Source organism: Rhinolophus sinicus, linkage group LG09, assembly GCF_036562045.2.
Source record: "Rhinolophus sinicus isolate RSC01 linkage group LG09, ASM3656204v1, whole genome shotgun sequence".
Classification (NCBI taxonomy): Eukaryota; Metazoa; Chordata; class Mammalia; order Chiroptera; family Rhinolophidae; genus Rhinolophus; species Rhinolophus sinicus.
This window is the reverse complement of record NC_133758.1, coordinates 8864939-8937027: the sequence shown is the minus strand read 5'-3', so window position 1 is coordinate 8937027 and position 72089 is coordinate 8864939.

The following is a 72089-nucleotide window of genomic DNA, read 5'->3' as shown; positions in this document are numbered from 1 at the left end:
AAAACGATTTTTGTAGAACACTCAAAAAAATGAAATCTGAAGGAAATATTAGTCCTTTGAGAATTTGAAACTCAATGGTGTAATGACAAACTTATTAGAAGTTGGCAACAGCGTATCTAAATGGTCAGAGATTAAGCAATTAGGACTGTAGAGAAGAAGGGATCTCTATCAAGCAGAGCCCACTCCTTGGGGAAGATTTTTGGGTTTAATTGGGGAATTCTTAAAAATCGTTATTGTCTTTTGAGATGCAAAATAGTCAGTGGGAAATGTGAATTTTGATAATAAATTCCACTATTAATTATTGAGCTTCTAGTGTGCACTTGGCACTGTGCTGTTTATTAAATAGAAATGTTAAATGAATAAACATGTGTGAAAATTACTGATGAAACCATTTTCTAAAAAAGCAAGAAGGGTTGAAACCAAGCTGACATTCTATTATAAGAATTTCCAGATGGAATGAAAGTCCAGTTGAATTTAGAAAGAAGCATTTATAATTGGAAACATTGCAGTAAGTGGAAATAAAATGGGCTTCAAAATCAGATTTGTTTGAATACTATTTTGGTAGGTTTGTATAACAGAGTGGGAATTTCATAGTGAAGAGTTGGGTTCCCAGGACCAACATAAGAGAACATGATATAAATTTCATCCACTGATGGGAGAATATTCTAATTTTTACTTTTCTAGTAGCTATGAGCATAATGGAGAATGCCTATATTTTAAAAGGTTCAATACATAAATAATGGTAATAATGATTAAAACTTGTAAGAAAATATTAAATTTATATTTAACAACTTCGAAGCAAATTTTTGAATTTTGCATGCTATGATACGTGTAGACCAAAGTATAAAAAAACTTTCCTTCATCTCATTATTGAATTACTAGACTTTATAACTTGGTAATTTCATTCACTACAAGATTGAAATGGACTCTGAGCAAGCATTTGGTTCAACTCTCTGCTCTGGAATGAAAAATGAAGTCTTAAAACAGTGGCTGGTTTCCTCTAGTTTGAGAAAATTTGTGGCAAATTTAGTTTGAGAGAATTTGTGGCAAATTTAGAATTGGAATCTGTGCCACTGTGTTTTACTGAAGTGAGCCTTGGGTATTTAATGGTATAATTGTTTTTCTTTAGTATATTATATTAAATTATTTTCCTATAATTTTTGGAGGGTGGGCATAAATTATATATGAAGGGGAGTCATTATTTCTGTTTTTGTGACCTTATTTGTGTATCGGTTCTGACTTTGATATTCCCATGTCTGAAACAGAATTTGTTTCAGAATGCATAATAATGTGCGAAGCATGGTGATTTTATTTTCTTCATTAGTTTTCATATGTGATTAGAGTGTCTTTTCAAAATTCTGGAACTGCCTTTGAATCCTGTCAAAAATAAATGAACACCCTCAGTTGAATACTTTAGTATCCTATGAGCTCTTAGAATTAGATTATCCCTCTCTGCAGCTTTCAACTCAAATGGAAAAAGCCACAGGAGAAGCGACTTGATTGTTAATAATAGAATGGTCTAATCCAGATACAACTGTACAAGCATTCCTCACATTGTATTTTAAAAATCGACTTTGAAAGATGTATAGCGATACTTTAGTTGTATATTGGGGCATATTTGCAGTTAAATTTATGTAAATGAGAATAGTTCATTTAAAGTCAGACATCTTTTAGAATGGATAATTCTGTATCTACTTGATTGCATAATTATTCAACAATGTAAAATGGAATTACTCTGCAATAATTTCATTTTATGTCCTATTATCGTATAGATATAGGACTAAAGAATTTTCGCTTGATATGTTGACTGTGGTATATGCAGACTATCAAATAATTTAGGAAATATTTCACTACAGAATTAAAACAACGTCACCATTTTTTTCATCTGAAACATTATTGAATCACTTTACCAATTTTGAATATATCAAGACCGTTTCGACGTACAATCTGATATTGATAACTAGAATGCTGTCCAAAGCTGCATTTAAACTATTAAGAGTGGGGTATTACGAAGCCTAATTTTAGAGTTCACATAGTTATTTTTCATTATCAGTTTTCATTGTGTAAATATATATTATCCCCATTGACTCTTTCTTCGTAGAGTTTGCACCAAATAGGGCCACACAATTAAATATCACATTATGATAGTCTCTGAATAAGACTGCATGCATTTTTTTATGTATACATCTCATTTAATTTAAGGAGTGTGTGTGAGAGAGACAAGATAGAGAGAGAGAGAGAGAGAGAGAGAGATAATTTTCATAGGTATCTACCCCAGCCTGCATAAAACAGACTATTTGAGATATAAAAATGAGTCTGATACAGCACTATTTATAGTAATGTATGGCCAATTTTACCTATTTAAAATATTTTTATGATGGTATAGTAGAAATTGGGCTGGTGGGAAAGATTGACTTGTTGTTAAAGAACCAATCGGAATAAAATTTCCTGTGTTCAAACACAGGAGGGATTAAAATTGAAGCAATCAATGGGCACCTACTGTGTTGCAATCCCCTTACCAGGTGTTTCACATATATTATCTCATTGAATTTTCACAACTTTATTAAATTGGCTTTATTTCCACATTTTGAGGAGGAGGAACTAAGAATTAGACAAGTAAGCAACTTGCTTTGAGATGCCAAAATGAGTAATGAAACCCAGGATTCAAGCCCACGTCTGACAAATGGATGCGTTGTCATTCCACTTTAACATACTGTATTTAACTTACTTTATCTGCTGACAATGAGTCAGTGTGGGAAGGCTATTTCCTTCTACTCTTTGTTTTTCATACTTCTGTGATGAAATAATTGCTTCATCATTTCTGTAAACACCATGAAACCTTTTAAAAACCTGAAACATTAACAAGATAAGGAATACTCTTTTGGTTTGCTGGGCAAAAAATTACAGATATAAGTGAATTCCAAAATGGATAGATATGGATGGAAATAGAGACTAACAAGAATAAGGCAATGAGAATGATGAAAAGCAGTGTCAAGGCTAAGAGAAAAGTAAAAGCAGCAGTTTTTACTTACAGGACCCTCCTGCAGAAAGTTCCAGGAGCTTGGGGTTGCATTCCACTGGATTTTGTACATACAGTTGCTTTCTCTGAGAAGGATTTGCAAATTGAATGCTTTGTGTCAGTTTGCATCAAGTGCGCAAGCCTCCTTGCATTGTTTGAGCTGGCAAATGTAGAGATCTGACAATGAAAGAAGAAAGCTCATATTAAATCCTGTACACTAGTGTAAAGCTCAAGGCTTTTGAAAAGCTTCCTTTCTCAAGAAACTATACAATACTTCCACAGGGAAACAAAATATCAGGCAGAAATCACAGAAAAGAAAAGCTGTCATTAGCAAGAGGCTTTAATTTAAAGTGTATTAATAAATGCACCATGACCTCCCAATAAAGGAAAGGTATCAGGCAATCAGCTGAAGACTGTTCCTCGTTTCATACTTTAGGCTCCTGTGCCACTTTTCAAGTGGTTGTGAAATTTTCGTTGTTGATGACAGTTATTGCTCACCTTCCTAAAATTGGTCTTTAAAATGACTTTGTGCTTTAATGCAGACAGAAAAATCCTTCATCCTGGTGATCAGTTCCTAAGCCTCAGAAACAGTGCCATCAATCACACGTTGTGCCTGATGGATGTGTCAGGCGATAAGCGTAGCTATAGCTGTTTCAAGGCCATGGACTTGGAGTCTGCAATCTGACTCCATTCCTTTAAAGCCTATGGCTCTGGGGTAAACCAAGGGTCAGCAAACGTGTCCTCTTCTATACGGATCATTTGAAACACCAAAAAATCAAGTTAAGAAGATTGAATATTGATTTAGAAAGCATTTTCAAGTTATTAATGGTTTCAATTATTGCAATAATGAAAAAAATGAAATTTCACTTAATGAAAGCATTTGAATTTGATTCATTTTTTTACAAATATCTTTTTAATGAAAAATTTGTCAACTTACATAAAATCAACAAATGCCTTTAAAAAACCAACTGTTAGATACTTTCGTAGCCTTTTAAATATACAGTTTTAATAAAAATATATACGTAAGTTGTATAACATGATGAGATGATATACATATACATAGTAAAATGATTACTACACTCAAGCTAATTGACATATCTCAGAGTTACCATTTCTTTTTGTGATGAATGCATCTAAAATCTTCTCTTTTAGCATATTTCAAGTATTCACGATAAGTATTGTTAAATGTAGTCCCATACTGTACATTACATCTCTAGATTTATTCATCCTACATAGCTGCAGTTTGTACCCTTTGAGCAACATCTCCCCATTTCTCCCCGCCCAGACCATCTTACCACCATTGTACTCTGCTTCTATATGTTTGACTTTTTTCTTTTTCTTTTTTTTATAGATTGCACATATAAGTGAGATTATATAGTGTTTATCTTTTCCTGTCTGGCTTATTTCACTTAGCATAATGCCCTCTGGGTTCATCCATGTTATCACAAATGGCAGGGTTTCCTTTTTTTCTCATGACTGAATAATACTGCATTGTGTATAAATACCATATCTTCTTTATCCAATCATCTATCGAAGAACACTTTGGTTATTTCCATGTCTTGGCCACTGTGAATAATGTTGCAATGACATAGGGATGCTTATTTCTTCGAGGTAGTTCTTATTGTTGAAGAGTTTATTGCAAAGCATTTCTAAGAAGGATATTTTATTTGATCTTGATAAGTAGTTCCCCTCACTGAATTCTTTGTAATTCCTATGAACAATGGCAGAAAGAAAGTACTATTTACATTGTCATAGGTTTGGGTTTAGAGCTGAATTAAGCCAAGACTAAAGAACAAATAAAATTCAACATGAAATGAACAAAAGAAAAAGCAACAACAACAACAAAAATATCTAAAAGTAACATTTTGAGTTTGAAAAATCTAAATAACTGAATATCAACACTATTGATTACTTGAATTATCCACACAATTTTCATTGTTTTTGTAGACACCTGTAACATTTTAAATCACAATTTATAGTACACACAATAACTCTATGTCTTCTTGCTTGACTTTTTCTGAATTTAACTTAGCTTTCATAATTTCCTTAAAAAAATATTTATTTTATGCTTGGTATGAGTCAGACACTCTGAAAAATTACATTTTAGCTTCTGAAGCCAAGTAACCAAATATTAGATTTTGTGCTTATAAAATATTGCCAGTGAGAGTTCAGTCAGAATTTAATGTTATAGACATTTTGACAACAAAAGAGTCATCATTAAGCACTACAGCCCCCCACTGTTAATTCTAAATCCGGGTGAATAAGTAAGAAGTTTTACATTTGGCTGAAAGAAAGACCAATAACCTTTAAATTAGTGCTTCACATGAAGAAGTAATTAGGTGCTCACTTTTGGAGAGGTCAAACCATCACCAATTATACAAATGCCTGCCTCTGAAGCCGTGTTCATTTACGCAGTAATGAGCTGTTGAAACTGCAATGCAGAGCAAATCTACAATATAGGGAAACTAATTGGCTTATGGATGCTTTCAGCTATCCTGCTGTGATAGAGACAGACATTCCTTTATATATGGTGGATTTTTTGAATTCCGTTATTGGTGACACAGGAAGCTCTGTTCACAGGTCTGAGAGTCAGGGATTTCTGCAGCCTTGAATTGGTTTTCTGGTGTGTCTCAGCAGCATAAGCCAAGTGTCCCATGTAAGTTCCTTAATGTTATCCAGGGAGGTCTTTTTGCAAAATGAAACAGGATCTTCTTAGGTCTTACCCTTACAGAAGACTCTGATCACAGAGCAATCTTACCTGTTTGTCTTCAGCTGTGAAGTCCACTAACAGAGCCTACCTCAGTTAGCTCTGCTTCACTGCATGTCACCAGGTCATTCCAACAAGCATGTGTAAGCCATCTGGTAAATATAGCTCATCTAGTAAAAGTCCAAAGGGGGAAAATAACACTCTGTATCATTCATGAAGAAAAGGATGCTTTTAAAGCACACGCAACTCTAATGGTGGCTGAATGCCACCCTTTGCATTATCATTATGATGTACCTTGATGACAAGTGACAGCTGTTTTGTTTCTGTGTTCTGTCTTGAAGTACCTCTTCTGATCACATAAATTATATTGGATGCTTAAGTCTTAATAATAATAACTTAATTCCCTTCAGTTGGCCATTTAGAATCCAGCCTGCTAGGGGCTAGATCTTTATATGCAGGGCCTCTAGTCTGTTTCAGGTCCCTAGGTCCCTTCCCTCTGAATCTTGACTTCCTAAGTGCCAGTGACCATGCCCTTTAGGAAACAGATAATTATTTCCTATCATTTATCTGCTATTCTTCCCACCCCACCCCCACCAATTTCCTAGTTTTGAATCACTTTCTTCTCCTTATTAGTGTCAGATTGATTTCACAAACATTTACTAACCCATACTTTATGATATGAATTGTGCTACAGGCTGTACGTCAGTTGCACAGGACATGGTCACCTTGTTTGAGAAGTGATAGCCTTGTTTTCTAAGTGCAAGGATGACATAAACCAGTGGTTATTCTCCACTAGTCTCTAAATTTGCATTCAGGAGGTTATCGATATGCATTCGGGTTAATGGCTGATGCTCTTCTGCATTGCCGAGAAGGATGACTTCCTGTGAAATGTCCTGATCTCCAGCTTAACCCTGATAACATGGTCTTCCTGGGTTTTTCATATTTGATGCATTTGGCCACCATCCAACAGCCAGATAAGTCATTATGGCCTGTGTATAATGGGAATATTGAATGCTGCTAAATGATTAAATAACAACATTATGTTACATATCACTATTAACCTTGTTGTAGCCTCATATTAACATGCTTCTTGTCATTTTTGTTTTGCATTTTATAGCAATAGCCTACCATGGTTTATTTGTCTTATTAATTATGCTATTTGCTGATTTGATGAATGCTGAAATGGATTGAAGATTAGAATAGGAAGAAAATTAAATAATTGGAGAACCAACGACAAAACACTTCCTTTTGAATTTCACTAATCAACAAAACACTATGTGATTTACAATTGTATCCCACAATTAAAAGTCATGTTTGTCACGGTATTTTTAACAAGTAGATCTTAATTATAAGATTATAAAAGAAGATAAATTAGGAATAATTTCTATGTAGACTTTGTATCTTTTGACTGTTTTCATCTCTAATCAGTTAAATTCTAATTCGCTGAGTTGCATATTGTAGTGAAAACATTGGCCTTTTAGTTAATGTTTCTATTTCTTCTTTCAATTGTTGTACTGTCTGTATTTTTGCACTTTTTCATCTATTAAGTCTCTTATAGTAAAACTTTGTGCTATTTAAAAATAACTTTTATAAATCAATGTGACTCTTCCTTTACGAAGTGACAATATATATTCAAGGCTCCAATCAAGAAAAGTATCACATTATTTGGGAAAGAGAAAGAGGGATTATAATTAGCATGTATTGTGATACTTGAGCACAAAGCTTAATATTAGTGCAGAGAGACCTAGATGATAGTATTCTCTTGCCTATGGCATTTAATTTAAATAACACTGACCTTACCTACCTATTTACCTGTCTGCCCATCCACATATTTACTACCAACGTATAAGACTTGCAAACACCAGCATCAAATTTGTCTCATCAGTATGTTTCTTTATAAGAATCATTTTCTTCATTGTCCTTTGGAGTATATCTTATGTGGGTTGAGTAATAAAACAGCAACAATAACAACAGCACAATGTTTCTGATTTATTGTTGTAGCATAGAGCTCACTAATTTCAAAACACATTATTTCTTTCCCTAAATTATCAATAATTAGCTTAGATTCATTTGTAATTTGAGCTATAAATGAGCTATACATCATTCCAAGAAAGTCTTTCAAAGACAGATTTACATAACAATAGGGTAAAATTAACTTCTCTGCAAAAGAAGAACAAGCTTGAGTTGACATGAAATGCATTAAATATTCTGCTTTCTGGTTTCCTTATGGTAGCAGTTTGCCAAAATTTGCATTGAAAAATATTGTCTTCTGCTTGGCTTCTATTGATAGGAAGACTGTATGGCTATAATGCAAATCTTTTTATACCACGTATGTATAATGTTTGAGCAAGAAAAAGCTGTAAGACGATTAACATCTCCTTCTCTGTTTACTTCTGAGCCATCAACTCAAAGCCTAGCTGTAATCTCCTGCCGTTCCCTCAGTCCGCCAAGTGTATAACTCTAAAATCTATATGTGTAAATCTGTCATCATTGATGAACTGAATTACCAGGATATGGAGATGTTAAGATATTAGTGATAGAAGTTGTAGAAGTCCCATTTTGAGTTTTGGAAACACATTTCCAACAATTTCGGCAGATCCCTTTTAAAGCATTATATCCTAACTGTATTTGCATCTTTTATAGGAGAGTGGAGAAATTAGTTAATTGCCAATAAATATCTGTTGAATGGTTAAATGAAATGTCACTCATAAACAGCTACGTTAACAGAACCATTGATAACATTTACACAGGACACAAAATTCAGCCTTTTCCACCTTATTTCATGAATGAAGCACATTTCTTTTACATTAAGTGAGATCCACCATTATGTAACAGCGTTAATTGAATACGACATCATCTTGAAAATGCTGTATTAATGATGTCCATTTGGGAAGACATCATTTTAAACATCAGATGGGATATAAAACAATTCATTACAGGCACTATTATATATAAGTGTATGATCCTATGACTGTGAATTTGAATTAAGTAAAATAGAAAACAAATATTTGCATGATGGGACTAGAAAGAACCCAGCCTGTTATTTAGGTACATATTTGGGCTCTTTCCTAGCAAGGAAGCTCCACTTTCTGATCTCTGACTTCTTGGTTGAGCTTAGTCAAGGGAGTACAATGGACTTTCCCTTAAGGGGACGCAGAGGAGGAAACTATTATTCTCACATATAAATGAACACTGCACTTACGTTTCTCATGCACCAATAAACGCATCTCTCTGTAAAATATCAATCCACTTTGTTTTGCTGCTTATGCTATGACTCCTATATTTTTAGTCTACTAAAATACACCTCTGTCAGCACTGTGATTTTTTTTTTTATCTGTTTGTAAATACCATCCTTCATTTAAAATACTCACTATGTTGGCAAGTAAGAAGTTGAGTCAGAGTTTGTGCCTGGGCTCTCTTGACTTCAACATTAGCACCCTTACTATAATCCTATTTTTCCTCCCTTAAAAGGAAAACATTACTCATGCTTTTCAGCTCTCGTATTGGACCATGATATCTAATCCATCCTATCAGGTGGCATGCTCAGGTAAACCCACTTAACGCTGCTTTTATCATATCATCCAAAGCAAAGTTAGTGAGTGGACTTGAGTAGTGTAGTATTACATAAAGTCTCTCTTGACGGTCTAGTTTCTGAATAGAGATGGCTCACATAAAATATTTAGAAAAAGAATAGAGTCTGTCATATTAATGGTATTAATGGATTACCTGTATAGCGTGTGATTTAGTTCCCATCTCAGTCGCCTTCCTATCCTGCCAGCATCTGAGGTGCTCCAGGGAGAAGTATTTCCCTTGCTCACAAGGTTCTCTTAAACAAAATCTGGCTTCTGAAACCCAGACCCCACTGGACTCATGAAATACTGGTTTCTATTCTGCAAATAGGATGCAATATTACCACTCAAGACTATTTTAATAATTAAATGAAACGAGGCACACTGAAGTATTTTATAAACTAAAAAAGCCCCAAAAGGTGTTATTTATATTTATTATTTATTAATAGCATGATTTTTCATTTTCTACAAACAGCCACAACAAATGTTTTAGTGAGATAAATCTGCATAGCAAAACTCTAAATCTCTATTATCAATTATGTCCAGTAAAATAATGTAAATGAAGCATCTTATGTAGTGCTTCAGATACCTGGTAATTCCTTTTCATTCCCCTTTCTACTTCATGCTTATCCTACTTTCTCATCTTCTTCTTGAGGATTCTTTTGCAATAGGAGCTAGAAATAATTCTGATTTTTTTTTCTTCTTTGGAATATTGCATAGAATTGATACTCATAATTTCTTTATTCTTAAACTTTCACCATAAGTTTACCTGATTCACCCATGTATCTCTATAACTTTATAGTGTAGCTGACCTTATTTAGAAATGGATTTTAGTCTCAAAAGTGTTTCTTTTTGCAACTTTTAATTTCTGTTAATGAAATAGTGATAACTACCCAGTGTTTATAATCTCTACTACTGTTTGACCATGTGTCTATAATGGTTTCTATTATAGAAAGAGACTTAGCATAATAAATGCTACATACTTTCTCATATTGTTTTACACATTTATTTTGCTACTTCAGTAAATCACGCCCAGCCCTAAAGACAGTAGTACTAAACCAAATATACACAGGTTTTTTTGGTGTGCTGTCATATTTTACTTCAACACTTCATAATGGAACATATTCTGTAATTTGAGTACATTTCCCATTACTGCCAAAAGCAGACTTTTTATTCTTGTACCACTACCAGTATCTCAAGTATTCTGTTTGAAGATGTCATTACAGATAGAGTTAGCAAACAACTCGTGTTCCATTAGAACAAACAAACCAAGTAAAAAGGGCATATTCATAACTCAATTGCCATAAAAGCACAATAAAATAAGTTAGATCAGAAGATGGTACATGAAAAAGTCTGTTGATTTTAAAGTCTAGAAACAAGGGTTCTTATTCTAACTTTCTTTTCAATTGGCAATGTGATATTGCGATGCCCATATAGTGTTCAGATATTTACACAGTTCACATGTTTTATCTTTGAGGCAAATAATTTGGTTTTGATTCTCAGCTCTGGCACTTGTTAGCTTAGTTAAGTTGCTTTCCTGAGTCTCTGTTTTCTCACCTCTAAAATGGGAAGTACAATACCTACTTTTTCAAGAAATGCATGATTACAAAATGATATATTTATGTTCAATAATTCTATAATTCATTTATGTACACAGCTTTATTTCCCTAAATTTTTAAATAAATATGAAATAACAGTGTTAATCAGAACATATTTTTCGGTGTCATGTTTTGGGAGCCACTATTACATTGATAAATGGCTTAGTGGTTAAACTTGACATTGTAAAAACAATGCTGTGGTTATGTTCATATAAATGGCTGTCACCATGCTGACAGGGTAAAAACAAGTAAAATTCAAAAAAACAAATGCATATATGTAATATGCAACTAGTTATTTGTGATTTAATTGTACTAAAGCACAATTGACTACATTAAATTAGTATTTAATTAAATTAATGACTTGAGTGTTTTAGTAAACAAATTAGTTTGCAATATTGAGTTATTAAACTAGTTAATTTTATTGAATACATTTAATAATGTTATTAATATTATGATTTTAGTAATTATATGAAATAAATTAGTACATTTAATTGATTTTGAGTGTCACATATTTATTTTTTTAAAATAGTTTGTTTTTGTAACTGTGTAAGAGCTGAAAGCATGGGCACCTTAGGCCAACTTTGATATATGAATATTTTAAATAAAATTTTAATTTAAAATTTTTTCTAGTTTAAATGAAGTTTCCCATGAATTTTCTTGTTTTGAGGGAGTTCTGGAATGTTATAATGCTACTGGCAATCATATTGGCAACCCTTTATCTGCAGTGATGTGTTTGGGTCATCTTAGGTATCGAGGTGAAGCTGTTGTCTTCTGCCTCATGAGTGGTATTTTCTAGTTTCTGCCTACAGAAATGACTTGAAAAATATCCACGAATTTATTTATTCATAAACCAGCATCTATTATGCATAAACCTAGACATTGGAGCCACAAAGAAAAGAGGAGAATTTCCTTTCTCAATTAGTTGCTTTCTTGTTGGTGAGAGAGAATAGCCACAGTATTACTAAGGATGAAACAAATGATAGTATAGATATGCACAGGGTCCTGTGGGAGCCCTGATTCTACACAAAATCAGGATTTTGCTTCTCATCTTCAGCTGGATACAATATCTAAGATACAATAAAGGTGTACATATAGCCTATCAATGTGCAGCTACAGCATCACTTACTGCAATCTTTCTGGTCTCAGGCAAATTAGAATATCTCCAGGATTCAAATATTTTAAATAGCTTTGTTGTTTTGGTATGTTTTAAATGACCAGGCGGTAGTGCCTGATGACAGTATTTTTCCTCTTAATATAAATTCACTGCATTTCTAGATGTTTTTCTTCTAAATTAAGATCTGCAGAAGGATAAAGGGGAAAGGAAGCAGGGTAGCAGAGATATCCCTTCATAAGAAGTTCATGTTCCGGGTCGTGTTGACCTCTGTCTTCTGTGCTTGGAGCTGTGCTGGTGTTGCCATGGTATTTGTGCTGCTAAATATGAAGATAGATTCAACCAAACGCTCAAATGATTTGCCCTTTGGGTGGTAATGAACTTGGTTTCGCAATGATTCTAAATTTTCCACGGTCACTTAACACCCCTAGGCTTGTTAGCTGCAGGGGTTGAAATAAAGACTTGACAGAGACTTAGCTATGCTTTTAGGACTTTGAGATCTATTTTAGGGAAAACAGTCATATTTTCTGACTCAAAAGAACAGGAAATGTATGTTCAGATTTTAATGAAAATGTACGGTTGAAACTTGTCTTAACCAACCTTAATGTAACTGATTCACTGGATCAACCTGACGACTTCTTTTCTTCTGTGAAGCATATGGAATGATGCTCTTGGCAGGCTGTGTTCTCACTGCTCGTGGGCCACTCTCTAATGTGTTGGTGCCTCTGCTCTCATCAGTTGAGCTGTTTGTTTATTGAGAGTTAGTCACATTTGTTCCCAAACTGGTTAATGCCTGCTGTTCTTATTATTTCAATTACATAACTTAATTAAATCTTATATGAACCATATAACAAGAAAGATAATAAATGTTTCTATAAAAATACTGAGTTCTTTGGAATTCTTGCTGTCAGGACACTGAATATAAAAATGTTAAACTAGTTTTGCCATACAACTATTAAAGCATAAAAATGCCAATACACAATTTAAAGAATCCTGAATTGGAAATTGTAGGTGATGAATTATAGGAGATTTATGCTAGAAAGATGAGCCATAACCCCAATCAGCAATAATATTACAAAGGAAAAAGCCCCCATATTACATATTTTGTTGATTAAACACACAGATAAATATTTCAAGTCAAAATGAAATATTTGAGATCTATGTATTTTTCATAATTCCCAGCTTTAACTGAATTTCAATAAATTATGTATTACTATTCCAAATTGGAAGAGTAGGTCACCATTGTAAAGAGGATGGAAACATGATAAAAAGAAGAGACTGAGACGGCACAGCACAATTAAAACTGTGTTAAGTAAAGCTATTGTTTTTAAAATAATAAAAACTATAGAATTTTTAAAAAGTTGTCACCAATATTAACTCAACTCAGTACCTACTTAAAGTGGAGGTTGATATTTTGAGAATGTTTCTACCATCCCTCCATATTCCAGCAAAGATAAATATTTAGAGACCTAGAACATTCTGGAAATTAAACCACAAAATTCATATATTTGATGTGATGATTTTATTTCTTACCTGGTTTATCAAGTGTATTTTGTATACATGTATACAAAATTTTGTATACATAATACATAATACAAAATAAAATACATAATACAAAATATAAGTTATATGTGTGTATGTATATATAATATGTATTTTATGCATATTTTCTTTATTTTAACAGACCAGAGTATTTGTCTGGGTATTTCTTATTGAACTCAATGTGTAAATGTAACATAAGTTTAATCAAAACCTGTAAGATTCCGAAAGAAGCAGTATTTAAACAAAATTCAAGAATACTTACAAAAAATTTTAAGAAGTAAATTCTTAAAAATATCACTGTTTTTTAAATTATGGTTTATAAAAATACTACTCAGTAAAAAAGTAAAACATACATCACATCAAGAGAAATGATGTCAGTGATGTTATGAGTAATTAGAAATAACTTACAAATTCACAAAATATTAAAATCAATACATCATACATTTTTTTTCTAATTAAAATTAGGTTAATCTATTCTCCTAGAAGTTAATTGAGTGGAACATGAGAAAAATGTACCTCTTCAGTTCCACACACTTTTATATAAGCACAAATGATTTTTGTTTTCTTAGTCAGAATCAATAAAACAAAATACTAAAACACAGTTTTTAATTTCTATCCATTTGATTCGATATATTATATCCTATATGAATAATAAATGATAATTCTTTTTCTGGCCTAAACAGTAGTATTGAATTAGCATAACTTTTTTTAATGTTATGGTCTTTATTTATTTTTACAAACTAAGGGTTTCTGAAAGGCAAACAATGTAGGAGCTTAATAATTAGATAAGTGTATATTATGTCTCTTAATTTGTAATAAGTTATTTTCTGTATCTTGTAAATATTATTGAAATTTCATACTATCACTTAGTGTTAATTATATATTTTGAATTATATTTGTGAAATATATCATATAGCACAGAAGTTCAAACATCAGAAATGCACAGTTGTGTACATTTTTGCAAAGTGAACACACCCATATAACTAGTATTCAGATAAAGGACAACAACACTCCAATAATCCATAATGTCTTCTACTCCATTGAACTCACTGCCCACTCAAAGGTAAACATTATGCTTATTCCTAACACTAAATATTAGGTTGCCTGTTATTAAATTATATATATGTACGGAATCATACAGCTTTTAACCATTGTACCTGGATTCTTTTGCTTATTATTTGAGATGCATATGTGTTTCTGTATTTAGTGCTAGGTCATTAATTCCCATTACTTTACAGTGTGCCATTGTCTACTGTTGGGAGACATTTTCTTATTTTCAGCTTTTGGCTATATAAACATTTAAACTATTTTAGCACATAGTTTTAGTGACAATTTGCCTGCTATCCAGGGATAAACTGAGGTTATAGCTGCCACATCAGTTTCCTCAATAAAAGAAAATAAATTATTTGTTAGTAAAATTTAGACTCATTCATGTGTCTTTGTATTACCCATGATAATATAGATAATACAATTCATGTATGTTAAGTTCAGAAGCATTTTTTGTATTGATTAGGCACCAGTTCTTCACTATTATTGTTCTGATTAATATCATGATGTTACCAGCATGGGAAGACAGAGTTGAAAGAAATCAGAATTTGCGCCATAATTTGTTTACACTAATTAGGAAAGTCCCAGCTTTAGCTGAGGCCCCTGACAATGACAGCCCCTTTAGAGCATTATTTTCTGTTCCAAATGCTCCATGTTTTACATGAAATATTGATCAGAAATGATGTTTCCCATCTTTAGTAAGTGAATTAATATGATATTTTTGTGGACGTCCGTTGTTCCACGGTATTAGTGCTTTTGAATGGTTGTGTTAACTAAGCAGCAAACAGTTGTCTATAACCGACCAACGTGGAAAGTTAGGCCTTCATTTCCACATTGTGAAGGTTGGAAATAAAGGAAGCCAGCTAACATTATTGAATTACTGCACTTTGGTTTTACTCCAAGTGGAATTCAAGAAGTTAAGTTTCCTAATAGGCATGTGTACATGGCGGAGGGGTTGAGGGCTGTGTACAGATACACACAGCATAGTAAAGAGATGGAAACCATGATGATAATAGTGTCCGCAGGCAAAAGGACAGTGTAACCAGCTAATAGTACACAAGTGGTGACATTTTGGGAGCATCAATTCATAGGAGGGATTGAGCTAATTAGAAGAGCTATGCTAAGTGTGTTTCTTATTTATAAAACCACTAGGTTTTCCATTATTGAATAAATATTTCCTTTTCCATTTTCCCCTCTTAACTTTATTAACATTCACAATTTTGTCAAGGTTATGCAAATATTATTATTTGGGTTAGCTGAAGTAGGTAAAAAAGAAGCTTAATTAGTCTTTTTTTTTTTTTTTAAGAAATGTGAACTTGTTTAGGAAAATTATCATTTGTATAATGGAAAATAGTTATCCAGTATGCATCTTGAGTGAACTGTGAAGGGCAATTTTTAATAGTTGTAATGAAGCTAAATTAAAACAAGTGAAAAAGAAATAGTTTATACAATAGCATTTCATAATCAACTTGAAAAAAAAAATGTTTTGTTACAGAAAAATATCTTTGATAAAAACTTCAAATAATACACACACACACACACACACACACACACACACACACGTAGACTCATCAGTTATCCTGAAGGCTTATTTCTGATAACTTTATCCAGCCAGTCACTCATGTATTAACTTAAAAAAAAATAGATTAACTGCTTACTGTTATAGATGAAAGTTACTCTGTTATGTGCTAGGAGTACAAAGAGAGAAAAGCATGTTTCTCCTATTCTCAAGGCTCCAAAATATCATTCAAAGAGACGTAATTAGATAATTGTACTTTCGTTTCTAATGATGCAGTTCAATAACAGGGTTTTGGCCAAAGGTTTCAGAAGTCAAGGAGACAGACACATTAGAAAGTGTTTCCCAGAAGCAGTATTTCCCAAAATTGAGTGTTAGCTGGAGGGAGAGTAGAGAGGATAAAGGAACAGGTTTTGATATTAGACAGACTAATTAATTCCCTATAATACGTAATGCAAACTACTAAACCTGTTTCCTCATCTGCAGAAGTTGATAAATCACATGTCAGTAATGATAATTAAATGGAATAAAGTATATGAAGGAATTAGCAAAAAACACAAAAAAGTAGCTGTTCAAGCACCCCTCTAAGCTTTTTATGTGGTTAATTTATATAATTCATTCAACACATCTAAAAATTGGAAGTATGACTAGTCCCATGTTGCAAATCAGAAAATAGAAGTACCAAGGATGATATGCAGATGACAAATAAATATATAAAAAGATGCTCAATAACATATGTCATCAGGGAAATGCAAAGTAAAGCAACCATGAGATACCAGTACACACCTATTAGAATGGCCCAAATCCAGAACACTGACAACCACCAAAGGTGAAAGGGTGTGATGCAACAGGAACTCTCATTCACTGCTGGTGAGAACACAAAATGGTAGAGCCACTTAGGAAGACAGTTTGGCACTTTCTTATAAAACTAAACATACCCTTACCATATGATTCAGCAGTCGTGCTCCTTGGTATTTACCCAAAGGTACTGAAAACTTATGTCCACACAAAAGCCTGCACACAGATGTTGATAGCAACACATTCATAATTGCCAAAATTTGGAAGTAATGGATATGTCTTTAGTAGATGAATGGATAAATAAGCTGTGGTATATCCAGACAGTGGAATATTATTGAATACTAAAAAGAAATGAGATACTAAGCCATGAAATTACATAGAGGAAACTTAAATGCATAAGTGAAAGAAGCCAGTTTGAAAAGGCTGCCTAATGTATGATTCCAAATATATGACATTCTGGAAAAGGCCAAACTATAGGGATAGTAAAAGATTAATGCTTGTCAGTGGCTGGGGTGTGGGAGGCAGGATGAGTGGGTGGAGCACGCAGGATTCCGAGAGCAGTGAAAATACTCTGTATGATACTATAACCATGGAAACATGGTGTCATATGTTTGTCAAACCCATAAAATGGACAACACAAATAGTGAAACCTAAGGTAAACTATGGGCTTTTGGTGATTATAATGTGCCAGTGTAAGTTTATCAGTTGTAACAAATGTCCCACTCGGGTGGGGGATGATGACAAAGGTAGTATTTTCTATATAGTCCCTGCGTGAGGGCAGGGAGTATATGGAACATCTCTGTGACCTTACTTTCAATTTTGCTGTGAACCTAAAGCTGCTCTAAAAGATTTTCTTTAATTTTTTTTTAAAGCACAATGACATTATCTATCTGTGTTTCCCCACAAGAGATTGTCTGGCATTATATTTAAGAATAAATACTATGGGGGAAAAAAAGAAATAGAGATAATGAGGGTTTATGTAAGGTAAGTTTATGATTTGAACAAAAAAGAATCTGAATCTAGATCCTGAAAGACTGTGTCTTTGAGTTTAATTACGATATTTTGAATACTTCAGCGACAGGTGTAGATGAGGAATTCATTAAATATTTGTTGAATGTATCAAATAGTAAAATACTTTTAATTGTAAAGTACTAAACTTTTAAACTGCAGAAATATATCTCAAAATCCTATATTTTATAAGATTTTTGAATTCTCAACTGATTTTCCATAAATTCTTAACTTAACTACTCTTACCAAATGATCAAGATACTAGGGAAATATTTACTTAATGTAATATTTCCCCAGACATTCACATTAATGAATAATGTTCCATAGTACGGTTAATTAATGTATCAAAATGTCAAATTTTTATGATATTTTAACAATCACTTTTTAAAATAATGAACAATAAAGAGATATTTTTGGAAGAAACTATTTCTAAGAATTCTCTTTGAACAGCAAATCTGATTTAAAAATATCTTGTAAAGATTGAATTAATCAATAGTAGAATTTATTCTTAACTGAGCAATAGGGACACACTTGTATGCTGTGATTTTCAGTACCCAAGGGTCCATAAAGATGCTTTGCAGTAAGTAGGAAGAATACAAATCAACTTGATTTTTATGACATACTTGGTGCCCATATTTTTCCTCCAAAATTTTAAAAGGTGTTTGCGATTTGAACAAGTTGACAACCAACATATTACAATGTAAAGCACCTCTGTGGCTCTTGTTTCTCGTGTCCTCAGACCCTTGGAGCATTGTAGAGTAGATGAAAGTCTACATCGAGTTTTAGAAACATATTCACTAACAGATGAAGGCACACCTGAGATGTTTCAGGATGAAATTTCCTGGAAGTATCACACTTGAGTCTTTCTTGTCTCCAGGGTCTGAATGGATGCTAATTTTAAGAAAAAAGAAAAACTAGAAAAATAAAAAAAGATCATAAATAAGTTAAAATAACTCAAAAGTCTTGGCTCATCTTCTGTCCACCGTAGCTTTCTGTTTGAAAATATATTCTCTACTTTTACTTAAAAGGCAGGGTGTTGCTGTTGAAAAACGAATTAATGTCCAAGGACCTAAGTTCTGGCCCTAGCACTAGCTCTATTTGGGTGAATTTGGGGTAGTGATAGAGACACTGACTGTTGTCTCTGTATATTCCTCTATGATTTAGAATAGATGGCTCCTTTTCTACTATAGTCATCCATGAGTCTATGAGTCAGTGATGATAACTGATGTTCATCCCCACCAGATATTTTCTTATAAATTGCTGTAGTCAAGGTATTTTGCTTCTTACTCTAACAGATAACCAAAAGCACACAAATATTCATCCATGTCTTTATTCAGCCTCTCTGCATGCTGCTGTGTGTTAGCCTTTGTACTGTGTCGTCAAGATGCAAAATAGGGTCTCAGGACACAAAGATCTGAAAACCTAATAGGAAATTGTGTCTTTTCTCTCCTCTTCTCCTCTCATCTATCTTCTTTCTATATTTCATTTATTCTCTCTCCATCTATTTTATCTAATATGACATAGGAACAGTATATATGCATTTATGGCATTGAGCGGGAAACAGTTCCCTTACATCTGAGGCAACATAGGAGTGGAAAGAAGGTGGATTGTCAAGGTTCCATGGAGAATGTGCCATTTTATCTGGATTTTAAGAAGTAAATAAACATCTGCTTTATTAGTCTAGGTCCCCCAAAATGTAATTGTGCCATAGGTATTCCCAAAAGAACCACTTAAAGAAGCAATAATGGCTCAGTAGATTGTGAAATCATTTCCCCCATTTTTCACGTTAACATAAGTTCAGAGTTGTGAGTTACTGCCTGGCAAAAATGTAAAGATCATTGTGGCTACATGGAAAAGGGAAAAATGCAAACTTTATTTGCACACTGGTAATTATAATTTACCATGTTATTTATTTATCTTCTTCCCACCTTAGGGGAAGAATATATTCCAGATTTAGAGGGAAAAAGAGACAACATCCATTCTTATATTCTCTCATTTGTTCAGACTTACTCTAAAAAAGACTTACTTACAAAAAAGGAAAAATTTATAACTTCTTTGGAAGTACAGTTCTGAATATGCATGAAAGGAAATTAGAATTCCTCTAACACAGCAAACAGAACTTGCATATGTTGTAGGAACAAGCTGATGGTAGTGAAGTATAAATGGTCTAGAATTCGTGCATTGTGAAAGTGTGAATAAATACATTTGGGGTCGGTTTGAAAGTATCTGTGTTAATAAATTTGTGCAATCCTGCATGTATTCACACATTCCTTTTTTATCATTGTCTCACTTTGTTGTCGTTCTTACCTAATGGCTTAATGTTCTGCATTAAATGTTTCATTATGGAACCAAAATTTGTCATTCTATGAAGACTAAAATCATCAACTGGTAAATTCTGGGCAAATTATCTTTCTGCCTTCATTATTAGTTTTCTAATGGATATTTCATAGAACATAACTTTAGCCTATTAATATAAACTCAACACTTTTGTACAAAGAGCACTTAGAAAATTAACCTTATTATTGCTTCATTATTCACCATTACTTTATTTAAAAGTAATGATCAATATCCTAGGGAAGAGTAAGATGATCTGATGAATTAAAAAGTGAGATATTTGTATGCAAATATTGGTTGTGTCATTTATTAGCTATGTAATTTGGCAAAAGGTGTTGGGAACTGGTGCCAGTGTGGAAGATAATTGCATAAGCCCAGCTTTGATCAGGTCCCCAAAACCCCTCATTTCAGGGGTACATCCAAGACTTTGCTGAACTTGCTATGAGTTACAGCTGCTGTATATGGTTCAATGGTATATGAGGTTCCACATGTAAGGAGGCATCTTTTACTGACAGATATTATATAATTGTTTATCTATGCCAAAATTTCCTGGTAGATGCCCTCAGGGTTTCTTGCTTTAACAAGACAAAAAATATACGATAGGTAGAATGGCCCCCTGGAAATGCGAATGCCCTTGTTCCTCTAAACTGCAAAAGTGTTATGTTACATGGCAAAGGGACTTTGCAGACGAAGCACAAATTACAGACTGTAAAATAGGGGGATTTCTTGGATTACCAAAGTGGCTCCAGCCTAATCACATGAACACTTAAAGGCAGACAGCTTTGATTATAGTCAGAGAAATTATCGCAAGAGACAGGCACGAGAGATGTAGGAGAAAAGTATATCAGACTGAGCATGAAGAAGACTGGCCATGCCGTTGCTGGCTATGAAACGGCCCAGTCCACATGAGAGGACCAGAGCCCTCTAGGAGATAAAGGCTCTGAGAGCCATCACTAAATAGCCATCACTAAAATGTGGACCTCAGGCCTACAATCCGAGGAACTTGAATGAGTTCTTTCCCAGGCTTCCAGACTAGAGCTGGGCTGGCTGACCTCTTGATATTAGCTCCAGGAAACATGGAGCAGAGGAACGTGTCAAACCACTCCTCACGGGGATTTGTGAAAAACAGAAATGTGAAATCATAGATGTACGTTATTTTAAGCTGCTTAGTATGTGGTACTTTGTTACGGCAGTAATAGGACACTAATATAGTTTTCCAACTGATGGAAATATGGTATCTTGAGTAATGAAGTGCATTTTATTCTTTTCCTTTTTTTCTATTTCCTACTATGGTGCTGTACAGTCCAGCAGCTCTGCTGAATGTAGAACACTGTCCTTTCCAGCTAAATCCTGAACTGGAGCATCGATTCATCAGGGCAATTGGCTAATGAAATAAATCTTTCTCATTTGCAAATAACTTGGTCTGCATCCTTTTTCAATTTAAACTTTAATATAGCCAGTGGTGCTTGGCCAAAATCACTCATTGTCTTTGTGTGAATACCGTCTACTTCAACTCATAATTGAGATGTCTGAGCATCCATAAAATTTTCTACGTGTAGAAAACTCTACATGACTATTTGAAAGTTCGCATGGAATGGCAGAATATGATTATAGAAGCATAGATAGTATACACACATGCGCGTGTGCCTGTGCGTGCATGCGTTCATGTGTGGGTGTGTGTGTATGTATTTTATTTTTGATAATGAGGGCAGGACTCATGCCTCCTAGTAGATGGTAACCCATGCAAGGCTTGCTTATTCCTGAACAGGAATATTATATCGTGTCTGAGATGTAGCCTTGGAGAGCATGACTTGATGGCCTTGGCCTGTCAGCTCTACCAATGGACCAGAGGAAGGAATTCCAGATCCCAAGTCAAGAAAATAAATTACCAAGCAGATAGTTAGGTCCATGTGAGGGAATAGCAGGTAATTCAGCATCAAGGATTGGAGGTCATGGTTCAGAAAAGTCAAGCCAAGGCAGTGTTGTCCTGGGGATATAGGGAAGAGAGTGGAGAGAAGAAGCAAGAGATCAGGGAGCAGACAAAGAAGTAGCACATTATGGGCTGTGTTGACTTTGACTTGGGCGGGGACAATGGTTTTTGAATATTAATTTCTGTTTTTTGACACATCTCTGATGCATAATTTGTCTGTATATTATTGGCCTAGAGGTGAGCTCTTAAACTAGTAAAGCCACCTTGGAAGTAGCTACAAGCTTGATGTGTTGAGGGAGTAAAATGAAGTTAATTTAGTTGCAGGTTCAGATCTCATGTTGGGGTGGAGATTAGAAGATGAGACTGACCATAAAGGTTGACATGAGATCCCTTCTCTTCAGGGTAGACTCTTTGTTAGCGGTTACTGCTGAGTGTGGGCAGGCATGGGGCTGTTGGGCATTTTCAAATTTCTTAAAACCGACTTGGAATCTTGTTAAAATGAAGATTTCCATTCATTAGGTCTAGGAAGGAACCTGAGAATTGGCATTTCTAGCAAGCCACCAGGAAATCACAGTGCTGCTGGTCTCGCGAACACACTTTGAGTACCAAGGATACAGGCACTATATGAAAGAGAGCGATGCTGGGAAAAGGAGACAATGTAGATAGCACTGCCAGGGGTCCATGAAAGAATGCCTAGTGTATGCCAAAGCAAGGGGCAGTGGACACAGAGGGGAGAACAGAGTCAAAGCCATGTGGAGAAGGGGGACTGGTCAGTCACCTGGAACCCTTTGACCATTTGCTGAACATACCTCGTCAGGACGACATCTGCAATGTCTTAGGTCATTCACTGCTACTTACTTCTACTAGGAGCTCTTCTCTGCACTGTTTCCCCAAAGAGAATACAAATCTCACTCGGGTACTAATATACCTTTAAGTTATCCCCTTTAACACATGCTAATATTTTAAGTAGATTTGCTTCTGTTTGGGATTGTCTGATGGTAGTGGAAAGTATAGTTAGAAGCACTGGCCATATGTCAATATTTGACATTGAGAGTTTTGAAAACCAAATCTATAATGCTTGCCACATATCCATTAAATGGCTGTGGATTAAGCAGCTGCTCTGTTTATAGTTTTTTGTGTGCATGTGACCGGTGCAGGTCTAATAGGTGTGTGGGGGTCTCTGGCAGGGTTCTGAGGGGCTTTAGTCTCTGATATGAGTAGTCTGCCTTCTCTTCTGAGGCATTGTTCTAACAGTGTGTCCTATTCTATCCATGGTGCCCTCTGATTTCTTGTGGCCATCTATGTCGAAAACAATCATTCGAAGGTTTATGTAAACTGAAGAAGAGAAATCCTCAAGGCCTGAGATCACTAAACTAAAATCCCTGGACAGCCATGTCAAATTCCTTTCAACTAAACAGATTAAGAGTGAGTACAAACCTATAGAAGTGGGAACAAAACATTCCAGGTGTAGGAAAGGCTCATTTGATAACATTAATTTAAGAAACATCTACTCCGAGTCATTACATAATTGTGATTTACAAGGTGACCTGACTTTCAGACTAGCTCAGACAGCCATGCCACTCATTATTTTACTTTAAAATCATGAGATAAAAGACAGAGATACTGACTGCAGACTCGCGGAATTTCTCTTCCAGCTAACAAACTACCCCAAATGGCACAATGTCTGTCTTCATTTCATGCCACTTGCATTTGGATTATATGAAATTCGAGTAAAGCATTAAGGTTTGATTCATTACCATTTCCTGCAGGTGATGTGCATCCTTTTAAAGCACGTGTTTAAATCTTTTGATTCATCACATTCCCCAAGTGGTCTTTTTATTAGAATGCAAGTGAGTCAGAAAAGAAGCATGAAAGTGATTTTGTGTCCACTGAAATCATAGGTAATTGGAATTAATTTCTCTCTCTCTCTCTCTCTCTCTCTCTCTCTCTCACACACACACACACACACACACACACACACACACACACACAAACACTATATCTTTATTTATCTCCCTATCCCTATCCATTTCTATCTTTCCTCTTTTATCCTTGTCCAGTTCCCAAAGAAGGAGCAAAAAGATATTCCAAGGCAGGTAACAAAGCACTAGGGTATCGGGTATAATTGGTAAAAACCATCTATGATTTCTTCACATCTATGTTTTCTCCAATAGCAAAATGAAGCTGGATAACTGATTATGAATACAATTGTACATACACGGTACATATTAGGAAACACTGCTATTTTGGGAGAATTGGCAGGCTTTCTTTAGCTACAATACCTTGGTGTTGAGAATGAGTTAAACTTAGCATTTAAATTTCACACTTGAACTTTTCTTATGTTCTTCAACTGCTCTGCATATCAAATCCTGGGATATATAAAAAACTGCATGCTCCCTCTACGTAGAATATAAGGTGGCTGTTAGAAACTCAGGTCTTAGTCCATTTAAGGATTTAATGAGGTGTCAGAAATTGAAATTGACTTAAATTTGTGAGAGGGGATATATCAATTGAAATCTATGAATGGGTCAGATTCAGAAACAGCCTCAGCTTTAGTTCTCTCCTTCCTCATCTCTCCCATTAGCCTTGACCACACCGCCACGTGTCACCCTGCTCTTTCTTCTCATCTGTGCTCTGCTCTGTCACAAGGGTGCCCACCAAAGTGCCTCCGTGACTGGCTAGTTTTCCCATTAAAAAGTACTCAGTCTGTCCCCACCTCCCGGAAGATGCTGTATGGTTCCCTTGATTGACACATCGTGAATTGACTGCCAGCTTCTCCATCAGTTGCTGAAGGCGCAATCTTAGGGAAAGGACTTGAATTCTTCATGTCTCAATTTGATTATTTTTGTTTGTTTGTTTTTCTATAAAAACACTCATTGGCAAACTTGTCTCAGTTCACGTTTTCTCCGTACTCATCCAGTACTTAATATGAAACTGCTGGTGAAGTTCAATTTTTTATTCGCTATACATTCTCCAACACATATATTTTATATAGATTTCTCTTTTGCCTGGCCCTTTGCCTACAGTACGTTATTTCTATCACTGAATTTTAAATACTCTTTAAATCTGGACTATTCCTCCCTCTTATGTGAAGTTCATTCTCAGTCTCAGTGGAAGGAATGCCTGGCCTTTTAAACAACTCTCACAGCATAAATTTGAATGTCATAATATAATGTTTTGTTCTAGAAGATGGATATTTTTTAAAACAACAAAATGAATATTTTATGTAAATTATGCCTACTCATTAAAATAAATCAGAATGCATAAAAATAATTAGTTGAGCCCTTAAATATCTAAAACCCAGTCATTTTGAAATAATCTGTGTTAATATTAAGGTTACATCATTATAGATATATCTCTATGTATACATAAAGGAAAAATGAGAGATAGGTGATAAATAGATAAAACATTGATAAATGCATATATTATGTGTGGATTAAAGTTTGCTAAAATTTAGCAATAATTCAATTTTCTATTAATTGAGCAGAAAGAAAGAAAATGGAACAAAATAAATTGTTAAAATTGTAATAAATATTTCTTCACAAAGTAAAGATACTAATTTATCTAAAAGTTTACTAAACAAATTCAGGGCTTGTTGTCATTTTTTTAAATTAACGTTTTGATTTAGATCTTGTGGACTGACTGCCATGTACGAACAAGGAGAAAAAGTTGTTCCAACACTTTCTCCTATTTGCCCACTCTTACTTTTCAAATTTGCTTTTCAATTACTATTTTTACATAATCAAAGTTGATAATATTTACACACACTTCTATAACAAATATACTTAAGCATATTTCTAATGGTTATTTAGTGGTAGTTTTGTGTTTAAATAGATAATTCATTGTCCATCTGTTTCTACTCACTGATTTTGTTTGTTTGTTTTAGTTTAGTTTAGTCTTGTTTGGATAGATTTTGTTGTTAAGTAATTTTTTTTCAGGAAGATTCATAGGTGTCACATTCCGTCAAGTTTTATATGCATAACTGTGCTTATCTGTGGCCTAAAAATGAAAATGGAAATGACCAATATTACTACCACTTATTCACATTAAAATTGTATATATGTATGAATGTTTAAAAACCAGACAGAAAAGAAAACTATAATCTGAAAAGTTATAGCCTCCTTCCTCACCCAAGTCGTTCTCAAAGTTAAATAATTTTACAGATTTTTACATTTCTTTACATATATAGTGGTGTGTATTAACTCTGTGAGTGTGTATTTATCTCTTTTATTTTCCAGCCAAAAATAATTTCCTGCACAAAAGGATTACACTTCACAGTGTTCTGTACCTTGAGTTTATAACTTAGTAATAGTTTTTTGAAGACTTTCTGTATTACCATAAAAAGTCATCTTCACTTTATTTAAAGTCTGCATGCTTATCTATTATTTGTTCCTAGTAGTATTTTAAAAAATCATTTCTTATTGGTGGACAGATACTTCTGTAAAACTGTGTTGACTTTTCAGTCGCTTTAAGATGATTTAAAATGGTGCTCAGTACTTCTGTATGTCTCTTAACCTCCTGATAGATGTTCCTGTCCACAAGATTGATTGTTTCTACAAGTTATGATACAAATATACCTGCAAAATACACATGTTTGGGGAGGAATCCCTGAGATTTGTCAAGAGCTCTGTCTCAGGATTACTCCTGCTTGAGTCTGGCCAAACAATAATTCATTACGTGATAATCTGCGTTTATAAGGGTTACATTTTCCATGATATATTGAAACTTTACAATGAATCCTTTTCTCAAAAATCTTAATATATCATGGATTATGAGCTTTATTGGAAGCACTCCTGGAGATAAAGTTATGTTTGCTCTTTCTTTATTTTTCACCAAACCTTATTGATGTGACAAAAAAAGAAGAGAAGTGATAAATATAGCACGTGTGCCTTTATAGTAATCTTTATAGTAATTATTGGGATATATATATATATATATATATATATATATATATGTATATATATATATATATATATATATATATATATATATATATCCACACACACACATATGTATGTATATACACATTTTAAGAAAGGAAAACTTAAAATTGTAATACTCAGTATATACCAATAACAAAAGATGAATACAAGTCACGTCTGACTTCTGCAATTACAAGAGGTGCTCAAAGTGGTTCCCATCAGCGTCCAGACACTTCTGATTACAGCGAACTACTGCTTGAGCAACGCTGACCAAAGTGTTCACTTGTATACATTTTTTTGCCACCCCCAGAATATATATGTATATTTATATTTATACAATATATTTATACTTACATATAAACATATATGAATATATTTATTATGTATATATATATACACATATATATGTATATAGATAGATAGATAGATAGATAGATAGATAGATAGATAGATAATAGATAGATATATTTACTATGGCACTGCAAGTTAAATGACATTTAAATATGAGAAATGTTGACTATTTACTTGGGAATTTGGCCTGAAGAAATTCAAATGTTACTTTTATTTAAAAAATAAGGAAATGAATTTCCCCTGCAAGTGAGGCACATTGTGTATTTTCTTTTAAATTGGAACAGTAAGTTAATCAGTTTTTTTGAGTTCTTTCTGTTTTCAGTGTTGTCTGAAAACAAAGATCTTAAGTCCACAAACTAAAGACGTCCTCTGGCCTTTGTAAGCCGGTACCTCGGGACACATAGAGGGTTTGTTGCGTTTCCAGGGCAGAACCGGAAACCACCAGTGCGACTCGAAGGCAGTTCTACCTCTGGGCCAGGAGACTGGTTTCATTGATATAAGGATTCCTGTATTCACAGACACAAGCTTTATTTTCCCATAAATCAAGGAGGATAGGAAAATTAATCGTAGGTAAGCATTCTAAGGTCTTTGTAATAATATGTTAAGGAGACGGATAAAAGATATGGATTAACATTAGAATTTGTAAAGTTTGAATAGTAAAATAGCTAGAAAACCCTCTGAGGACATAAAAAGAATATAACTTTAAAAATGTAAAGGGAAAAATTGAAAAAACTAAAAGAAAAAATATGAATTGTTATAAAAGAAGATTTTACTTCAATGAAAAACTGCACAGATAAAGCTCAAATATGTTGGTGGAAATAAATTTAAATATATCATAAATTCTCAAATAAATATCCCATTAAAAGAAAACGTTTTGATGGCTTTAAACATAATTTAGCAACCTTCACTCAATGATAGTTAACTAAAAAATACCACAAAAATATTAACGGTAAAATAAAACATTACCAGGATTAATGAGTATAACAAAATAGTCACATGATCTCAAAACGTCACCTTACAGATCACTTACTATTACAAAGTCAAATGTCAACTGTGTTGCTTAACCTGGTGAAGTGTTCAGAAAGTTTGAAATCCACAGCCCAGAACAGATGAAATGCAACACAAGTATGGAAATGCATAAGCTACAGTTGCACACAACAGTAGATTAACCCCACAAATAAAACACTGAGTGAAGGAAAAAAGAAAATTACAAAAAGTGTGCTGTAGTACCACTTAGGTGAAATCCTTGACCATGCAGTAGTAAATGATCTATTGTTTTGGGATGCACACATATGTGGTAAATTTAGTGAAAGGCATGAAGGGCAGTTAGATGTATTAGGTTGGTGCAACAGTAATTGGTTTTTTGCAATTTTTTTAAACCTTTTAAATGACAATTACTTTTGCAGCAACCTGATATTCTAAATATCACCCGTTTCTGAGGAGTGGAGTGGTGGGGAAGGGGATCAGCGAGGACTCAAGGTCAGGGTGAACCTCGGAGATTGGCATAGTTATATGTATTTAAGTGACATGGTGATTACAGGAGTATTTACATTATTTTCACAATTTTAGGTATATTTTCATGTATATTTATTAACTATTCAAATAGTTTTTAATAAAAATGTATTAGGTAGAGTGAAATTAAAGGAAAATAAAACAAAAGATTAAATACTGAAATGAGATTATACTAGTAAATGTAGGTAAGTGAAAATTTATGAAACCTAGCCAAGTTATGAATAGATGAAACTTGCATGGAAGAGAATAGGAAATTCTGGAGTAAATTACGGGAGTAACAGGATTTTTTCCCCATGTATTTCAAATATGTGCAATGCCTCACTAAACCAATTACACTCTTATTCCTAGAATCTCTTACACAAAAGTTCCCTCACCTGCCACTTTGCCACTTGAACCTCCTTCAGGTTCAAGTCTGAACCCAGGGTTGTGACAGCTCTGCACCCTGGTGACAGGTTGTCAGTGTGTTCCCTGTTAAGTCACGTGCCGCCCTGTCTTCCATTAAACTGTGAGTTCTTTAACAGCGAGCATCCAATGCAATGCATTCCACATTGTAGAAACTTCATAAATAACTATTAAATAATTAAGTGGACAAACCAAATGTATACATAAACGGTGTAATGAAGCAATTGTAGCTTTTTTTCAGATGATTCCGTGAAATATATTTATGAAGTTATTTACCACTATATTGAAAAACTATTTACTATAGAATCTCTTCTCTCTCTTCATTTTTAACAACTTTTCTTCCAGGGTGAAAAAAAAAAAAAAAAAGCATCGATTAGACTTCAAAGATATGTTGTGGGTTTTTTGAGACATGGCTAATTAATATAAAAAAGTGTGTGCCTGTATACTTGACCTCAACAGTACTTGCAGTAATTTGTGAAGGTGTTTATGTCACTGGAGGTCTCTTCATAATCCACTGCAGGAGATTCAAAATATGCATCTCTCGCTTAAGGCATAGTAGTATGTCCTGATCTGCACTCACTTTGAACCAACTGTATTCCTTTAAATATTTAATTTGCAAAGCTGTCAGTAGGCATTACGACTGTATGAAAAGACTAAAGGTTTCATTCATTTTTATGTAAAGCAAGATTACGAAAAGAAAAAATAAAGTGGAGATTCCCAGTACACTTTTGGCAGACTGGAAGCAACAAGCTTCATTTGCAGCTAATGAGAGAGGAGATGCAAAACTACTCAAAGAAAGGATGCGAGCAACTGATAGAGAGAGAGCACAGATGGTGCCAACAGGTGGGGAGGACACAGCACGGGCTGATGATGAATGGATTACTGATGGTGGAAAAATATGACCAGATTCAATAAAAATCAGATGTATTTCGGCACAGCCTACTAAATTTTAGAGGACAGAGTCAGAAACCCATCTGTGGCCCTTATGGTTGATATCAGAAAGTTGCCAGCACTTGAAAACAATGTGATGCTCCTGTCTTATTGAACAAAGAATTTGGTATTAGCCTCCCATGATGAGTAAATTATTTCTAAAATTTTATTGTGGAACTTGAATGAAAAATCTAGGTATTGCGTCGGCATTGAAAAGGGTATTTGTCTGCAGGTAAACAGAAGAGTGTGTATTTTCAGTGGATCACAGTCGCATGCAGTGTAGGATGCAGAAAGGGCAAAAGTACAAGGAAGCATGATTGATAATAGTGCTTGATCTGTCACCAAAATCTTAATTCAGTCGTATACAAAACGAAATACATCAATATAAAAATGTTTCAAAGTCGCAGTGTGCTAAAAACACTGAGATATTTCATGCACCTTGCAATCCTAATCCTTGAGCTAGGAGTACAAAGAGAAAATTGAATATAATTGTGCTCTTTTTCTTATCTTCAAATAATCCCTTCAACAAAATTTAAATACAACTGTTTTAAGTATTTAACCACCAAAGTATTACGCCCTAAATTGAAACTGAGCTTTCATTATTGATCTTATTTCAAAAATTGAAATTTAGTTTATGTGCTACCTGACATTTATGTACACTCTGCATCACATTTGGAAACCTCTAAGAACTTTGTTGGAGGTTTCATAGACAGAATTATGGCAACACGGACTCAGACAACTCCTTTACATATTTGGCCCTCCTGTTATATAAGATACTCACAGAAACAATCTCATGTTTCCATAGATATTGTAAGTTCCTCTAGGTCACTAATAGTGTGAATCTGGCCCATCGTTAAAATGCCCATCAGAACTTCAATGCATTGACCTGATGTAAGATGTAAAGTTGACACAGATTAATCCCCAGGTGGTGGGTCGGCATTATATGTCAGTAGTTAAAAACAAAAACAAAAAACATTAACATTAATATAGTGTGTGAATATAGAAAAAAATCATTTATTTGGGAAATGGATAAGCAGTTCAGAATTATTAGGTATAGAGCATAGAAGAAAAAACCAAGTGTGCCATTAGTTCTAATTCCCAGTTTCCATCTTAGAATAGTGATTCTTGATAAATAGTAAAGATTTTTGTCCAGATTTTTTTCTGGAAATTCAAGGATCAGAATTATGACCTATGAGCATAGATAAGAAAATATTTTTAAAAGAATTTTAAGGAAAAATCTCGAATCTGTTCACCTCTTTCATGCAGTGACGCAAAAGGCTTATTAATCCATTATTTTTAAATCTAGCATATAAAAACCTTAAGGGATACACTCTCTGTTCTTAGACTACTTCTATACCAGGATTATGTGGAAAATGTTCTATATTTTCCAATGAAATTATTTTATATATCTAATAATTGATATATAAAAATCAGAAAAGTTGTCTTAATTTTAAATGCACTTTAACTTATATGCAGTGATGTAACATACTTGTTCTTCATAGATATGGGGAATACGATTCTAGGAAAGTGACTGTGATTATTAAATGAATATATACACATGATTCACTGTCCCCTTTTAAAAAAAAAACAGCTTGAAGCACATTTAGTGCGAGAAATCCTAGTGATAATATTGCAACGGGAGATGGATACCTAAAGTTGAATTACCGGTAGTAGGAATAGAATGAAAAATATGCATTAGAATTTTCAAAATATTTGATGTTTATAAAGAAAGGGAGCAAGATAATTGCTTGGAGTTGAATTGCATCCCCTAAAAAGACATGCTCAAGTCTTAACCCGCACTTCCTCCTGTGAATGTCATCTTATTTGGAGAGAGCATTTTTGCAGATGCCATCCAGTTAAAATGAGATCCTTTGGGGGTTAGGTGGTCCTTTAATCCAACATGAGTGGTATGCTTGTAGGAAGAGGAGAAGAGATACAGAAACACAAAGACGGAGTGTGTGTGCGACTGGAGCCTGCATTTAGAGTTATGCAGCTGCAAGCCAAGGATCACTGAGAATGATGATAACCATCAGAAGCGAGGAGAGAGGCATAAAACAGATTTCCCCCCTGGAGAAGCCAAAAACCTGCCAACACCTTGATTTTGGACTCCTGGCCTCCAGAACCACGAGAGAGTAAATTTCTGTTGTTGTAATTCGTGTGTAAATTGTGATCATCATGGCGGCCCCAGGAAACTAACACAGGGGGAGTTTAAGAAGGTTCCAAATTTCAAAACTAAGTTAAAGTGTAGGTAGCAGATTTCAATGACGTAATAAAGTTAGCAAAGGGAGCTAGGCTAATTCATGGTGTGGCCTCTATTCACTTTTAGAAACCTTAATGTTTATTTTTTTTTTTTTCCAGCGGGATGTAAGAGTTGAAAATATTCAGTTGGCATTTTTTAGGAAGATCTCTTTTGTGTTCCAATGGCAATGGTACATTTCTTACGGCATAGAACTTACTTATCAAACTACAACGATCTTCCTTTTTTTCCCCCTTGTATTGTGGATCATTAAGGGTGTAGCCCTCTCACCTGTGAGTTCTGAGCCACAAGCACAGACAGGGCTGGAAGTGAGTAGGCAGTCACAGTTTTTAGAACGGACAAGAGAACAAAAACCGAACTGTGGGATAAGGCTTTTGAATGATTAGTATGGCTTCTCAAAGATATTCACATCCTAATCCCTGTGACCTGTGACTATGTTGTTACATGGCAAAGGGACAGAAAGGGCTTTTGTAAATGAATTAAGGTTTCGGCCTTCCAATAGAGAGAGGTCCCTGGCTTATTGAGTTGGCTCAATCTAATCAAACAGGCCCTAAGAAGCAGAAAACTTTCTCCAACTGGCGACAAAAAGATGCAGCAGAATATGTTAATGAAAGAAATGCATATCATAAAGACACAGAGATGTAGGAGAAAAGTATATCAGACTGAGCATGAAGAAGACTGGCCATGCCGTTGCTGGCTATGAAACGGCCCAGTCCACATGAGAGGACCAGAGCCCTCTAGGAGATAAAGGCTCTGAGAGCTATCACTAAATAGCCATCACTAAAATGTGGACCTCAGGCCTACAATCCGAGGAACTTGAATGAGTTCTTTCCCAGGCTTCCAGACTAGAGCTGGGCTGGCTGACCTCTTGATATTAGCTCCAGGAAACATGGAGCAGAGGAACGTGTCAAACCACTCCTCACGGGGATTTGTGAAAAACAGAAATGTGAAATCATAGATGTACGTTGTTTTAAGATGCTTAGTGTGTGGTACTTTGTTACGGCAGTAATAGGACACTAATATAGTTTTCCAACTGATGGAAATATGGTATCTTGAGTAATGAAGCGCATTTTATTCTTTTCCTTTTTTTCTATTTCCTACTATGGTGCTGTACAGTCCAGCAGCTCTGCTGAATGTAGAACACTGTCCTTTCCAGCTAAATCCTGAACTGGAGCATCGATTCATCAGGGCAATTGGCTAATGAAATAAATCTTTCTCATTTGCAAATAACTTGGTCTGCATCCTTTTTCAATTTAAACTTTAATATAGCCAGTGGTGCTTGGCCAAAATCACTCATTGTCTTTGTGTGAATACCGTCTACTTCAACTCATAATTGAGATGTCTGAGCATCCATAAACTTTTCTACGTGTAGAAAACTCTACATGACTATTTGAAAGTTCGCATGGAATGGCAGAATATGATTATAGAAGCATAGATAGTATACACACATGCGCGTGTGCCTGTGCGTGCATGCGTTCATGTGTGGTTGTGTGTGTGTGTATGTATATATATATATATATATATATATATATATATATATATATATATATATATATATATATATATATATATAAAGTATTAAGGATTTGGTCTTTATTAAGAATGGCATTCTATTGCTTATGTATTTTTTAACTCCCCTGGTAATGGCTGGCTAGCAGAATTTAGTCAGTGCTTAAGTGTGCCAAAATAAGAACAGGCAAACCAAACAGTCAATTTGATTCATGTGAGGGTTTTATTGTGCATAATTCATCCCTTGACTTAAATCTCTTATTTCTATAGTGGTTGTCAGAGAAATTAGATCAGATTTTCTATTTGTTAGTTGACTGAAGTTTGTTTTATTTATATCTTCTCATATTGCTGTGCTATTACCTGCATTTTAGTTAAAGGATTATGACTATTTAACCAGCTACTACCCTTTTCCTTTTCCATCCTATAATTCCATCTAATGACACCAGTGTGCCATTCAAATCTTATTCACCAGTGACTCAGATCCCCTCCAGTGACATCTTTCTTTGACTGTGGAATTATGAACAGTGAGAAGCTCACCAGATGCTCGGTGGTAGCTGTGACTCATCTTTACTTTTAGTCATGGGATTCCTGAACTTTAAGTTTGTCTTAACTCCCCCAAGATAGAGGTGATCGTTTCTTTCATTGTATTCTGTCTTAATTTGTATTCCCCAGAAACATCCTGAGACAAAGAATTGGCTCACACAATTATGGAGGCTGAGACACCTCATAATCTGTCATCCAAAAACAGGAGAAACAAGAAAGCCATAGTGTAATTCAATCTAAGTCCAAAGGCCTTAGGACGAGGGCAGACGATGGTGTAAATCCCAGTCCAAGGGCCAGAGAAGATGAGATGACATGAGATGAGATGTGATGAGTTTGTATGAGACAAGATGACATGCGATGGGAGGTCCTCACCTCTGCCTTTTGTTTTACTGGGCCCTAAACAGATTGAATAATGCCTGCTCACTTAGGAAGGACAATCTATTTTACCAAGTGCACTGATTCAAATGCTAATCTCATGCGGAAACACCTTCACAGACACACCCAAAAATAATGTTTAATTTGGGCACCCAGGGTCAGTGAAGTTTATGATAAAATTAACTATCTCATGTCCACCCCTTGTCACCATGGCACGTGCATCTCCTTACACCATTCTTAATCTCCAATTAGAAACAATAACAAGGTCATAATTCCACCGAACATGATAGAACTATCCTGAGTACTCCCAAAAATGCATTAATCCCTTCTCTAGAAGAGGAGGTTCAGTTATTCAGTGATGTTTACTGTTCTCCATGATACCCTATAACTTAAATGCTCTGATGTAAAATTAGCAATACTTAAATGCTATGATATAAACGTAATACATCTTATGTTGCATGGAAAGGAAATAAAAGAGGAAAGAAAACAAACATATAGTTAGATAAACACACACAAATGTATTCATAGCAAAGTAAGGAAGAAATACTGATGGCAATTACAGTTTCTGTGTCTGTAGCTGGTCATGTGCTCATAGCTGGTATTTATAGTTACCTCCTTCCACTACCATTCCACTTCCCTTTGCCTTCAACAATCACTTCAGCTGGTCATGGCTCTTTACCTGGTAGGGTGACCCAAAACCTTCGTTTCTGAAGGGTCTGGGCCATTAATCATCCTGACTGCATTGGGCTATTGTAGTTTTCCATTGACCTTAATCATGGGATATGATGATACTAAGAGTCACCCTAAAGAATCTCCTGTATTCTGGACATACTCTTCCTTACTCCACTGTAGAGTAGTAGTCCCATTTCTGCAAGGTTGCCAAAATAAATTGTTCCAGCAAACATCATAACACCCTTCTTTGCCCTTGGTCCGGAGGCATGAGGAGCCCAAAGTGACAGTCTCACATTTCAGTTCAATGGAATCGTTGTGTGTCCTGATAGAAGCATTATTCCCTCTAGAACTAAGGCATCTAGACCAGCAGAGAAGAAAGTCATGGGAACAAAAATTTTGCTGGTGGGTCACTAGGGATAATATTGAGTGGCACTACTCCCATTTACACTTCTGATTCCTGGACCTGTGAATCTTGGGTCTTGGAGAAATAGTACTATATATTGCATGCTGATTCAGAGCATACATAGCCTTCTGGAGAATGATGTTGCAGCCCTGCCAGGTATTTCCACCTAGTTGGAACTGTAACTGAGTCTTCAAAAGGCTATTATGTTATTCTATCAAACCAGCTACTTCATAGTGTTGAGGAACATGGTAAGACTAGTGAATTCCATAAGCATAGGCCCATTGCACACTTATTTCAAGAAAGTAAGTTTCTAATCAGAAGCAAATCTGTGTATAATATCATGATGTGAATAAGGCATCCTGAAAGTCATGAATGGAAGTTTCGTCAGTAGTTTTACATGTAGGAAAGACAGTCATATTTAGAATAAATGCTTATTCCAGTAAGACTAAAAGTCAGTCCCCTCCATGATATAAACAGTCTGATGTACTCAACCTGCTACCATGTCACTAGCTGAACACTTTGGGGAATGGTGCCATATTGGGGCCCTCACCATTGATCTTTTCTGTTGGCAGAATGGGCACTCAATGTTGGTGGTAGCCAGATTGTCCTTAGAAGCCCACGTTGCTGAGCCCATGGGTAACCCCCATTCCCACCGCAATGGCCTCTCTTCATGAGCCTCTTGGGTAATGGTCAGGTGTCTAGGAAGAGAGGCTGGCAGCTATCCACAGAGCAAGTGGTCCTGTTCACTTGATTATTCAAATCCTCTCCTGCTCAGGTCACCCTAAGGTAGTGTTCACATGAAACACAAATATCTTCACATTTTTGTCCATTCAGATAGACCTGTCCACATACCTCTTCCCCACATTTCTTTTTCAAGTATGTTCCTTCCAAGTCCCTGATCATCCACTCAAAACATTGGCCACTGCCCGTGAATTGCATGCCTAGCCTTTTCTTCCAGGAGAAGTGAACAACCAGGAGTACTGCTCAGAGTTCTCAGTGGGAGGGTTTCCCTTCACCACTGTCCTTCAGGGATGTCCCAGAGATGTGCTGGATGGCTGCATCTGTCCACTTTCAGGTGGTGCCTGCATATTGTGCAGAATCATCTGTGAACCAGGCTTGAGTCTTCTCTTCTCTGTCAGCTGATCATAGGGAACTCCCCGTGAGGCTGTAGGTGCTGGGAGAGAGAAGGAAGTGTAGCCAGTGTGGGCTCCGTGGGCATTCACATCACTTCTTTATGTAACTTATTTGTGCCTTCAGGGCCTGGTTGGGGCCAATCTCGTATACACCACTTCCATTTGATTTTGGAGTGTTGCTGGGCACACCCAACTTTATGGCTTGTGAATCAGATAACACAAAGTTTATGATGGGCAGCTCAGGTGTCATGGTAACTTGATGGCCTGTGGTTCAGCGTTCAGTCTTTCCTAAGGCTCAGAAGCAGGTCAAGAGCTCTTTCTCAAAAGGAAAGTATGATCTGTGGATTCCATTATCTGTGGATGGTGAGAGGGCCTTGTTTCAAAATTCCAAATGCCAGCACTGTGATACGCCTACCAGGGCCTGCCAAAGACTCTAAATGGATCCCCACCTAAATGGATCATGGGACCTGCTGGATCTCATGGTCCAAGTGGCGGAGCTGCTTGCAGAGTAGCCTGGACCTGTAGCTGAGTCTCCTATTCTCCTGAGCCCCAGTCAAAATTAGCAATTTTTGTGTCACTTGCTCAATGGGCCAAAGTAACAAACTGAAATAAGGAATATGTTGCCTCCAAAATCCAAAATCCAAATGCAACAATGTATCCTTTACTTTAGAAGAGACATCTCAACATGTCCCACCCCACTGCATCCCGAGAAATCTTACTGAGTTAGATGGCCGCTGAATTTTAGTTGGGTTTATTTCCCACCCTTTGATACACTAAAACTGTACTCTTAGTTTATAGATTGACAAAGTATACTTTCAATATGCAGATAACACAGAGAGGGATGTTCACTACCCAGCAATTCTGGACCGTGAACTGGATGCAACAACTGAATGGGACATTTGGGACTGGCTCCATAGAGAATGGAGTAAATGTGCTCTCTGAGTGGCCAGAAGGACGTGGATGAGAGAGGTGGGCAGCAAGGTGGACTAAGAAAAGACTGAAGGTAGTCTTCAAACATGAGTAAACACAAAATAAAGAGTTAAGTAAAGAGCAATGTGAAACAGGAAATACCAGGCATATATCAGACTGAAGAGTGTGCCTTGTCAGATATTGTACTGTCAAAATGAACTACTTCTTTTATTTAGTTTAATATTGAGTGACAAGATCATCATACTAAAAATGGAGTCTTCCACAAAGTGGTATCATTTTTCAAGTTTTAATAGTAGTTTACTGAATACATGTTATGGGAGGTAAATCATGTAATGTGCTTAGAGTTGTAGAAATTTTTTTTTTTTTAAAGAAATGTGAACTTCTTTAGGAAAATTATCAGTAGTATAATTGAAAATAGTTAGCCAGTATGCAAGTTGAGTGAAATCAGAAGGGCAATTTTTAATAGTTGTAATGAAGGTAGACAAAAAAGAGTAGAAAAAATATAGATTAAAAAATCAGAGGACCATTCATGAAGAGAGAAAGTGAACAGAATATATATTTATATATATATATAGTGTTCCTAGCAGTTTTATTCATAATTGCATCAAACTGGAAACAATTAAACTATTCCGCCTGCTTTCACTTATACAATTCTTTCTCTATGGATTTTGTCCTTCCTGGGTTCTCTTACTCTCTAAATTAAAATGTATATTAACATAAAATTTCAAAAGAAGTAAAATTGACAGTTTTTTTATAAGTGATTTCAATCAATGGCTCTTACAGTTAATAATCCAATACGAAATGTAACTTCTAAATAATGTCTGCAGTTATTGGAAAAGTGTTTTGAATCTTTCTAGTTGCTCTTCTACTTCATGGATAAGTTAAATTAAAAGTAAAGAGTAATTGAACATGTGCTCAGAGAAGTACGTTTACTCAAGTGACAGTGAATCAGGTAATCAGAGAAATAGGTTACCTTAGGAGGAAGCAGAGAGAAAAGGTTTGAAGTGCCCTGGCACTTCCATGTCACTCAGACAGGACTTGCGTCAGGCTGCGTCTGTAACGAGAAGAGGATAAGAAATTGGGGGACTCTGTTGCCTTATCCGTCTATATTCCTAAGCACTATCTAGCTCCTTTAGCTGAAAATCTCCCTTGGATATGACAAAACATAGCAACTTCCATAGACAGATTACATTAAAATGTCAAATTGAGCAGCTATGACTATTTTTGAAATCTGCTTTCACTTAGAAAAAAAGTATGCGTTATTTCTCCTCTGTTTATTCCTTCTCAAATGTAATAATTTTTCTTCATATTACTCTAGAATAGGTTTAAATTGTTTGTTGACACTTTTCACCTGTGAGGAGTCTGCATTCTATATATTGAGGCCCGTAAGCCATGAAGAGCAGGGAGAATGTGTGTGTGTGTATATATATGTATATATATATATATATCCACACACACACATATGTATGTATATACACATTTTAAGAAAGGAAAACTTAAAATTGTAATACTCAGTATATACCGATAACAAAAGTTGAATACAAGTCACGTCTGACTTCTGCAATTACAAGAGGTGCTCAAAGTGGTTCCCATCAGCGTCCAGACACTTCTGATTACAGCGAACTACTGCTTGAGCAACGCTGACCAAAGTGTTCACTTGTATACATTTTTTTGCCACCCCCAGAATATATATGTATATTTATATTTATACAATATATTTATACTTACATATAAACTAATATTTATCTTATTGATATATATATATATATATATATAGTCATCCAGGAAATACTGAATGAAGAATTTTATTTCTTATAAAAATGTTCTTTTTATCTTAAATTAGAAATTCCAAATTAATTAAGATGTCTTTAAAGAGATTTCGCACAGCTTAGTCACTGGTGAGAATTGCTTTTACTGGAAATTGTCATGTAATTCAACTTATAAGTTTGATATAAGCATTGTTACTTTTAAGTGGACGTTTGGAGAGAATAAAACAGTGATATGTGTGTGCATTACACTGATGCAATATAGCAGTCACTATACTTCATTATCTGAAATGAGTGTAGGCACTGTTTCTGGAATTTTAAGTACAGAGCTTTTACAAAGACAGCCAGTAAATGATTTTTAACGTCTTGCAATTAGATTAAAGGAAAAAGTCCACTTATCGTTGAAAGTGAATTATTTTCTTTCAAAATTGAAAATTGGCTAACTTAATTCTTTTATAATGTCATTAGGAGATATTCCTTTTTTACTTAAATTAGCCATTTTCTGCTCATCCTTGTACACTGTTTTGGAGATCAGCAGTGTGAATATCTGAGTACAGTTTGGAAATAAGTGAAATTCAGGGACCGAGCTGTCCTTCGCATCCACTCCTCTGTGTTATTAAAAGCCACCCAAATGCCCAATGGCAATTATGCATGGTTAAAATATTGAAGATAAATCTAACTGCTAAATCCTGTAAGTGCATTTCAGTGCTTACCTGTCTTGAGGACCTGAGGCTCTTAATACCTGAACACGTATTTGCTCCTGCTTTAAACATGTACTTTGTATTCTATGTGCCATATTCGTTTCTCTCACCGAGTAGTCCTTTTGTCTCTCTTGAGAGTGCCAAGTATTACACAGATTTCTTAAAGTCTCCATGCTCAGAACTATTCCCTTTTTATTCTACCTTATTCTTACCAGGACCTTCCATGATCGAATGACCCTGTAGTCTGATAATGCAAATATCTGTATCACTAAGACTAATTAGAGTTAATGTGTATACCAAACTTACTACATGCCAGGTTTGTTTCAGGGGCTTTACATCTACTAAGTCATTTAATTGTTCTAACAAAATGAGATAGCCATTGTTGTTATTTCCACACCATCCACGAGGACTCCAAGCCATGGAGAAGTTAGGTAACTTGCACTGTGGACTGTTGGTGTCATATCGGTTCAGGAACTGACTCCATAATCTTTGCCATCGTACTGAACTTCCCCTCAAGATCACGCTTCTTTCCAAACATGTGATTTCAGTCGTTCACTCGAAAATCTACTGTCCATTGTCTATCAAAAGGAACACGTCAATATATTCACCCTTCTTCTTACAAACAAACAAACAAAGAAAACAAACAATGAAATTCTGTTCTTCCTTAGTCTTTAATTAGGTCCAGAGTCAGGGACTCATTCTTAACTTTCTCATTTTCTCTCTCTCCCACAAAGATTACCAAAACAAACTCCCACGGATTTCTCAAATCAGTCATCTCTACTCTGTTATATTAAATTGGCAGAATTATCTCTAAGTTAAATATGTTTAAAATCTGCATTCACACAAATCAAGTTGTATTCTTCCCCAAACACCCTGTGCAGCACGGTCCCTTTCCCATGTGGTTCTTTCACTTCTTTGGCAGGTTGGGTTCCCCAGAAAGAAAACTTTTAGATGCAAATTAGCATGAAAGGGAAGGGAAGGAAGAAGGACTGGATAGATAGAGAGGTTAAGCTGTGATGCTTTTTTAAAGGAAGACCCAGCCCATCCAGTGGGGAGGTTAACAGATGACATGATACTTCAGAGACCTTCTCCGTAATGACAGGTCCAGCCTTTTTATACCCACATCAGTCTGTGTGAATCGCCCCAGCCCACTCAGCGGCTGAAGGGACTACAAGCTGAGAGCTGTCTGCCTCTCATGATGGAATCATGGCAGCACGTTACAGCATCCATCACAATCCATCTTGGATGTTGACCATTCCATGATATAATTTTGTCTTATTTAAAATCCTTCACTGACTCCTCATAAAAGTTAGCATAAGATCTCCATATTATCCTAGGCCTTCAGCGCTAGGAGTTTCCAGCCTCATCCACCTGAAATTCACTTACTTTCCTCAACTGTCTCAGACGGGCAATCTGTACCCTACTTGTAGAACTATTGCTCTTTCCCCAAATGCATGCTGGCTGCTGTGCCTCTGTGTACGCATCACTTTTATATCCTGCTTGGAAGCTACAAGCTGCCATCTTACATTTAATTAACACAAACTTCAAGCCAAAGTTCTGTCATGTTCTGTTGAAAACCTTCTCTCACTTTCTGTATCATGTCATTGTTTGGCCAGTGTGATCCAAAATGTCCCTCTCAGATATCATTTGTCATTGTTCTTGTGTGTCTTGACAAGTGTTTTGCAAATATTGGTCGATAGACTGGTAAGAATCTATTAATATGTTGAACTTACAATTCTTTATATATAACTGAATAATAAAGGCAACCTAAGGAGTTTTCCATAAAGACACACTAGGAGATATCATGCATCATCATCCATTTCTATCTTAAGTTCTCCTCAATATTGTTTGGTTGTTAAAATATCCTTACTTTATAAAATAATGATGATCATAATAGGTGGAATTCTTCCCTCCCTCCATCTCTCTCTTCCTAAGACAAAATATAACACAGTAAAAAAGTTAACAGTATTTAGATCACCAGTTTTAACTCTTCAGTTGCTCTAAACTCTGAATTGAAATATTAAAAATTGCTGTCATATCCTGGCACCTTGATAGGTATCTAGAACACATTGTAGTTGCCACTACAACTTGAACAAATGAGTGATTATACCTATAGATACGTCAAGATGAGTATAATCTCAGACATTTCCAGACAAGGGAATATCGGATACAGATGCTGCTATCACCCAGGTACTAGGGATACTGCTCGGTTTGCAGGCTAAGAGGTTCATGTGACTAATATTCTAATACCCTCAATGTCTTCTTTGGTGATTCCATTACTTCCTCTGCTCAGAACTCTAATGAACACAATGCCCCATAATTAATATTCACTGTTTTTAAACAGTCCAATACATTCTGTGTTGCACAGCTGGTGATCTACATACGAACTACTCAGTTAGATGAACATTTTTACTTTAATCCAGCACCTAATTAAGCAGCGCCTCAAGACCCCAAGAAATGCAATAATTATAGAAAAGGGGCAGTAGATTCTTTTGGATCCAACATGCCTGTTCAAACTCAGCAGCAGATTTTAACAGCAATAAATTGTGACCCTTTGGTAACACCTGCAAGGTGGTATTTAGAAATTGTTCTCTAATTGTTTCACTTATTGGCAATCGGTTGAGAAACACCCAAAAAGAACAGATACTGTGACTAGATTACTTTGAGGCCTCGGAACAGCGATTTTTATGCTGCCTTTGACTCTGCCTACAGGTGTCCGTTATTTCTATAAAAGACAGGAGATGGAATTCTTTGGGAAAGTACAAAAAAATTGTCTAGGCACCACACATCGCATAACAGAGTAAACTTACTACCCCTCCTTCACCCCACTGAAGCAAGGTGTAAATTCAATTTTAAGAAAAGCTAACACTTTTGTTCTATTTTAAAGCAACTTCTTACCTGGCATATGGGTAACTCTTCACCTACATTTCTTAAGGTGCAAATTAATTTTTGATTCAGAGTAACTCATCCTTGTGTAAGGAAATTGTAATAGTAAGGGCTGATCTCTTCTCAGGAAGGCAATTGAGTTGAACACAGATATACCAGATTCCCAAAATGTTTGCATTGTTTAAAATTTTCCCCTACTTCTAGATTATTCCCCAAAAGGTGAACATAATTTATTTCCCCATCATACATTGAAGTCTACGTATTCATTTATTTATTTGGGGGTACTGATAAAGTGGTATAGAAATTTTATGTACTGCTCTAACTGAATTCAGTTGACTAATGCAATTCTAAAATAAACAAAATATGTACCACTTATAGTGCAATAAATACTTGCCCCATTTGTATTTTTCTGATATAATCAGCTGCTGACACGGCGTATTCAAATAGTAATTCTTCATTTTGAGTACATTTAGTACCTATAAATTTAGTTATAATTTTTATTTTTTTAGTATAATTTCAAATTAAACATTACTCATTTTATTTTGGGGGTGGAAGGATTTTTTTTGGAAGAGGGCACTTTGCAGAAGTATTTGCAAGCAGATGATGTTAGATATTGTAAGATTAAAAACAAAATAATGCTTCAAGTAGTGCAAATTTGTAGTTATGGAATATGAATGAAATATTCAGTTGATGTTAGAAAGAGCAAAAGTGAAGAATCAGATTATTTCAAAGTTCTGCATATGAGGGCGAATAAAAATGAACTGCATTCGAGTCAAGCCTTATTACAATGACTGATCCCATAGAGACCTAGTCATCATATTAACCCTTCTTAGGAAAAGGTCTGCTTTTATAAAGAAAATCAGTGAAAAATGTATATTGACTTTCAGAAAGCCTCTTTCTCTTGAGGTGAATGAAATGCGTCTCTTTTATTATAAGGTGAGGGATATGCTTGTTATGAATAAAATTCAAATTGATAAATGTCACTCACCTGCTTAAAAACTTTAATTTTTCCATCACCCTTAGAATATCAATTTCATTTCTGAACACCACTTGCAGGCTCTAAACTCACATACACTCCTATCTCCCTGTCCAGCACCATACTTCACATTCAGTAATCACGCTGGTTGCTCAGGGCTGTTCAAAACTCAATGCCACTTCATCAGAGATGTCTTCTTAAGCCCCCTAATATCAATTCTTTTCTCTTGTTCTTCTCTCAAAACAATCTGTTCTTCTTCATAGAACTTACTATAACTTGCTGTAATATTTTATATATTTATTTGTGTACTGTTTGTCTCCTCCATCAACTCTATTTTCTGTAATGGAAATAATTATGTGCATCGTTTTTTTTCACTGTAAACAAACAAAAGAAATCACACATAACTGTTATTCCTTAAATATTTGTTAAGCAAAACTTAAAATGTTTTACCATATTGTTAGTATTATAGATAACATACATAATAAAATTATAATGCACTACTTTCTTAATTTGTAGTTTTCAGTTGTAGCATGCTGAGTGCTATGCTCTTTCCCCAAGGGTTCCACTGAACTTTCATTGATACAGAAAACTTAGTTCTGTAACAACAGTATTAAGGCAGCATCTTTACATGAACGTAGAATGGTGTACTCGCCTTCTGTGACTCTACAACAACATTAAGATACCTCTAAGAAACCCGGTCATGGGAGAGTTGTGTGTTGTCAGTGTATGAGAGTGTAGTTAAAGGAATAAATGGATCCACTCGAATACTGGCAAAAGTGCGCAATTGATAATAACCATGAATGCGTCCACAGGCAAGGTGAGATTTTACTTGTGATTGTGTTGTAATTAATTGTTTATGTAGTATTTTTTTTGAATTTTTTATCTTTAGAAATCTATTCTTTAGTAGTCTAGTGTTTGAAATGAGTTTTAAAAATAGAATGGAAAACCATTGTCTAATAAGATGTGTGCTTTCATTAAATAAGAATGTTGGGCTTCATTGGGCTGATAAATGTTATGGGTATGTGATTTATTTTACTCTTCAAGAATCTGTTCATAAATATTAATCAAAATAAGGACACAAAGCCTCAGGCATGAAAATTATATATAGATAGCAGATACACCAATTTGTCTCATTTCCCCTAGATTGACAAATGGAAAATAATATTTGTTTAGTATCTGCCAAGAACCAAGTTAATAGGTAGGGTGTTTTCTTATACTTTGTGGTAATTCCTATAAGAATGCTGAGGTACCAGTAGCTTGACATTCCACAAATTTCCACAGAAATAACTTAAACTAAGGTTTAAAAGGTAAATCAATCTTCTGAAGGACACAAAAATGTCTATCCAGTAGAACCAGAATTGAAAACATTGGTTGTCTGGTTGCAAGGTGAGAATTCTTTCCTTCTTGCCTTGCTTTCTCCAAATGACTTATTGAACGAAAAGAGTTGATTTTTCACTTTATAACCTTCAATAGAGAGTTTCACAAAGAAGAATTGCCTAATGTATTTGAAAATAAATTATTTTTAATATTGTTAATGTCACACTCATGTTCTTCATTCCAAATATTAAAGTGCATTTTTCAAATGCCTCTTAAGTATTACTGAATCGTTGAATGGCTATACAGAATAATATCTATTGACTAGTTGGTAACACAGGACACACATACGAACACAAAATATTTTTCTTCGGTGATATTTTGAAAATGTCATAAATCATTAGCATTATTGATCACCTATTTTCTGGGTCAGTAGTGCCCACTAGGAGGATGAAGAAAGTACAAGCAAGACTCAGGATGGTTCAATAATGTAAGAGTATATTACAAATATGAGATTAAAATAAGTTTGGGGGACACGGGAGCCCAAAGTTTTTACCACATCTTATGTCACATCTCAAAAAAGTGATACTTGTTTAAGGAAAATTTGAACCAGCCCCTAAGTATTAGTGGAATATATCGATTATACTATTTCCAGCTACCAGATGGAGCACAGGAAAGTTCCTTAAAGATGCACAAACCTACATAACTATGTATGTACTTTTTTTTATGAACAAAGGAGGAAAACGTGAAGAGTAATTCTAGCTTCCACAAAGACCTTGAATGCCTGCCAAATCTAAATTGAGCAGTAAAGACCACTGCAAAGATCAAGATGTCATTTATGTTTTCTAGGGTGATTCTTGCAGAATCCTATACCACTCCCTGATTTTTTCAATACGGCACGAATATACCAAAAGAACAGAGTAGAGACAAATTCATGGTAAGCGGAGAATGTAATTTAGAGGCAATCTCACAACTATGCTTTTGGAACAATATTGTTAGTTGTTTACCCACATTGATTAAAATAAAGACTATTTGTCTTTTGTTAAATTTCGGAATAAAGGGACGTCTTTTCCGCCAATTACTAGTGTGGCTTCATTAATGGTGAGATAATTCCTAAGTCTGCATTGCAGATTTGAAATATTTAATTCAGGATTTCCCCCCCCCCCAGCTCTTTATTTGTTCAATTCAATACTAAGCCCCTCAATTACTCCCCTCAATGAATTACTCAAAAAGTACTTCAGCCGTAGATTGATATTAGTGTTCTTTCCAAACCTTTAGACACATGCTCTATTTAAGAGGCCACATTAGCATATCCACTTCTTCCCCACCAGGGTTTTTACTGTTGAGAATATTTCACTATAGAGTGCAACTCCCAGAAAGAAAATAATAAATTGGTTCCTGTATATGGTACCTGGAACAACTTCCAGAATAGTCTTCTCAGCATATTTTTCTATTGAACAAAATAAAAAGCTTTTTGACTACAAAAGTTATTGGATCTCACTTTGGTCAGTATCATTGGAGGCCATCAATATTAGCAGTGGAAGTTAGTAAAAATCAAGGGGAAGATCCTATATAATAAAGGTGCATTGTATGGATTTTTAAAATGAATTCTACTTTCAATATAATATCAGGACTCTAAAGAATTGTATTTGTATTAAGATACTATAGCCAATATTATATAGGTTACTCATAATTAAAAGGTTGAAAGAGATGGATTAGCAAAATTAAATACTATATGTAATATGAAGAAGCTCACAAGCCTCAATCATAGAATTGTTACACTCTTTTTTAGTATAACCCACAAATATGCACACACATACACAAACAAACATTATATAAAACACGGGGCTTACAAAAATATTTAAATTCTTATTTATTGAGGATAGATTTCTTAAAATTTGTTATGGATTATATTTAGAAACATTCAAAAGATTAGTTGACATTGACAACTTTTACAAAGTTCTACAAGTTTACGAGGAGGTAATGGTTAGGAAAACTTAAATCAATGACTCTATTTGGTCATATTAAATCAGAAGTTCAGAGGTTATGTCTTTAATATGTAATTCCAATGGTAGAGACAAGTGTATTTTCCTGAATTATCAGGTTACTCATCTATTAAAAAGAATAAATATTCATCTCACAGGTTAGTATGAGAATGAAATCAGTGTGCTTGTGCATAGTGGCTGACAAATGAGGATTCACACAGTTAGTTAGACCTAACAGAGCATTAAGAACTATCTCTTCTTTTGAAAGTTGAGGTACAGGCAATCTTTTTGAATCTATTGGTCTTATATATCTGAATTAATGTGCTTCATCTCATAAGTTGTTGACCATATCACCCAACCTCTGCTTGCTGTCCAACGTCTGACACATCTTGTTTGAAATATTTTGCTCAGTTTTACATTTGTTTAAAGTGGGAGGATAAAACCAGTGTTGGTTACTCCATCATAGCCAATTAATGATTCAGTGACTTTGAAGATAAGTACCTTTTATACTGTTTATCTCAATGCCTTCCTTTTATTCTGTGTAGACTTTTGAGGTATTTTTGATTCAGTTATGGTAATTTGTTTTCCTTAAAAAATCTGATTTCTTGATTTATTCAGATATGTTGAACCAATGTCAACAGTGAAGGCCATATCCACCCACTATGGACATGCTTCAGACATAGATTGTCTGTGCCATTGGATTTATCCTTTGATTGTCCAATTTTCACTCCTATAACCTACTAATCAAATTAGACTTACCTAGTGCCTTGTTGTGTTTGCCGTCCATCTGTTTCCCTGGTGGGTGTAGTCTCATTAGCTTTTTGCAGGACAACTGGCATTATCCTCTGTCTAGCCCTCTGTTTCCCTGGTGGGTGTAGTCTCATTAGCTTTTTGCAGGACAACTGGCATTATCCTCTGTCTAGCCCTGTGTGCATCACATCTTACAGAAATTATTTTGACTTACTGATGGCACGTTTCTCTGTTTCCTAATGTTCTTATTATATATATATATATATATATATATATATATATATATATATATTTTTTTATTTTTTTTTTTCTTGTATATTAAATATGATATTTGGGAAATATTGGAATTAAACCTATGGTTCAAATCAATCACTTGAAATGTAACTTATGGGATTTTTTTCTTCTATACCATTGTGCTATGTATTTATTTATTGTTAATTCAACATTTAAAAATTGTGGTAATAACACTTAACATGATATCTAACCTCGTAACAGAATGTTAAGTGCATGATGATGCTGTAATGTTAACTATAGGTACTATGTTATGCAAATGATCTGTAGAACTTATTCATTGTGCATAACCAAAACATCACACCCATTAAACAACTCCCTTGTCTCCTTTCCCCCAGTCCCAGGCAACTGCCATTCAACTTTCTACTTCTAATGAGTTTGACCATTGTAGATACTTTACATAAGTGGAATCGTGCAGTGTTTGTATTTCTGTGACATGCTTACTTCGCTTAACATGAGATCTTCCAGGTCCACCCATGTTATCCTGTATGGCAGCATATCCTTCTTTTTTAAGGTTGAATAATATTGAATTGTATGTACGTACACTGTTTTCTTTTTCAATCCATCCATCAATGAACATTAGTTGTTTCTATCTTGGCTGCTGTGAATAATGCTTCAAGGTCATGGAGTGTAGATAGCTCTTCCAGAAGTGGGATTACTGGATCATACAGTAGTTCTATTTTGAATTTTTTGACATATCTCTATAGTGATTTCCTTAGTGGCTACAGGATTCACATTCCCTCAAATAGTGTACAGGGTTCCAACTTTTCCACACCCTCCCCGACACTTTTTGTCTTCTGTTTTTTTTCCTTTGTTTGTTTGTTTATTTTGTTTTAAAGTGGCCATCCCAATAGGTGATATCTCATTGTTGTTTTGATCTGCATTTCCCTTTTGATTAATGGCTTTGAGCACCTTCTTATACAGCTGTTGGCCATTTGTATGTCTCCTTTGGGGAAATGTTTATTTAAGTTCTTTGCCTATTTTTAATCAAATTCAGTATAGTTGCAGGATACAAAATAGACATGAAAAATACGCTAACAACAAACTATCCAAAAATCGAATTAAAAAACACTTTGGGTGGTGAATACACAATGTATTATAGAATTGTGCACTTGAAACCTATATAATTTTATTAACCAAAGTCACCCCAATTAATTTAATTAAAAATGAAGAAGACAATCCCATTTATAATAGCATCAAAAGGAATGAATGCTTAGCAATAAACTTAACCAAGGATTTGTATACTGCAAACTATAAAACAATAATGAAATAAGACATAAATAAATGGAAAGAGACACCTTATGTTCTTGGATTAGAAGATTTGTTGTTAAAATGTTTGTACCACACAAAGCAATCTGCAGGGTTAACTATATCCCTATCAAAGCTCCAATGATATTGTTTACAGAAATAGAAAAACAATTCTAAATTTATATGGAAACAGTAAAGACCCCAAATAGCCATAGCAATCTTGAGAAGCTGGCAGCATGACATTTCTTGATTTCAAAATATTATATTGCAAAGTTACAGTAATTAAAACAGCATTACGAGTATATTGGCATAAAGACAGATATATAGAGCAATGGATAAAACAGAGAGCTCAGGAAACAATCTACGCATATACAATCTCTTCAATAAATGGTGTTGAGAAAACTGGATATCCACATGCAAAAGAATGTAGTTGAAACATTGTCTTGCATCATACACAAAAATTAACACAAAAAAGATTAAAAGCTTAAATATAAGACCTGAAATGGTAAAATTTCTAGAAGAAATCATAGGGGAAAATCTCTACATTGTGTTGGCAATACTATCTTGGATATGATCCCAAAAGCACAGGCAACAGAAGCATAGACAAGTGAGACTACATCAAACTAAAAAGATTTTTTTGCATAGCAAAGGAAACAATAAAAAACTAAAATGGCAACATACAAAATGGGAGAAAATATCTTTAAATAAGGGGTTAATATCCAAATTAGAAGGACTCCTACAACTCAATAGCAAAAAACAAAAATAAAACAACAACTGTGCTACCTTTTGTTTGTACTTTTAATATGTTTTGTCCCTATATTTTAATATTAAGACAGCATCCTGTCTAATTTAATAATGCTAGCCAGAATATTTTCAACATTAATTTGACAGCTTGACATCTGAGCAATGACCTGATGTATTTAAAAGTGCTATTTATACCATGATAAAATGGTGCAGCCTGAAATTAGTAACAATAAGCTACAATCATAATAAATACATTAAAAATTCTGATTTGTCATCTCAAGGTATAAAGCTAATACATATTAATCTTAAAAATACCAGAATTCGTCTATAGCTCTCTTCAGATATTTTAGAGAATGTTTTTGAATAACCATGGTTGAAGCAATATTTCCTATTTTGGGGGATGAATTTAATTTATTTTAATAGGTTTTTGGTTCTAAATCTCATAAATAAGGTGAGCAATAGCATTGACAAAATCCATTTGGATTTTAAACTTAGGTATGAATTTAAGTAATTGAGATTGATTTTTTTTAATTCACCAGTATAATGTGTCTGAAAATGTTTCCAAAAGATGAACCATCATGATTTTAAGCCCTTGAAACAAAATGAGAATAAATTTTGTCTCTTGAGTAAATATTTTGCAGGACAATTGTTAGGTATGTATATTGCATTATGTTGTTTCTAAAATCATTGTCAAAATTTGGCATTTATCTTTAAAAGTATGACGTATTAGCCCCAGACATTTATTTGGATTTTTGTATTTCTCATGTCTTCTCAATACACAATGTCTCATAAATATAGCCTGAGTAATGTGTGTATATATTTATATTTGTATTCACATATGTGATGTGTATATCTATACATATTTTACATATTTTGTATATATACAAAGGACTTATATATATAATGTGCATATGTTTGTGGCATGAAAATACTAACAGGAGATTTTTATTGTCCTAGATTGTTAGAAGAATCACTTACATATCAGGAAGCATAGAGCTCTTTAAATGCCATGTTTGTGTTTCATATATCATTTGCTACCATAAACTGGAGACTTAAAAAATGCTTAAAATACCATTTTTTTTTTTTTTGTATTCATGAGTTCCCTCAGTAAATTGCCTTAAATCATTGCAAATTTTACGTTAAAGTGTTATTTGAAGAACACATATTTTTCACTCGTTTGGAAATCACAAAATTCTCAAAAGTTGTTTAAATTCACTCACGTCAAAATCCTGGGCTTATCTCTCTATAAAAGCTTTTACAAAAGAAGAGGCTGTAGACTAGCATTTAAGCTGTATTTTGCTAAAGTCATATTTTTGGGGAAAGGTTATCTTTTATCTGAGTTAACCATTATTTAAACCCTCCAAATATTCTAAGCCTCATTATCAGACTCAGATCAAAGATGAAAAAAAAATTAAGAAAAGCCCTATGAGACTATGCAGCCTAACTTTATTAAAGATAACTTCTTTAGCTCGTCTTTTATTTTCTTCTCTTTCATTTTGTAACTTCATCTAGAAATTGATACACTCAGATAATCTTGTATAACATCTTTCTGTAAGAATCCCCCCGCCATACAAATACTTCTGTCCTTATTTCTGCTTGGACGACATTTTATAAATGCTCATATCTTGAACTTCACTTTTTTTGAGTCCCAAGTATCTTTTCCAGTTCCTGAGTTTTAAGTTTTTATTTGCGATGTGTAATGGAAAACCAACAGGTGTTGCATGGGTACATCAATAATCACATGGATGAAACTAAATTTTTCCTTTTCCCATTAAATTTACGTTTATGCTATATGCTTTCTCTCTTGCAATGGTACAAACCTTGAAATAATCAAAAATAGTTCCATACACATCTATTGAAAGTGCCTATAATGGTGAAAATATCTCTCCGTATTTTTTCATATATTCCTTTATCTCCCACATTTAACAGTTCAAAAATCCCTGCCATTTTTACTTTTCAAATGTGTCTCAAATCATTTCCTTGAGTCATTTCATTGTTATTAGGTTAGTTCAATATCCTATAATTTTCACTTCAAGAATTGCAAATCTCTCTGCTCTGCTCCTTCCAGTTGGTTCACAATATTATGACTTGAGTTACGTTTCTGAAACACAACTCCAGCCTTGTCATTATTCTAATTAAAATCCTTTGAACAGTCTTCATGGTAGACAGAATACAATTCAAACCCAAAGTCAGATACCGAAGGCGTTTTGCTCTCTTTTTACAAAATAATGTTTCATATTTAATTTCATGGGCAGTTTTTATATATAAGCCACATAAGATTAAGTAGACTTTACTATGTTTCACCTCTGCTTAGAATGATCAGTCACTTCTCCACCTGAATTTATTATTATTATTATCTCAAATGTTTTTTCTTAGAAGGATTTCACAGGCTTTTGGAAGTACTTCTGTGAAGCCCTTATATTTTGTACTGTGAACATTTCCTTAAATGTCCATTTACTCTTACAGATGTGATAATCTTCCTAACCCTTCATGGCCTCGTTTCATGAATAGTGTCTTAGCAGTACTATTGCCTTCCATTATCATTTAGACAAAATCTGAGATATTTATGTCACTCATAATCTTCCCTGAGTTTTCAACCCAGGTTTGTCAATGCTAATTATCCCAGAGACACTTCAAATTTTGCACATCAGAGGAGCCCGTTTAGGGTGGGGAATATAAATTTTATCCCTTAGAGTAAAAGTGTGCAATGTATTGTATATGTGTATCTTTAAAGAAGCCATTAATATAATCAGTATCAATGACAAATATATATGGAATGCTTTTGTGCACAAGATGCTGTGATTTAGTTGAACTAGCCTGAATATTTAGATTTATTGTAGTTTAAGTTGGCAAGACATCTGGGACATTTAATTCTACTTGCATATTCATCTACCAAATTCAAATATGAAAAGTGAATTTCACTCTCAATATGTATAATTCAATGTCTGCAGTGTCTCATTCTGGAATGTCTAAAAGACAAATTGTCCTCATCTATCAAATAGGAGTTTGGCAAGGAACTGGCAGTAAAACTAAAAGACCTGTGAAAGTTTGGACTTTGCATAACTTCATGCTTCTTCAGGCTCTATTGTAATCTGTCACCAGGTGTCATTTTGAATGCGTTTCCTGTAGGACTGGCATGGATTCATATTGGCAGAAAAAATATAACATTTATTATTTTCATACTTTATATTTTAATCAAATGAATGAGAAATCCAAAAGAGGCATTAGTGTCGAGAATACATTTTTAAAGGTGACACTTATGGGGAAAGACCTTTTGGTTCAGAGATCCATTAGCGTGCACGTTTGCTAAATGTTATGCATTTGGAGTCATGGATAGTCTTAGTCAATAATGTGCCAACTATCCAACTAATACTGTTGAGTACTGGCTATTTTATATCACATTGACAACAACTTGATGTGCATTATTCATTTAATACAACCAATCTACAGGGAGTACAATGTAGCTATTAAAACCACACTTTTTTATACAAGCAAATTGCATGTACTTAATTCACTAACCCAGTAATCAGCTAATTGGGGCCAAATATTTATAATTATGGAGTATTTTTTCTCCAACACTATAGTTGTGATAAGTCATGTTAATAGTGTACACATATAATACGATAAAATGGCACTTTTAGTTATATTGAACTAAATGTACTATGAGTAACAAAAAAGACATGCAAACATATACAATATGCTTTTCCTATGCATACCAGATATTAATAAATCACAAACACTGAGACTTCTAAGTTAAAACATCATAATATAAGTATTCTGGCATTTGCTTACACCATCTTAAGAAGGCATTTATGAAGTATCTAATTTTGACTGGTAATTTCTAAGCAATGTATGTATTAGGAAGACAAAGACTTTAATCTATGAAGCTTTCAGTTTAGGACTGACCAAATTTTGTTGATGGGAATGTACAGGATAAAGTGGAAGCAAAAGAGTTAAGTAAGAGCAGATTAGGACTTTCGAACAAATGCTTCTAAACATGTGACTTTTCTGGTCACTCAGTTAATTGCATCCAACAAACAAAATTTATAACCCACAGAACATTTCCAGTTTTCATCTAATGTGTGTATGTGAGTGTGAGCCCAAACTGGTTTCCTATATTGCTTATAGATGTTTTATATGATTCCCCAGGTGCACATACAGCCAGGAAGAGCTATTTGTTTGCTTGTTGATTGAGCAAAGCTGACTGCCTGTTTTTTGAAGAACCTTGCTAGTTCTGGAAAACATTTCTAGAAAAGGAATTTCCTGCCTGATTCAATTTGTTTGTCTTTATATATTTTTTATTACATAACGCTTTCAAATTTTTAGAGTAGTTTTAGATTTACTGAAAAAATGTAAAGAGAGTACAAAGCATTCTTCTATGCCCCACACCCAGTACACGTTATTATCAACATCTTAAATTAGCATGCTATTTTTGCTGCAGTTAAACCAATATTGATGTATTATCATTCATCTAAATTCATAGTCTACGCATATTCACATGCTGTAGTTTTCACCTAGTTTCCTTTTTCTGTTCCAGAATCCCATCCAGGATACCACATTGCATCTAAGCATCTTGTTTCCTTAGGCTCTATTTGGCTGTGACAGTTTCTCAGACTGTCTTTGTTTTTGATCATTTTTAAGAGTCCCTCCTTTAGAATTTGTCTGACGTTTTCTCACATCGTTAGCCTGGCATTATGTGTTTTTCTCAGAAGACCATAGAGGTAAAGTGCCATTCTCATCATATTATGTGTGCACACCATCAACATGACTAAAAGTGTTGATGTTGGTTGCCTGGCTGAGGTACTGTTTGCCAGGTTGCTCCCCTCTGAAGTTATTTTTTCCCCCTCCTTCCCAAACTCTTTGGAAGGCAGTTAGATCTGATCTTGCATGCCATGTACCTTTTCCATTATAGCCCCTAATATATTAATAATAGTTATTTTAAATTCCCTGTTTGATAATTTCAACAACTGTATCTTCAATGAGTCTGGTTCTTTGTCTCTTCAGACTGGGCTGCAAGCCTTTTTTCTTTTTCTTTTTTTCACTTTTGGAATGCCATTTTTGTGTGTTTGTGTGTGACAGCTAGATGTTGAATTAGATAATAGAAACTGAGATAAATATACGTTTTAATATTTTAATGTGAGAATTTACATTAATCTGGTTAGGATTTGTCTCTATGTGATGTTTTTTGCATTGTACATGCCAAAGGCATTCAACTCCTTGAGTATCATGTTTTATTCCTCCCGTCTTCACTTTGGGCTTCCCTAAGGACTCTTTCTCAGATAGATTCTGTGTCATGCAGGACTTTGAGCTGTAGTCTACGGTTAGTATTCTGGGGCCTGGTTGGTTTGGTGGTAAGGTGTGGTAGAGGAATACTCTATAGTCTTGTGATTAAATATCTGACTTTCAGTGAGTCTGTGTTCCTAGGCTGTGAACTTCACTCGTGACCTTCTCTATTAGCATGGTTTCCTTGTGTTTTCTTTGCTTTTTTAACCCTTATGTGATGTAAGAAGGCTAGAAGGGGCAACAGTGGGAGAGTAATGCTCTGGCATAGTTTTTTCCTTGCAGGATAGGGCTTCATTATGGAAAATTCTGCGGGCATATTTCTCCGTGATTGCCCTTCTGTTCTCCTTCCAGAGTCATAAGTGGATCTTTCTTGACTCTTCACTGAGGGAAGCTGGGATGGCTACAGGTGGTAGACCTCTTGAAAGTGTGGAGGCACTTTGAGCTAGAAGTGCCTGAGTTCTCTCAGTTTTAGGCTAGTCCCCACTCAGATTCCAGTCATTTGTAAAATTTTCCATTTAACTGTTCCTACCATTTCTTGGCTCCAACGGCATCTTCGCAAGGAAACAGATCTTTGTCACTACTCCATGGATTGGACTGTCTCCCACATTTCACAATGGTGGCTTACCATATGACTTCAGTTCTCTGATTTGTCCAAGAAAAGTCACTGTCCAAATTTTTCTTGTTGCACGAATGGAAGTACTGACTTATAAGCACTTCAGATGTTGAAGATGAAACAAGAAGTCCATGAAATTTTTTGAGCTCTTTATGCAAACCTGGTCACTAGAGAGAACTGGGCTACTTTACATAAGTATTCAGGGGCCTTTTGTAAAGGAAACAATGGAAGACAATGACTAGTTTTTAACACTCAGAGAAAGATGACCTGATGTGTTGGTCTAAGGCAAAACTGAGGGAATAGCAAGAAAAGAATTCCTCAGAAATACTGGTGTCTTGCAGACCTATTAGGCTAGGCTGGTAACTCAGTCTTGGTGCATGGGAGTACATGAGGGAAGCCTAGTCAGGAAAACCCATGCATTGTAGAATTTCCCATGGCCTTTGCCACCACACGCGGTCTTGGGAATCATGAAACTGGCAAGGGTCCTGCTGACAAAATCATCCGCATATGGTGGGAAAGTGGTTATTTGTCCTTGCAGCTCAATCTTGCTGTGTGAGAGAGGAGAGCAAGGGTGATTAGATTCTGCACTTCTTGTTTCCATAGCATTTGCATTGCACTATATTTTGAATTAATAAAGCAATAAAGCCCTTGGGACTCATGGAAAAAAATGGGGGTTCCTCAAATTTAGGTAGTAGGCTTTACTCTAGCAGGGTAATTAGGGGAAATGATTAATTAAAATTGAAATATGTAAGTATAAGTTATATGTTTTTGAGGTATATGAGAATGGTAAGAAATTAATTTCAGTAAATGAAAAAATGAGTTTAGAGTGACTCATTATTATTGAAATATTTTTTTTTAAATGATAGAAACATTTCACCTTTTAATTCTTTCTGGATTATTTTAGATAATTGTTAATTTTTGGCATTTGAATTTTAACATCTTAAGTAAAAACTATGATCTAATGTGGACTTATATTTAAAATAGATTAGTTTGTACTGGTGTCATTTAGGTCTAGTATTAATTCTGAGCTTTTTTTTTTTTTAACAAGTAAGACAATTTTGTAGGCTGATACTGATCCAATTTAGTCATTACCCAATTAAAATTAATGCATTCATCTATTAAAGTAACCAATGCACTAATTGAGATAAATTAGACCATAAGCTAAACTATTCATGAAAGGCAGCAACTAATAATTTATAATTCAGTTGGCGACAAAGGATGGCTCCTTTTTTTTCAAGGGAGATATTTTTTAAATTATCGTTAAGTTCAGACTTATTAACTTCATTTAAATAATACTGGTCATATATTTTTCTTTCACAAGCTTGTGTTTTATTTCTTTTATACAAATTAGCTAATAAAGCTTCAAATTATAATTTGTCCTAAGACCATCAGCAATTTAATAATAGTCAAACATGAAGGAGTAAAAATATTCCTTTCAGAGAGGAAGACACTGCACAGAGAGCTGCAACCTTGAAGTCTGAGAGACTCCTGTGTAACTTCAGTGGAGGTACATGTGAAAACCATATTTTGATTTGTGTTCTTTTTTGTGTGTGTATGTGTGTGTTTGTCTTGTTGTGGTGAGAACCCTTAACATGAGATCAACTCAGCAAAGTTTAAAGTGCGTGATACCGCATTGTTCACTATGGGCATGATGTGGTAGAGCAGATCTCTAGAACTTCTTTATCTCGCGTCACTGAAACTTTACATCACTGAGCAACGACTCCTCATTTCCCCTATCTATTCTAGCCTCTAGAAACCACCATTATGCTCAGCCTCTATGAGCTAGACGAATTTAGATAGCACATACCAGTGGAATCATGAACTATTTAACTTTTTGTAACTGATTTATTTACTTAGTATAATGTCCTCTATATTCATCCATGTTGCTAAAAATGGAAATTTCTTAATTTTAAGGCTAAATCATATTCTATATTCATCCATGTGGCTAAAAATGGAACTTTCTTAATTAATATTATTTAGCCCTAAAATTAAGAAAGCTCCATTTTTAGCAACATGGATGAATATAGATAAAGAGAATGTATGTACCACATTTTCTTTATCTGTTCCTCTGTCTATGGACATTTGGGTTGTTTCCATATCTTGGCTATTATGAATTATGCTATAACGAACATGGGGGTGCAGATCTTTTGAGATCCTGATTTCAATTCTTTGGATATATACTCAGAGATGGGATTGTTGGATCATGTGTTATAATCCTATTTGTAATATTTTGAAGAATCTCCTCTCTATACGGTTTTCCATAGTGGCTGCACCATTCTATGTTCCCACCAACACTGCACTAGCATTCCAGTTTCTCTATTGTTCTGATTGTAACTGCTGCATGGTGACTTTGTTTCTGCATGGGAATTTTAAAATGTTGTAAGTTGGACATTTGATGGTCAGATATTCAAGGCTGAGGGCGAGGAGCTCAATGCAAAACAGTGAGCTCTGGTATTGTGTTTAGGTTTCGATGTGGTCATGGGTAGACCACATGTGTGTACACTGTTGAAGCTAGCATGTGCAATGTGCTTTCTGCTGTGTTCCTAGAAAGGAATCTACAGCTTCACATTATTTTGGCAAACAAAATAATTACAGAGATGCCTTTGAAAAGTTTATAATCCAAATTTTTAACAGCTTTTACTTTCTTCACATTTTGCCCTATTCTGCAAGGCACTGAATTTTATTGAAGGAGTACATTTTTTATTTTTTAAAATATTTTAAGTAAGAAAAAGTAAAAATTGATTTACTAAAAGCAGTAAGACAGTTATAAATCTACAAATAACTTTCAGTGTATGTTATATATTAATGAATATCAAAAAAACATCTGGAAACTATCATTGATACTTAAATTAGCTAAAAAGAAAATAAACTTTAGCTGTGTACACAATCACTTATCTTGTTATTATCCTGAATAGTTGCTGGAATTCTGAGTAAAGGGATTACGTTTATTTAGATAGTCTTACATTGATCTATCTTCACAAAATAATACAAATAACATACAAAGAAGCGAGCAAACCCTGCTAACATGCAGCCAGTGTTAGGTATAATTTTATAGTCTGCATTGCAAGTGTTTTGACTATGTACATGTTGCTTCTTCTTTATTTGCTGCATGCTGCTTCAGCCATAAAACAAAAGATAATGTATTCTGTCAAAAGAATGACATAATGCTTCAAGGTAATAGAGTCTGAAATGTTTACAAACCTGTAAATGAAGATTGCACCATTAATATGAATGAATATAATCAACACTTTCGTGATAATTGCTGCATACACAGCATGGCATAACCTAGCTATTTTTAGTACATTAGTTGCAGGTTTTATAATCAAGGTAAAACTAGCTGTGCACACAAGCACTAATTTTCATGTTACAAAGGGTGTTCTTTATACATCTTTGCATGTCAGCATTCAGACAGTTATCACAGGTTCCTATGGTGCCTTAGGAACTCAAACAGACTTTGTATCCTAACATATCTAACTTAGCCATTTGAAAAGTAGACTAGCCTCTTTAGAAAAACTGTCTCATTAAGATGTCAAGTCAGGTGGGGTGCTTTATGTTTAATCCTGACCTTGTGCCTTGATCCCAGACAAATTCCATAATATCACATGAAATGTATGAAACGATAGGCTTTTCTGGGGTAAAGGGAAACTTACAAGGCCAGGGTTAGTGAGAAGAAATGAGAGGCTGCAGCTCTCCTGTGATGGGCAGGGGGAGCCACTATGGAGAGCAGCCTTCAGGGAAGGAAGGATTCCTTTCCCTAACTTCAGGGAGTGCTGTCAGCTTTCAGCCCTCAGCTGCTACCAGGAATGTGTACCTTGTAGAGAGCCTTCTCACTCAATGTCACACCCTTTCTGGAGCTGCTCGCATCCAGTGACTAATAAAGGCCTGATTGGTGGCACCAGACATTCACAGGAGTTACCTGAGGAGATTTTGGCGACTGTGGAATATTGCCACTTCTTATATATATGTGGAAAACTGAGTTTGGGTGCTCCACCTACATCTAGATTAAGATGTCCACCTGCTTCCAAACGCTCATTAGTCAAACCACAGTGAACAGTCAGGACCATTTTCAATGCTTAGTACAATACACAAGGAAATGTTTTAATTGAACTGATATGTTTATTTAGGAAAATAATTAGAAATAAATAATTGACCAGACGTAAGTGAAGACAAGAGTTTCAGGTTCATAGATTTAAGCATACATAGATAGATAAACATTTTTAATCTATTGAAAACTTAAGAATGAAAGAGAAATGGTAATAAAAGTGCAAGAGATTCATGAAAATTATTTCAATAACCATAATAATTCCACATGTAAGTACGCATGCATATATAATACATGTCGTTTAATAAGTCATATATGAATATCAAACATTAAGGATGGCTGATGGAATTTTCTGGAATATTTAAGAACAATATATTTTTCTGAAAATATAACACCTGTATTAAGACTAGTAGCATACTTATATCTTCTCTAACATATGACCTACCATTCAATGAATGATTTGGTATAATTTATTCTTTAACTACAAAATAATAAAAATATTATAGAGACTCTTCACAAAACCATGACCCAAGTGGTCATAGAAATAAATTATAGATTATTTCCTTATGTGGCTTTATCTGACTTAACTCTGGATTTCATGGTGCACTATTACATATATCCATTCTAAGCTCTGTTTTCTAAAGGAACCTTTAGAATATTCTCCAAACATTTTATTCGGTCTTCTCTTGATAGTGGGTAGAGATCTATTTTAAATAACATTAAAAAATAAATCATAACTTTAATAGGGAGATGGGAGTAATGTCTTTATATCAAAATAAGTGTCCTGGGTCTAGGGGCTATGGCCTTTCTGTAAAGCTCTCACATTTTATTACCTTAACCAGAAGGGATTTATGAGCCCGTCTTGGCTTGGTTACTCTATAAGGCACTTCCATTCATGTCTGGTTTAGCAAGTAGTAAACACAACCTCAAAAGAAATAAATCAGGCTTCACATCGGGAAGTACTCACTGGACTTTTGTTTTGTTTTGCACTAATAATGTATAGAGAAGAGAATCATTATGCAGGGCATTGTTTTCAAAATAGAAAAATTGTGTCTATTGGGACATCCGTTAGGCTTGTTTAAAAAAAATAAAAAGATGTTCCCTTTTTTTTAAGTATTAACAAGGGAAATGATTTTGGACTGTCTTCTTACTATAGGAAACTATATTTTCAACAGGAGAGAAATGGGATTCCTTTCATTACTTTAATTGTATGACAGTTTTCCCAATGCAGGAAAAAAAATGACTTTGGAGGCTTAAAAAAGCACTCCTATGTAATGAAAACTCCTTGTCACATTGCAAATGCATATGATATTCTTCTACCTTTCAAAAAGATGTGAAACTTTCTGCAGCTGTTTCACATAAAGTATTGTGACACTGGGTAATTTAACTTTTGAGATATTCCATCCATAAAAAAAGTTTTTTGAGAGTTACACATAACCCAACTGCATTCATTCATATTTACTGTTTGCTTTTTTGAATGCATAAATGATTTGGCCAACTGTGTAATGAAGTTTATTCCGAGTTTCCCTTTAACTCTATGCATTTTCTTTTTGAATGGGATGGATGAGTTATATAAAATCTGCAATTTATGTGCAATGAGGTAAAATGCTAGCCATTGAAGTGTTTTGATATAACTACAGGGAAGATATTTAGTTGGGGGCAAGTATCTGTTCTATGTTTGTAACCTCACTTTTCTTTTTTAGGTGTTGCTTTTATTAGCACACAGTCACAATGAAAGAGTAAACTGTAAACATTCATCATCTAAGCATTGCATTTATTGATTTTTTCATATGCAGCACTTTGTGTACTTAATCGTATATATATATATATATATATATATATATATATATATATATATATATATATATGAACCCAAGGAAACAAAAGGCTGTAACTAACTGTTCACTGACTACGAATCTCCCATAAGAGTTTAAAAATGAGTTGAAAAGCTCTGTAGCGGTATGTTAATAAGACAACAGTCATTTAATATGCTTTAGATGTATCAGCTATGGCTTGAGGGGAAAATAATTTTGAGCATGCTAACATGTATATGCCTTTACTTACTGAGAATCTTCCACATCTATCTCATATTTATTGTTATATTCAATCCACCATTCTCAAATCAAGGTAGGTAACCACTGGTCTCATGAGGTGAAAGTGATTTTCTGATGGTTTAATTTTCCATATCGTAAGTAGATATTGAGAGCAACAGTCTACCTTTTGTTATATTGGCAGTTGAAGTAATAATCAGCAATCTAAATGTGCTAATGACAGCTTTGGGTTTACAAATTGATTTAGATGAATATTTGACTTGGATCCATGAAAAGGGATTCCCATTTTGATTTGAAAATTCATTTAATTACTGTGCATAATGGGTGCACAGTAGAATTAACAACTTTAAGTATTGATTAGAGGTTGATAAGAATAGGGCTGAAATACTGCATAAACGTTAGTTTTCACAGCTTGTCTTGTTAACTAGCTGTGTCCAATATGATTAATATCTTTAAACAACCATTATGAAAGTAAAATCTGTTTCATATTCCCAAATCACACAAACTAGACTTTCCTGACTGTACAGCACTTAAATACTATATAGAATCTATATAAATGAGGTTAAATAGTGGAAATTCATTTGTTCGAAGGTTCACAAACTCAGATTGACAGTAGGAAGCTAAAGTTGATCAATGCAGGAAGCAGTAACTGAGAACCAGCTCTTCAAGTGTTTTTTTTAAGAAATAGAACAAAAAAATCTTCAGATTTGTATGGAATCATAAAAGACTCCAAAGAGCCAAAAGCAATCCTGAGAAAAAAGATTAAGTCTGGAGGTATCACACTCCATAACTTCAAATTATACTACAAAATGACAATAAACAAAACAGCATGGCATTGGCAGAAAAACATGACGCAGACCAATGGAATAAAATTGAAAACCCAGAAATAAGCCCACATATATATATGGGCAGATAATTTTTGACAAAGCCAAAAACATACAATAGAGAAAAGAAAAACTTTTCAATAAATGCTGCTGGGAAAATTGGAAAGCCACGTGCAAAAGAATGTAACTAGATGGCTATCTGTCACCATACACCAAAATTAACTCGAATTGATAAAAAACCAAAACAACAACAAACAAACAACAACAAAAAAAAACCCCTTAAATATAAGACCTGAAACAATAAACTGAATAGAAGAAAGCATAGGTACTAAATTTACGGACCTTGGATTCAAATAGGATTTTACGAATTTGACCTCAAAGGCAGGGAAGGAAAAGCAAAAACAAATGAATGGGACTATATCAAACTAAAAAGCTTCTGCACAGCAAAAGAAATCATCAACAAAACAAAGAGACAACCAACTGAATGGGAGAAGATAATTGTAAACAACATCTCTACTAAGGAGCGGATGGCTAAAATATTTTTAAAAATTCATACAACTCAACAACAAAACGACAAACCGTCCAATTAAAAAATGTGCAGAAGACATGAACAGAAACTTCTCCCAGGAAGACTTACAAACAACCAACAGATAAGTAAAAAGATGCTCAACTTCACTCGTTATTAGGGAAATGCAAATCAAACCACAATGAGATACCACTCACACCTGTTAGAATGGCTGTTATCAACAATACAGGTAATGACAAGTGTTGGAGAGGCTGTGAAGAAAAAGAGACCCTCATACACTGCTGGTGGGAATGTAAATTGGTATAGCAACAGTGAAAAACAGTATGGAAGTTCCTCAAAAAATTAAGAATAGAATTACCATATGTCCCAGAAATCCCTCTTTTGGGTATCTACTCCCCAAAATCTGAAAACATTTATTTGTAAAGATATACGAGTATGTACCCCTATGTTCACTGCAGCATTATTCACAGTAGCCAAGACATGGAAACAACCAAAGTGTCTTTCGATAGATGATTGGATAAAGAAGTTGTGGTATATATACACAATGGAATACTATTCTGCCATAAGGAAAGATGAAATACTGCCATTGCGACAACATGGATGGATCTTGAAATTATCATGCTAAGAGAAATAAGTCAGACAGAAAAAGTCAAGAACCATATGACTTCACTGATATGTACGATATAAAACCGAAAGCAGCAAAGAAACAACAGAAACAAACAAAGAAACAAAAATTCATAGACACAGACAATAGTTTAGTGATTACCCAGAGAGGGAATCCAGAGGGGGAGGGAGGTGGTAGAAGAGGGAAAAAGGGATCAAATATATGGTGATGGAAGGAGAACTGACTCTGGGTGGTGAACATGCAATGTGACATATAGATGATGTTTTATAGAATTGTACACTTGAAACCTATATAATTTTATTAATGAGTTTCACCTCAGTAAATTTAATTTAGAAATAAAAGATAAAAAACATCTTCAGGTTTTAATTTTAGATCTGTCATCTCTTCTGTGACCTTGGGCCTTACTTCCTTCATTTTGTCTGTATTTACACTTTGTAAAACGGTAAAATACTTATTTTATAGAGTTCTTGATTTTAGTGGAGGCACTTTGAGGGCAGAAATACAGCCTAAGTGGAAGAAATTATACCATTAATATAAATATACTAAACATACTACTGAATGAAATGAGTCCAGTGCATTCCTCATGTGAAGGGCGAAACTGAGCTGGTTTAGGTCCTGTCCATCTTTTTTCTATTGGATGCTACAATACGCATAAAATGTCCAGGCGCTCATTTATAGTATGTCCATTCTCAGAAAGGTCACTGTCCAATGCTATGCTGCTTATCCAGTGGCTTGCTTTTTAAACTCTTATTTCTCTACAACAGTCAAACATGAGAAAAGATGCCAGCCACTCAAAATAGCTATGTCCAGGCCACCTGTAGAATTACAGTGTTGTTTTCTGTCTTCACTCAGAATCTTATCGACTGTAGATAATTTAGCATGCTATTGTTTACGGTTTTGGCTACTTTTTTTCCACAACCCACAGTAAGTACAAAGGGTTTGCGAAGGATGACAGCTGATATAGCTCATCTCAAGGCTAGCAGAAATTTCAATTTGACAGTCAGGTATCAAATAATAAGACAGAAAAGCTACAAAAAAATTGAAGCAGTGTGATGAGTTTTCCTACTGTTGACCCTGAATTGACAGTAAAACAACCAACCAAAAAATTAAAGCATCTTTGTTGTCCTCTGATTACATAAATTTTGTAATCCATCTTTAAGAGATGTCATGAAAACTATGGAAAATTAAACCAGGGAAGGATGCGAAAGATTATCTGAGACTATAAGTCCTCATTTTGCAAATGAAAAACGGAAGCAATACGAGTTTCATCATTTACCCAAAGTTATCAATAAAGATGTAAAATGATAAAATTTTACTTGTTGAGTGGTAATCTTTAGTTATAAACTTCTCTCTGTGAAATCATTTATTCCTTAGCAATGTAGCAAGTAGTGTGTCTGTGTGCACATGTGTGTATGACGCTATACAGCTCTACGTATATATTCATATTGATTTATACACTGACATAGGCATTTTTCTAGCCACTATGTATGAGAAACTTATATCTTAGTTGTCAAGTATAACATCCTTCCAATATTTCTACAATATTTTTAAAAATCACATTTGAGATTAAACATATTTATGCTATTAGAATCCACCCTAAATTTACAAGTCTATATCTGGAAAATAAATCTGATGGAGTCCAGAATTGCTTAATAGTTGGTGCTGGGATGGGAGTGAGGAAGTGTTCCCTCCGGGGCCTTTTATCTTACAGATACACATAACAGGAAGAACTCACTCAGGCCAATCTGCTGTGTACATGGTAAGTGGGAAGGCAGGATGAGAGAGGTAGGAGGAAACAGTGAGGCATCAGGGACTTGCGAGCCATGCATAGCCCTATATTATTGTACAGTTCACCTTTCCCAGAGGTGGTCCCTGAGCCACTTGCATGGGGATCGCAACGCTCATGCTAATGGTGGAGTGACTACACCTGTGCAGGGAGAAAAGGAAGGAAAGAGGCATGAATAGGCACATCTCAGAAGGTGCAGCTCTGAGAACATTGTGACCAAGCCACAAAGGAGATGCAGAGCAAAACTTAACACACATACATACACACACACACACACACACACACACACACACACACACACAAATAGAAACTATCCAGGAGAAGAGAAGAATGTGTATAGAGAAGAGTGTTCTTGGAGAATTAGCATCTACACAGACCTGAAGGTGAGATAGAAAATGTAGCATATTTGAAGCATTGAGATGTGGTCAGTCTCTTGACCATGAAGTATGAGTAAGTAACTGCAAAGGCCAACAATCAGTCAGCTCACATCAGAAGGGATTTAAAAACCTGAGCAAGGAGTTAGGGTTTGAGAAAGGAGTCTTTCAAGATGGGAGAGATTAACCATGTTTAAACATGGATAGGAAGAAGCTGACAAAGAAGACGTTGAGGGATAAAGAAAGAGAAGAGATGACTGAAATTGACAGTCTCTTTTCGAAGTGGCGTTGGCACATACCTTGTGTTTCCTTTCAACTAGAGCAAAACTTTCCCTTATATTTCTCCTCTCCTTACAGCCAACTCTGTGAGTTACCGCCACTTCCCGAATTGTTTTCCACTAATACATCTCATCCTCACCCCATGAAAGTTTTCTATTAACTGTGTCTGCTCCACTGATCATGTTGTAATCAAAGTAATGAATGATCCCCTTTGAATAAATCCAATGGGTAGCACACGTTAGTATTACATTTTTGGTACCCTTTGATTATGTTGTTCATTACCTTCTTGTAAGAATCTATGAGTACTCATGACGCCTGCACATCTGCACAAAGAGACAATGTTTATGGCAGTATTTTCATAACAGCCTCAAACTGGAAGCACTTCAAATATTCGTCAGAATTATAATGAATAAATGAATAGTGGTAGTTTAATGGATTATTATGCAATCATAGAAAGGAATAATCTTTAGTTATATGCACCGATATGATGAATCTCACAAATAGTAATGTTAAGTAAAAAAACACCATACACAAGTGTATTTCCAGTTATTTAAAGTTCAAAGTGCAGACTAAACTATACTATGATTAGGAACTCAGGAAAATCATTATTTTATGACTATGAGGGAGGTTAAAAGGGGAAAATGAAGTATTTTCTAGGGTGCTAGAAAAATTTTTTTCATCTTAGATTGCCATTATATGAGTTCACTTTAAAATACTTGATTAAGTGGAACATTTGTGTTTTATGAGCATTCCCCTATGTGTATTATATCTCAGTAAAAAAAAAATAACAGCATTAATCAAGAAAGCTAAATAAAACCACCCTTTCCCTCCAGCTTTTGTGACATAGCTCTCTTGCTTTTTATTTTATTTTATTTTTTTGTGTGTGACTGTCTCTCTCAGCACCTCTTTGTAGGGTTTACTACCCCTCAAATTTTGATATTAATTAGGATTCTCAGTTATACTTTATCTTCACATTTCCCCTTGGCAATTGCTTGCTTTAACAGGCCTCCTTACTACCCACGAGCCATCTGAACTTAAAGTTCAGCCCACTTTCTTGAGCTCCAGGCTCCTGTGCCCAACTCCATAATTCATAACTCCTTGGGAATGCCCGCAGCCATCTTTAATTCACATGCCGCCAACCTGAATATCGTCCAAACAGAACATCTTCCCCTCCTGGCCTTCCCTCTTTCTGTGAATAACTTTATTTATGTCTCATTGCCCAAGCCATGAATTTGGGAGTTACGCTGAATTCTCCCACTCCACATATCCCCATACTATAAATTGCTAACCTCTGGGGAATCTACTTCCTAAAAAAGCTCCTAATTTTCCCATGTCGCTTCAATTTTCTTGCCAGCAAGCTGTCCAGGCAACAATTAATGTCTTGCATTTCTGTGCTAGTGTTCCTAGTACAATCCTAACTAAATGTTGCCTCCATCAGGCCAGCCTGCAAAAAATAAAAAGTCAAATAATAAACAGTTTTTAAAATGTAATTATGAATTCTGATCTTGTCACTCTCTTAATAAACCTACCATAGTATGTTTTTTCAAGTTTGTGTGAATAATTGTTTTCAATTTACTAGATGAATTGTAGTAGGATACTTAGATATGTACCATGTTTTCAAACCATGCCATGTGTATGTACATTAACTAAAAGACTGAAGTTCTGCCAAACTTAAAATGATCAAAGAATGAATATAATATGCTATCTGGTTATGCATGACCAGCAATGGATCATTCATTTTCAGAACCTGTCCTTATATGTACTTCTTTCTAATAGAATACCACCCATGATTTCTGCATATTTTCTTCCATATATTCTTTTCTTTTTTAATAGGGCTTTGTTGGGGAACAGTGTGTACTTCCAGGACTTTTTTTTTCCAAGTCAAGTTTCAATCTTAGTTGTGGAGGGTGCCATTCAGCTTCAAGTTGTTGTCCTTTCAGTTTTAGTTATGGAGGGCACAGCTCAGCTCCAGGTCCAGTTGCCGTTGCTAGTTTCAGGGGGCACAGCCCACCATCCCTTACGGGACTCGAGGAATTGAACTGGCAACCTTGTGGTTGAGAGCCACTGGCCTATGTGGGAATCGAACCGGCAGCCTTTGGAGTTAGGAGAACGGAGCTCCAACCGCCTGAGCCACCGGGCCATCCCTCTTCCATATATTCTTGCCAGTTCTAAACATAGCAGCTTGAAAACTGTTGGGAGTTAAAGCAAGACAGACTCTTCCGTCACATTCTGTAACATGACATTCTTGTGTTTTCTTTTGTATTACTTTTTTTTGGTCTGCACCTCTCATTAGGCTTCAGTTGGAAAGCAATTTCTATTATAAAAATATAAAAAATACAAGACCATGAACACAGAGAATGTGTCTATTGTGTTTACTACTCTAGCCCAGAAACAGTGTCTGCAACACAGAAACTTCTCCTGTGTTAAGAACCTCCAGTGAATGAATGAACCTAGAATCTGTGCTGCCAGATTTTATTTTGAGAATCTTTGCCAAAAATTGTAGAAAGAAGTCAACAGTAGGCATTTGAAATGAAAAGTCATTCTATAGATGGATCGAGTGAGGCTGTTAATATCCAGTGATGGTCTAACTGAAGTGAGGTGAAGCACACACTGTGAAAAAACAGGAAGTCAGATCAGTGGGAAACAAACAAACAAACAAACAAACAAACAAAACAAACAAATATGGAACATAGCTGAATCCCATTAACTGATTGGTGGTAGAGAAAGACCTGAGATGTCTTCCAACTAGGTCCTACCCTTCTGTGTCTTTACCTAATGGAACCACAGGTTCGTGGGGGCCCATAAGCACCGGTTCTTCATTTACCTGTTATATCAGGTCAATAAATGGTGGCACATTTAGTGACCAAATGCCCGACTAACTCTTAGGTGAAATTTTACAGATTGGCAGCAAAGAATACTAGATAAGTGTGCCTTTGAAGTAGAAGAGAGGACAACACACTGCTGAAAATACTCTTTCTCTATAGATAACATAAAAATTAGCAGACAGTCTGGAAACCCATGGTACTTAAGGCAGCATATAGAGGATAAAGCAATGAGTGAGATGGATAAATAACTGGATTGAGAACAAGATCTTCTGGATTTCCTTCTCATTTCTCCTACTTCCTTCCTAGCAGTGATACCCTGGGGAATTCACTTAATATCTTGGGTTTGGTTTTCACACGTGTAAAATAAGGGTAAAAACTACCTTGTCACATCCCTGAGGCTTGATAATATCTGTGAAACAGCTCTGTGAAATTTCTAGTTATCTTTAAATCATCATTTTTGTTATTATCATCACCATAAAGCACTCTACAGGGTAGAGCGGGACTTCTTTAACGAAACTGTGCCTTTTGTCTTTTAAGAGAGATTCTAGGGTGAGTTTCACCTTTGTGTTCAGTGGTAAGTGAAGCAGCTAATCCCTGGAGTCTGCAAGGTCAAATCAGAGCTTGAGAAACTGCTCAAGTACAGGTCTGAAACAGGACTAAAGATCAGGCAACTACAGAGAGTCTAGTTCAAGGTAAAGCTGCCTCTTGATCACTTTCTCTGGGGAGAGAAAAAAAAAAGGAACAAGAAGAAAAGGCAACAAAAGACTTCCAGAATGGAAGTTTTGCTATAATAATATCTGAGCCTGGCTCCATGAGAGATGGTTAACCACCACTTACTTAAGGAAAAGGCAGAAGGAGGCCTGTCACATCAGCCTCTGAAGAGAAAGGTCAAAAATCTGCCTCCGCTTTTTGTGGCAATTAATCCCACTGCGTTCTGCCTATAAGAGGTCTTTGGGGTGGCTGGGGCCGTGTCCATAAAGTTATACATCTAGATTCCTAGGAGAATGTATATGTGTGTGTCCAATCCAGTGGATAGTGTCAGTATGGTTAGAGAGCACGTATGCAAAAAGAGAAGATAAAATAAGCTTAGCATCTAACTGCGTAATTACAGATATGCAAGGTATTTGGATGCTTGGTGAGCATTTTGAAAATATTTACTTTTTTTTATTACACACTTATTCTGTTTTTCTTTTTATAAATTACAGTTTATTGGGGTGACAATGGTTAGTGAAGTTATATAGGTTTCAGGTGTACAATTCTGTAATACATCATCTATATATCACATTGTATGTTCACCAACCAAAGTCATGGTATCGTTAGTGAAGCCTGACTTTAAATTCTGTGGTTCACCTGAAATATGGGGCTCAAAGTGAATGAAAATCAAAAGTGAATCCAGTTGCTCCAGTGTTTCTTTACCAACAAATATATTGGGAACAAGGATTTAGCTTGGGAAAAATAAGAACCTCTTGACCTATCTTAGCACATAACAGAATGAAGCCAAGTTTTCTTTCTTCTGTTTACTATTAATTGATTCTAAGCAAAAATGAGGAAAGAAGTTATTGTCTGATTTTGGATGGTTTTATACTTTCCGATTCTCAGTGATTTGTTTCATCTTTAATCAATCACCCAGTGTCACTAAACAAGTCATAGTTTTGCTCTATGCGAGTATAACAAAGCTATGAGAAAAGGCAATTTTGACAAGAATACACCCTGGCTAACATTACATATTTCAATGTCACACAGATGTTGATCATTTATTTATGTCCTTTTAATTTGTAGATCAGAGAGATAAGATCAGGAAAAACTAAATGACTTACAAGGTTGCAAAACTGAGAAAATGTTGAAATCAGGACGGGAACCCAGATTTTCTGACTCCTCTGTCAGTGACATTCCTGATTTGCATTCTTTTTCTCCCTCTTTTCCCCAGAAATAGTTCTGTGCTGAAGCTTCCAAACAGGAACTTACCACTCTATGTATGTTATGCTCATTAGGCTGCAGAAATAAAACTATTGTGGTAATACATTTTTGTATTTTGCCTATATTGATAGGTCCATAACAGGCAGTGAAAAATTCATTTGATAC